Source organism: Paramisgurnus dabryanus, chromosome 17 (genome assembly GCF_030506205.2).
Source record: "Paramisgurnus dabryanus chromosome 17, PD_genome_1.1, whole genome shotgun sequence".
Lineage (NCBI taxonomy): Eukaryota > Metazoa > Chordata > Actinopteri > Cypriniformes > Cobitidae > Paramisgurnus > Paramisgurnus dabryanus.
This window is the reverse complement of record NC_133353.1, coordinates 10,671,449-10,743,537: the sequence shown is the minus strand read 5'-3', so window position 1 is coordinate 10,743,537 and position 72,089 is coordinate 10,671,449. Positions and strand designations below refer to the sequence as shown.

General features: G+C 37.4%; 4 protein-coding genes across 5 annotated transcripts in view; 3 read left to right on the top strand and 1 right to left on the bottom strand.

Annotated features, from left to right (window-relative positions):
• The window catches only part of neurl1ab (neuralized E3 ubiquitin protein ligase 1Ab), an 11,135-nt gene extending 261 nt beyond the window's left edge, over positions 1-10,874 (top strand). The window contains exons 2-6 of the mRNA XM_065297373.2: positions 2,695-2,897; positions 3,894-4,215; positions 8,331-8,951; positions 9,038-9,193; positions 9,685-10,874. Of these exons, the coding sequence (XP_065153445.1) occupies positions 2,695-2,897; positions 3,894-4,215; positions 8,331-8,951; positions 9,038-9,193; positions 9,685-9,920 (1,538 nt within the window). The 3' untranslated portion in view covers positions 9,921-10,874. The remainder of the gene's footprint in view (positions 1-2,694; positions 2,898-3,893; positions 4,216-8,330; positions 8,952-9,037; positions 9,194-9,684) is intronic.
• A 2,347-nt stretch (positions 10,875-13,221) lies between these two features.
• Positions 13,222-24,778, bottom strand: sh3pxd2ab (SH3 and PX domains 2Ab). 2 transcript variants are annotated; one of them, XM_065244886.2, is made up of 8 exons: positions 24,218-24,354; positions 21,908-21,968; positions 21,271-21,375; positions 18,621-18,738; positions 17,866-18,461; positions 17,564-17,613; positions 17,299-17,418; positions 13,222-15,654 (listed from the first exon to the last, which is right to left on the bottom strand). In XM_065244886.2, the coding sequence occupies exons 2-8, from the start codon at positions 21,927-21,929 to the stop codon at positions 14,050-14,052; spliced, it is 2,616 nt and encodes an 871-aa protein (XP_065100958.2). In that variant the 5' UTR covers positions 21,930-21,968; positions 24,218-24,354; the 3' UTR covers positions 13,222-14,049. The 2 variants fall into 2 exon arrangements, with proteins under 2 accessions (XP_065100958.2, XP_065100957.2); XM_065244885.2 differs by lacking the exon at positions 21,908-21,968 and having other exon boundaries at positions 13,225-15,654; positions 24,218-24,778.
• Positions 24,779-36,953: 12,175 nt separating this feature from the next.
• Positions 36,954-46,603, top strand: samd8 (sterile alpha motif domain containing 8). Its single transcript, XM_065297375.2, has 6 exons — positions 36,954-37,381; positions 40,686-41,262; positions 41,370-41,465; positions 41,576-41,693; positions 42,388-42,538; positions 45,499-46,603. Exons 2-6 carry the CDS (start codon positions 40,688-40,690, stop codon positions 45,801-45,803), a joined length of 1,245 nt encoding a protein of 414 aa, XP_065153447.1. The 5' UTR covers positions 36,954-37,381; positions 40,686-40,687; the 3' UTR covers positions 45,804-46,603.
• A 15,329-nt stretch (positions 46,604-61,932) lies between these two features.
• Positions 61,933-65,111, top strand: npy4r (neuropeptide Y receptor Y4). Its single transcript, XM_065295977.2, has 2 exons — positions 61,933-62,062; positions 63,927-65,111. Exon 2 carries the CDS (start codon positions 63,969-63,971, stop codon positions 65,109-65,111), a length of 1,143 nt encoding a protein of 380 aa, XP_065152049.1. The 5' UTR covers positions 61,933-62,062; positions 63,927-63,968.
• Positions 65,112-72,089: the final 6,978 nt, after the last annotated feature.

The following is a 72,089-nucleotide window of genomic DNA, read 5'->3' as shown; positions in this document are numbered from 1 at the left end:
TGCTTTTTTTACTAAATTATCTGGATTAATTTTTTGCTTGTGCTACTAGACATTTTTTTAACACATGTGCTATATTGTTAATGTGCCATGTTTTCCTTTTGTATCTGTAAATTAAATAAATGTTTTTGTATTTAAAAAAAATGCAATACCCTAGATGTTGTTGCTTTATTTAAGTTGGCCCAAATATACATTTTAGATTTGTAAGTTATTTTTAGGTTTCTCTTTCTCTCTCTGTGAACACTGAGTGTAATAAACATCTCTGTTTTATACCCACATAGCAAACACTTTTATCTCACACTGAATCAAACTGACACTTGTGCCAACTACCGCCTAGAGCAGTGCAAGAGAAAAAAATCCACATATATAACAGAATATGACATTGTTATGAAGAGATTGTCAACATCTCTAACACCCTTTTAAACTAGGATAAAAAAGAGTGTACAGCATCCTAAGTACAGTATCATTGATTTTTCGGTGTTGTGTACTACAGTGTTTTTGTAAACACATAAATAGACTCAGAAACTTACACTGTACCTGCCCTTATTCAGAGCTCGTGCAGGTAAACTAGATGAAAGTCTGAAATCAGTCTCATGTCTGTGTGACCCTAAAGCTCAAGATTCAGTCATTGACCCACACCCAGTGAAATGTCAACAGCTGTTAATTAAAGAGAAAAAAGGGCTCCAAATAAGAGTGTCCTTGACTTAAAGCATTGCAGATGGCTGGGAAAATATGAAAGGGAGTTGGGGAGAAAATGTTAGATCACATGCCAGTCTTACAAATCTGTGAGAACAAGCAGTGCTCTTTAATGATTTTGGTATTTTTAATTATTTATCATTTACTATTTCTAAAATATCAATGTTTTTGGAACCACAGTACCTGTCACCACAAGTACAAAACAAACCATGACAGTGATTTGCAATATCCTTTCAAGGGGACATATCATGAAAATCAGACTTTTTCCATGTTTAAGTGCTATACTTGGGTACAGTGCTTCTATCAACCAAGAACATGTGAAAAAGATCAACCCAGTAACTTAGTTTTGGTAAACCATTCTCTGCAAGCATGCCACTGCAAAATCACAAGTGTTAAATCTACACTGCTGAAAAAATAGGTTATTAAAATGTTGCTCCCTTTGTGATGTCAGAAGGGGATAATACCGCCCCTTAATCTGCACTAGCCAACCACTGCACAGCTAGTTAGCTCCTTTGCATTTAAAAGGACACACCCAAAACGGAACATTTTTGCTCACACTTACAAAGTGACAATTTCTATAATGAAATGAAATGATTATATCATTATATACAAAATTTAATGCAAATATCTGTCAATGAAACAATCACACAACATTACTGATTCAAACTGATTCAAATATTTAATAAAAATATGTGATGTATGTGTTCTTAAAGGCACTTTGAAACATATGGGTGATTCTCGTGAAATCCAGATTTAGAAGGTGTCCAGCATCAAAAATTTTAGAAAGCATTTTTTTTCACATATAAGATTCAGGTCTGAATTTATAAAAAATATTTCCTATAGAATTATTTAAATTTTTTAGATTATCATTATCAAAAATTATCATTACCGCAACATGATATTACATTAAATATATGCATTTACAAACTCATTTTTGGTAATGAGAACTAAAAAGTTGTCTAGGTACTATGACAAACAAAATTTCAACTTTTATCTGGAGAGAAAAATAAGAACTGCTTACCTGGTAGCCATCTTGAGTGTCACAGTCAATTATGTCCCTTCCAACTATTTTTTTTTAAAATATTTGTTCCTTGAGGGCTTAAACAATGATTGAAAATTGTTGCGGAGGATGAGAAAATTGGTCTTGGACACATTTAAATTCCTTATTTTTGTCTCTACATTTACCAATGATCACCAAAGACCACATGTTTCTTTACTGTAAATGTTTATATTATAACATGCACTGAAGCTTTTAATTTTTTAGATTTTTTAATTATAAATATTTCCATGTCAAAGAACCAAAATCCAGTCATGGACAAGTTGCAGTACTAAAAATTTTCCCCTTAAATGAGGAAAAAACATCAAAATTGGTTTGTATGATGTCATTTGAAATCATGTGCAAAATAGTATGAAGAGATGTTTGTAACTGTATGCTTCTTATTTTGATACTCTTACTTTGCATTTACTTTTTTATCAAAATGTTTCATGACACCTCATAAGTCTAATTTCATACGAATCACCCATAATTGAATATTTAATAATAATTATATAGTAATAACAATTCATTAATAATTAACATGTCTGAATTAGATTAGGAAATGCAAATTCCACAAGTGCTTATTTATAGACAGTCAGATTCATGGCAGAGTTGAAGCATCATGGACTTTTATTGCTTTTGGGACGAGATGCTCTTTTAACCATCATACACAAAGCTGTTGATTCACTACTGTGTGAGTGTTTGTGTTTGCATTAAGACATAACCTCACTTTTGGCACCCTTAAAGACTCACATGTGTGGCTTTTTTGTCTATGTCACACTTTTACTGTCTCCTTGTCCTTGATAAAGATTTTCATTCATTGGTAGCCAATGTTCTGTCTGTTCTTTACACACACCATAGAGCTCTTATCAAGAATAACAATACTTTGTCAAACTAACACACTATTGTTCAGTGCCTGTTGAATCTGCCCCAGTTTAACTATTATTTTGTCAATCTCTTAAAAGGAACCCTTCGCTGCCACCCTCTGAAGGAGAACATGTATCTAGATCCACAAGCCCCCTCGCCGCTCTGTTTCCATGCCAACACGAAAGGTTCTCAGATTGTGATGGACAAGACACAACGCAACGTGCGCCGGATCGGCAGCTTCTGTAATGCCATCACGTTCACCAACCGGACAGTCAGAATCTACGAACAGGTTCGACTAAAGGTACGGTACACTGTAAAAAAAATCCGTAGAAATTTCAATGTTATTGCAGCTGGGTTGCCGGTAATTTACCGTAGATTTACATTTATGTTATTTACTGGCAAGAGTTTGTTCAAAGTTAAATAAATTTCAAATATTAACAAGTCTTTATCTTTACAGAATAAAACTATACAATAACAGCCTCATGCAAAGCATTCTGGGAACCAGAAATCATCATCAACCTTTTTCTGTTTTTTGGCCCAGATTTTGTTTCCCAGAATGTTTTGCTTGATGCTGTTTTTTAGTTTTACTCTGTAAAGATAAAGACTTGTAAATGTTAAATTTTCATTTAACTTTGAACAAAATGTTGCCAGTAAAAAACATAAATGTAAATCTACGGTAAATTACCGGCAACCCAGCTGCAATTTCTACGGAATTTTTTTACAGTGTAGCCTAAGGCTCACCTCCTCCCACATAACGCCCTTTTGTGTGGTCCCAAAATAGCCCTCAAATATCCCTTTCTCATATCACTCCATCTCCACAGGGTGAAGGAGGAAAAAGAGAGAGAATTCTTGAAATGCTAACATGTGAGGTCGTACTGTTATCTCGGTCTGATGAATGAAGTTGTTACGGATTGCTGAGAAAACAGGACTCAGTATCTGATAAACACCTATGCTGGTCTCTATTTATAGCATCACACAACAGCTTGTTTGTCGTTTTCTGTTTGTAAACAATCTTGTAAATATTCTTGTAAAGTGAAACTTTGCGGTCATTTGTGCACCATCATGTCACTCCAAAACCTTATGAGTTTATTTAGTTTGTCAAACACAAGAATACATTTAGAAAAAGACTGACTCATATTTCATAAAAGTGAATGGTGAGGCTGGCATTTACAACAATTCTGCATGAAATCTACTTTTTGTGTTACATATCACACTGTAATACATAAGTATGCCAAAATATATTTGTTTTTGGGTGAACTAACAGCGTTTGTTGCTTTCCTTAATTTGTTTCTTTTAGATCACAAAAAAACAGGGTTGTTGGACTGGCGCCCTACGACTGGGTTTTACTACGGTGGACCCATCTGATCTAATTTCAGCGTGGCTTCCACGTTTTACCTGCCCTGATCTTGTTAGCGAGAGAGGGTTTTGGGCCCGAGCTTTGCCCGAGGAGCAGTGCGAAGAGGGAACAATTCTGTCTTTCTGGCTGGACGGTGTGGGACGAGCGTTTTACCGGGTTAATGACAATGCTCCGATCTTCTTCTTTAGCGGAGTACCGTCAGGGGTGCCAGTATGGGCAATCATTGATGTTTATGGGTTGACAAGTGGAGTGCAGCTACTTGGTGAGTTCACATTTCTTTCAGCTCTAATATCAAATTATCACGTTTCAGAAGTTTAAAATGTCTCATCTTAAGGCCTCTAACTACCTGGAGCGGGTTGTTCGGAAGTTACCCTTATATCGGATGACATGCCAGTCAGAGTTTGGATTTGCCGAGGTTCAGCTCAGTGTTTAATGTGACTGTGCTTTAGTGAACACGTGCTGATTCCTTGATAAGGCACATTTAAACGATTTAAATCCAAAACATTTAAAAATAGTATCCGACATTCATGCCCTCTTATCCTAATTACAAAAAAGCCCAATGGAAAAAGATGGGAGAGATTGGAATTGCTGCCCACACTTTCACTTCTACAATGAAACGCGTACAGTAATCCGGGGAATTTTAGAATGCTGGCAAAGTGAGAACAAGTTTTTTTTTAATTATTTAATGTGGTTAGGTTATAACATATTCAACATTTTGTTTTTGTGAGGTGCAGTTCCCTTTAGAAATAAGTTCCCATAAACAAACTAAGCACTGTCTACTACCATACTATAGGGGAGAGTGGGGCACAACCTAACGCTTTTTGGTTTTGGCTCAATCATTTAAAAAATATTTGAGTTTGATTATTTATATTTTTACACAGCAACACAAACATCTCTGCTACAAATTTGAAGTTTGTTTTTATTACTTGCCATTCTTGGACAATTACACCAAACGTGAAAGAAGTGCAAACATTACAACTTACCCCATAGGTGGGGTTAATTGTAACAGGCAGGGGGTTAGTTGTAACACTTGCTAAAAATTAAGTTTGCAAGCAAATATTTCAATACTATTTTGTCCAAATACTTGAAGTGGATATTGTTTATATATCTGTCTATAATAGACAGGTTTCCACACTGTATTCATTCACCCAGCCCTTTTCTAACAATAGTTCAATTATAAATGGATACAAATGTCTAAATATGTGAGAAAAAGCAGCACAATTATGAGAATTTATTTTATATGTGACCCTCTGTTATAACCATACTACAGTATGTGATAATGAGCATTAAAGTCTGATTTTAGCCATTCATTTCATTATGATCTCAATCTTTGATGTGACCTTATTCAATCAATATTAAAGATATGAACAAAAATAAATTTGGCACATGATTTTTGATAAGACAGGCACATTTATTTTGTTGGCAGCCAGCAGTCATTCATGTGTAGCCTATTTAAAACAACGGCAAGAATTACGCTAACGTTAGTGGTTTACATATTGTAAGTGCTGAAGGGTTAGTTGTAACACAGCGTTACAAGTAACCCCACTGAGTCAAAATATTTTCAAGCCCACCAAAAAAGTTGCTTCAAAATAATGCTATGTTTTAGTCAACAAGACACTGATTAATATGACATAGCATTGGATTTGGTATCTTACACACCCAACTTAGAAACCGAAAAAAACATATGATGAAAAAATGTAATTACATGCCACCAAAACACTCGTTCATCGATTACTCTTTGGAAAAAAACCGGAAAACCAAAACGCTCAACCTTGTGCAACAATGGAAACAGTCCGTGTTACAACTAACCCCACATTAGTTTTTGCCCCGCGCACCCCTATATTTCAGCTTTTAGGCCTTCAAAATTGAATGTCTGCCAGGTGCATGTGTTTGCTCTTTGTTTACAGGTTTGGTAGCAGATAATTTTTTTATCAAATTCAACATTGCGGTAGGTATGATCTCATGCACTGATGAACTCTTCTGCAGTCTAAACTAATCTTATTTTTAAAATCAATCATCACTTATGTTTAAGTAAAAATAGGCAATGTTTCCATACATTCAAATAGCACTATGTTTCGGAGGTGGTAAGTGTGTGTGTACAATGTGTTTAATAGCAGACTGTGTATATATAGGTCAGTGCTGGTGAAACATCAGTTAACCTTTAGAGACAGCTGGATTAACTTAGCTGCCATTATATAAAAAATACCGCTTTTTTCAAAGATACAAGACACACATAAAGATTTAGCGAGGATCCACTAAGCAGACAATTGATATATTACCTGTATTGTCCAACATGCTGCATGCGCCATTTGTGTTCAAGCCTATTTCCAGTTTTATTTTTGCCACGCATCTTCACGTACCCAAATTGTGTACGTGTCTCTCAGAGCAAAGAAAAGATGAACGCTAGCCATCTGCACATGCTGTTCTCTCCTGTTACCCCAAATAGTGTTTATAGTCAGAAGGCTAAATGCCAAGACTAAAATCAGGTCATGTTCTTACTAATTTAAATCACACATCAGGAATTGTGTAGCTTTTCTGTTGCTCATCTTGTAAAGCATCTCACTAACAGTCTCAGGGTCATGGGCTCGATATTCAGGGGAATGCACGTAATGATGAAAAGAGACATTTATGAAACTTCTATGGAGTTTGTACTGTATGGACAGTTTGTATGGTGGATTGTTTTGCACTTTTAATATTATAATTTTGTTCATTTTTTTAAAGCATTTGTAAAAAATCACTTGTTGCTGTTTCAACAACTCATGCACTACTTTTTGATCTTCCCTTTCACTATGACCCCAATGTCACTGAAGCTTCCCTGTTTAAATAATTCCTGTTCAAAATAGCTGGCGTCAGCTGAAGGCTGTTTAGTTAATAGGAATGACATAAGGCATGGATCCTTTTTAGTTTATGAGCACACTCTTTAAAATAAATGTTCTTTAATGGGCTCTTCGCAGTGATGTCATACACTCAAAAAAGGCTGCTAAATAGTACTACAAGCGTGTAATCAACCAGGGGAACCATTTTTAGCGCTACAGAGCACCTATATTAGCCTGGCTCCGCCCTCCTACGTGCTTCCGCTTAATTTTCATTTCGCTTCAGCAGTACGTCTGGGATGGCTCTATAGAGTTTCGTTTTCTCCTGCAAAAATCTGCAGGACCAATCAGCGAACAGATGGGGGTGGCTAAGAACGATGACGTTGAGGTTGTGCGTCAGTTTGAGTTGTAGTTCAGTAATGGCAGCGGAGAAAGACGTGAGAAAAGCTATTCTGTCCGTTGTTGCAAAACTGCCGAATATACAGAAGTTAAAGCCGGAGCAAGAACCAGGTTTGCTAAGTTTTGTTTGTCTGATTATTTTGACTTGTTGTTTCCGTCGGGTTTCGGTGCATGATATACGTCACGACCACACGTTAGCGATTGGCTTTGGCAGATCCTGTGTGACTCTGGGCAGATCCAATAGTTTTAAACTTCAACAATGGACCCTCCTTAACGGAAGTAACGCTTTGCAATGGAGCGTGGCCAGACTCTCTGTACAAATGAAATGAATGTACTAGAGTCTGGTTGGACCATAATTAGTGCTAAAGCATGACTATAGCACCAGCTATGGTTCAACATAGCACAAATGGTTCTACACAGGTGATGTTTAGCACTAAAAATGGTTCCCCTATGATTACAAGCCAGTGAACCACTTTTAGTGCCATGTAGCACTATTTTTATTAGAGTATAGAAGAACCATTTTTGCTCCTCGAAGTACCTTTCAATCAAGTTTCCATTTCTTTCTTAGCTTTTTATAGTTTATAAAACACTTATAAAAGTATTGCCCTATTGAGATGTGGTAGATAGCGTACAACTCGTTAAGGGCGGAAACTATGGTAATGTTGGACTGTCAGTCAGTGGCTATGGGCGGGGCTTTATCAGGTTGACATTACATTGGAAAGAGAACTGCTTTGGTTTAATGGAAATTGTTTTTTATTTGATGGTGGTTGTGTTCACACACTGCCCACACACATTTTTGTCCACAACTTGTAAAAGTGGATTTTGTATAATAGGTGCCCTTTAAATTTTCTTTATGGAACCATACAGCCCTTAAAAGAACATTTTTGAAAGTGCAGCTAATGTGGCTAGAAAGCTTTTGCTGATGTTGCTTTACAGTTATAGCAGACCAGTAATTGAGGTTCTGGTGTTCTCATCATCGACTGTCCACTGTGGAGAGCCAATGGGAAAACTTTTACTGACTGAGGTCAAAATAAAACCACAATGCAATGTTATACTGATGATAATGATGATGATGATTGCAGATTACATTATAAACTGGTACGATTGTAATGGCGATAATGTAACCTGTGCTTGCCATGTTCAAGCATGTGTGTTTATTTTACAGACAGTAAGATGGTCCCGGCTGAATATCTCAATCTGAATGGGATTGACGAATGGCATTTGTCGAGCAGCTGTGAGCTTGACCATCAGGAAGATCTGCCATCAACGTCTCCAAATACCCTCAACACGGTGCTGTCACATCAGTTCCAAGATGACTTCCGTTTTCACTGTGTCCACGGCAATGGTTTGCTTCTGCTAACCGAACACATTGCAGTGCGTTGTTACAACAGACGTGAGGACTGCGCTCTTGCGTTCTCCCATCGGCCACTGCGCTGCGGTGAATGTGTGTTCATTAAGATCTCACTGAGGTCTCCAAAAGTGACACCTACTCTAAAGAGGTTTTTGTCTTACGGATTCACTTCTTGTAACCCAGCTCACATTAATCCGAAGATCTTGCCGGTCAATCCTGATGACCTGCTGGACCGCAAGGAATTCTGGGCTTTCAGCAGTTGCACTTCACCACTCATGGATGAGGATATAATTGGTTTCCGAGCGACAGCAGAAGGGGAGGTGCTTGTTAGTCACAATGGAGGAAGAGCTTGCCGAGAGATGTGCGTCGATAATTCCACTCCTCTGTGGATGATCTTCGATTTACAAGCACATATTAAACAAATCAGTATATTGGGTACGTTTAGTTAAAATTTATTTCATACAAAGTTGTGAATGTATTAGGGTTTAGGTAAAAAAATCACAATTTCTGTCTTTCTTAAGGTGCTTCTTGCAGTTACTCTCCATCCTGTTCACAAATTCAGAGGTCTCGCTTTAGTACTGCCAGTCATCCCACAACCAATCAGATTCACAGTACAGCGGTCAGTGGACAGATTGATCACTCTCAGCCCCGCCCACACAACCTCAGCAGTTCTGCAGGTGTGTTTCTTTTCGTTATTTCTGTTAAAGCATCTTTCAACAGTAAGAAAAACAATAAAGCGATTCATCTTAGGGAGGAAATAAAATGAGAAGTGCAGTGCAAAGATACAAAAGATTCAACAATTTTTCAAGAGTTAACTTTCATGTTCCTGTCAAACCTTCTTTCTTTTGTTGTTTTGTAACTCAAATCCCATGCCACATTGCATCAGTTTGTTGATGTGTCAAAACTGCAAGTCTTTTAAAAACTTTCACTGTGAGCTTGAGCCTACTTTAGCAACAGTAAAATGAAAATACAATTTTATTTAGGAAATTATGTAATTAGGTCAGAGTCGATCAGTTAGGTCAGAAACATGATGAGATGGCTTTGACATAATGGTTTAAATGATTACAATACATTATCCACCACAAAATATTCCTGATTTCAGTTTTTAAGGAAGACCTCTATCAGGCATGATTATGTATTGTTATTTTTTCTGTGCTTTATTTACCAGGGACAACATCAAGCTTACCTTCCTCTAAATCCCTCAATATCCTGTCATGCTCTGCAGTTACTTGCGATGAATGTCTGATTTGCTGTGAGAGGACTGTGGACTCAGTGCTGTACGCGTGCGGACACATGTGCATGTGTTTTAAGTGTGGCGAGAGGTTAAGAGAGATGTCAAATCCGTCCTGCCCCATGTGTCGCAGCCCAATCAGAGACATCATTAAAATATACCGCAGCATGTAACCTGTCAACTGCCATATACTGTATGCAAATTGGAGTTTTTGGATTGTCTTGGAGCAGTCTCTTCACACATCATGATTTCCCACAGTTCCCTGTTTAAGATGTTAATGTGGGTGCCGTGGTGTATTGATTGAGTAAAAGGCGAAGAAATAAACCATGCCCACCATTGTGTCCTTAATCAAAAATCTACCCTGAGATCCAGTGGATTAATCTCAATGTTTGTCACTTTGGATATAAGTGTCTGCTAAATGAATTTATTTGTGAAACGTCTGACCAAAAAAGAAAAACTGATATATTGATTGTGCCCTTCAGGGGTCATGCACAATGTTAGTTTTTTTTATTTGCTTTGGCTCAGTTCTCAATGAGGATTTTTTTTTTTTCGCAAAACAATAATTTTAGATCTCTGGACAGTTTCTTGTTTATTTCAGATAAGTCTTTCATATTGAGTTAAGGCAATTGTGGAGAAGTGTGTTGGCACATGTGTGCAAAGAGTATACAGTTTGCACAATAACTAAATGCATATGGCTTGTTTATCAAAACTGATGAGTTGATTCTCAGTGAACCTGTCAACTTCTCAATAATGTTTAATTGTGTAGGCCATCAATATCTGTCAACAGCATGTATATTACATAAATATCTGACATTGAATGTTTGTAATGTCTGCTAAATTGTGAATTGACCTGCCATAGCAATAATTGTACTCTCAACCAATTAAGATTGGGAGCATACAGCATAAAGAACTGTTGCAACCCTGAAGGGGAGGGGTATGGCATTCAAGGAGATTTTTTCACTGGTGCATTGCAATAGAAAACATCAGATGTGATGTTGATGAAAATCTTTTTTTTTGTTTGTAGCATTTGTAGTAACATGTAAGAAGTGTGAAATTTACAGTAATTTAGTTTACATGCAATGTATTTGTACAAAATGAGATGTACTGTGTAGTAAATATAAATGTTTATATTATTTTTCTATGTACATTATTGACTCAACAAATATCAGATTTTTATGTAAGCAATAGGGTACGAGAGGCAGTGCTATATCGTGAATAAGTAACACTCCTTCAGCCGTTACTTATTCACGATGCAGCACTTGCCTCAAGTACCTTATTGCTTTTATATAACGGTAACCTACCACACAATATTAAAGTAAAAAAAAAATATTAGTGCAACTTTCATGAAGTTAAATCAATAAAAATCATTCCTTCAGCTAGAAAAAAATAGTCCCTGACCATGAAAAAAAATGTGTTCCAATGTGTAATATGCATGAAAGCTTAAAGGAACAGTATGTAAAAATGTATATCAATTTATCATAAAATGGCCCTGATAAGTCCCTAGACATTAAGTAATCATTTTCATAATCATATTTTCATTTAAAAAGTAGAGTTGCATCCCTCAACTGATGTTTATGTTTTAATTTTGTGTATTGGCCACCAATTGTGTGATTGCAGTACCAGTTTTAGCCACAAGTTTTGTGATTGCAATATCAGTTTTGGCCACAATCCTACATACTGTTCCTTTAAATAAAAACAACAAACCGATACGTGTGGTTGCTAGGGTGTTGCTAAGGGCGCAGTGATAAACAGAACCGTTGGGTGAAGCAGTCATAGCAGTGTTTTATCGTTAATAAAGCACACCTATTGACCAATCAGAATCAAGGATTGATTTTAAGGTTTTATAAAAACCTTAATTCCCCGGGTTGACTGTCATGATGAAAAAACAACTAAACATTGTGACCATGCAGTGTGACTCACACAATGACAAAAATACATCAAAATACATTTCGATGTCCCTGGCAAATTTGGGGTCAGATTTACTAACAGCTTCAGCACAAACATCATTTTAGTTAAATAATGACTGTTAGGATTCACTAAAGACGCGCAGTGTATAAATAGCGCTGAAAAGGTGTGGTCTAGTTATTTTTGCAACTCACCTTATTGCATATGAATTTCTAGGAGTTTCCCTTTGACACAAAATTTGTGGGAGGAGCTTATTTAAAGGGGACATATCATAAAAAATCAGACATTTCTCATGAAAATTGCACACACATTAAATGTGACAAAAAATGAACATGTGGGCTTCCGAATTGGGTGTGTAGAAATGGCTCAATAGCGCCACCTACAAAATTTCAAGAGAGCAGAATGCCCCATTTAGTTAAGGGCTGGACACACCAAAGCTTTTACGCCTGCGGCCGGCGCATGTTTTCAGTTGTTTCCAATGGAAGCTCTGCGTTTTTCAAATAAGCCAGCAGCTAGCGGTTTTGTTCCGCGCTGAAAACCGGCGCCAGGTGGTTTTTCCGCGCTCAGCGCTGAGCACCGAGAGTTGAAAAATTTTCAACTTTGGATGAAAACCTCCGCTTGTCAATGTCAGTTCTCACGCGGCCGTCCAATCACAGTGGAGAAGGGGCGGGACAAGTAGCACAGCAACCAACCGTCTCACAGCTGACGTATCAGAGCTACCAAAGCGCTTAGCTGAAGAAAGCTGGCACTCAGCTAAAAACAGCTGGCATTCGGCGTTGTCCAGGCGTTTTCAGCCGCGTTTAAAAGTTTTGGTGTACACAACCCCTAAATCTGGCCCTAAGTCAGTAAAAAGGCAGGTTTTGAAGCATGGGTGAAATGTTTTGGGTGAGTAACTGCATTTCAGATATGCAATAAAGTTCTGAAGTTCTAGCAAACAGTTGTGACATTTGCACTCACAGTTAAGGGAAAATGTTTCAAAAAATGTGCCAAAGCAAATGAGGAAAAACTGTAATACATGTCAATAATATTGTAGCAGATATGGGTATTTTTACATAAAGGGAATTTAACAAAATTTCTAAATAAAATCTGGTTTTAGTTTGATTATATCCTATCCTAACTATATACAAAATATATTTTCATTTATTCATATTGAAATGTTTTTCTCTAGAAATTATGAAAATTTATACTTTGACTGGACACCTTTATATTGTACCTTAAATTATGTTTATACCTTAAATACTTTTATACAATTCAGAATATGAGAGCTTGATAGTAGATGATGTGTTATTTTTCATATTCACAATATTTTCTGTGTGAATTGTGTAACACAGTGATGGACACCCAGCAATAGAAACCATTCATTTTATATATATGTAAACATATACTGTAGATATTATAAATTCTTAGTTTTAAGGTTTATTTAAATACATGTGATTTTTCTCTTTATGTTAAGCATTATGTACTGTACAAAATGCTAAAAACTTTAAATAATAAGATTCAGCTCATTTTCTATCCATGTTGTTTATTTGTTTATAGGTTTCTACTCATGAGACCAGGCAGTTAACCAACTGCTTACTAAGTTCTGTATCAACACAGAATATAAATAAATATGGTGTATATAAACAGTATTTATGCACACATACCATATAGTTATTGAGATATAACTCCAAGGTGGAGACCATTTAACATGACTTTATTTAAAAATGAAATGATTTATTAAAATGAATAGCACCATGTTTAATTGTACAAACCAAGAGACATTCACTGTATGAAAATACAATTTGATAGATAGATAGATAGATAGATAGATAGATAGATAGATAGATAGATAGATAGATAGATAGATAGATAGATATTGATTGAAAGTGCATCTGATCTGTTTACAGACCTTGATTATTTAGTAAAAAAAGACACATAAAAATAACACTAACATAAAAGCTTGTTCAGTGAAAATATCACATCATCCAGCACAAGCATATAAACAAGTCTATCAGCAACCAACTTCACTTATTTATAGGTCCAGGTTCCATTTTTGTACCCCCCTGTGGGCACAACTGCCATCTGATTTCAGCACCTGCCAACTTTGTGTTTGGATATTGTCCAAAAATAACTCAATTTTGCACATTTTATTTTGTGAACATAATGAATAGAGCCTTTTATTACCAGTGGGTTGTGGTCAAGGTTTAGTGTTAGTTTAGTCATGGTTAAATGCGTAACTGTCCTTCTCACTATAGTGACACTATTTTAGTGATGATTCCTAAAAGGGTAAACTACATTATTAATAATGTTAGTTTACCATCTTTACCAATTTTCAATTAGTAAGCAAGCATACCATCCACAATGCCTACACTGTAAAAACGGTAACTGCTAAATTTAACACTAACCCTTTGAGTTCCACTAGCTCCGCCTCTCAAGAAAGTTGGAGGGAACCCAGCCCTTGCGTGTCTTGGTTGAGTCGAGCACGCGGCAGTACCACCAGCCGTTGGGGTTTCTCTCTAACACCTCCAGCCTGGTACCGGCGGGGAAGCTCATTGTCTCTGCATCACCGCGGTAATCGGCAATAGACACGTACTCCTCTCGCAGGTTGTTGTGAATGAGATGAGGTTTAGGCTTCACCATGGAAACCGGGACCTTACGCCTCATGCTACCCGTATTACCGGCACAGGAAGAGGTGGATTGATCATTGTAGGCGTGGTTGGGAAGAGCATCATTCCTGCGTCCCGCTTGCACTGTATGCGTGTTAGCAGAAGAGCTGTTTGTGTTGTCTTTGTTGTGGAGGACGTTCTGAGGTCTAACTGCGGCCTGCTTAACACCAACGCGGCAGTTCTGCTGGTTAGATCTGTGGCCGCTTTTCAGGCTTTGGTTAACACGTTGTTCGTTCTTTTCCAGATTTATGCATCTACCCCCCTTTCCAACATCTACCTGCACTGGAATCTCTGGAAGCTCAGAGGCAGGAGTCCCACACCAAGACGTCTCCAAATGCACCTTCTCTGTGTTTTTGGCTTCTGTCCCGCTTGTTTCTGAGCTTTTGATTGGCTGTAGGTAGTAGGTGGGCGCCCAGCCTTCTTCATTCCCCCAGCGAATAAACCACCAACCGCTCCCTTGCTTTTCCACAACCTCCACCTGAACTCCTGCTGGGAAGCTGATCTCGCAGGGCTCCTCCTGCTGGTACGCAGCAGTAGTGCGGTACAGATTGGTAGAGCTGTCATGGGATGGATATGGGAAACATGTCTGGAAGCCAGAAGAGTCATTTAACGTAACGGTGGAGCCAGTTTCGGATCCCTCTGATGTGCGGGAGACTCTGCATTGTATTTGGCCTGGTTGTTCCTGGTTTGCAGACTTTCCAGGCCTCCTGAGGGAACTACAGTCTGGGTTCGCTGGTTTTGGTCGGACATATGGTTTGGATTTGGACTCGTCAACTTGCTGTTTAAGCTTAGGTTGCTGTTGGTTGGGTTTGGATTGTGTATAAAGCGGAGAGTTAACTTCAATGCTGGGCTCGATAGTAGGGGCGTCATATTCAGGTGGATCCCACATAGATGCCCGGTGGGATCCAGAGAGCAAGTATATGTCTGAGTGGTTGTTCTCCTGACTGGGTGGTACAGGTCTGAACTCACCATTCGCATAAACACCCTCATCTTCCTCTTCGTCCCCCACCCCCAACGTAAAGGAAACATTACGCTGAACTAAAGGAGGTGGAGGTTTAGTTGGTGCTTCCCCTGGGAAAAACTCCTGCTCTGGGTCAAATTCCAAGCCTACTGTGGGAACGTCATATTCTGGTTCCTCATACAACCTTGTTGGAGGTATGACCTGTGATTCTACGCATGGAAGAGAGTTCTGCTTTTTAATTGGTGGTGCAGGAGGTGGGACCTTGGGGCGGGTCAGTGTGCTGGTTTGACGGTTCACAGTAGGCTTCTTACGTTTGTCGATGTAAGAGCACGGGGCCCAGCCCTCTTTTTCTCCGATTTGAACGTACCACCAGCCTCCAGAGTTCTTCTCAATGACCTGTAAACACAGCATATACTGTCGATCATCTACAGAGATACAACCCAGAAAGACTCATAATGCAGACTTTTTATATTGTGATCACAGATCAGTTCTATACTGAATTGAATAATACTAGATTGCAATATCTTTTAATTTTCAATGTGCTTAGTCGTGTTTCTGTATGGGCCTGGATATAGACAGTTTCAGCCTGACTGATCTCACGGAAAGTCGTGTTTTAGTCGTGTCACATATAAAGTCATGTCATGTAAAATTTTAACCATTTATTTATGTCCATGGCACGAAATTCAGCTTTTTTAGTGTCTTGAGCACAAATGTCTTTTTTGTGACACTCGCACAAATTTCTATAAATAGTTTTTACGTGCATTCCATGACTTTCTTTTTCGTTTCATTTTATGTATTGTTTTCCCATTGTTTTTTCATATTTTCTTACCATTGTCGCTTGGGGTTGGGGTTAGAATCACTTTCTGTTACATTTTTAGACATTCTAACCCAAACCCCAAATCTAACCCCAACCTCAAGCTACAATGATTTAAAAATAGGAAAAAGATTTATTACAGGGTTGCTATTTTTCATGTTTTCTGGGTTGGTAGAAGCACTGGGGACCCGATTATAGCACTTAAACCTGGAAAAAGTCAGATTTTCATGGAATGTCCCCTTTAAACACTCTCAAGATGATTCTCACAAATCTCAGTAAATTCCTATGGAGCTAGAAGAGTCTCAATAAAGATTAATGCACACACTACATTCACATATGCACACACAGGATTCATAAATACACACGCAGGATACACAAATGCACACAAAATTCACAAATGCACACACAAAATTCAAGAAGCACAGAAGATTCACAAATGCACACAAAATTCAGAAATGCACACAAAATTTATAAATACACAACCAATTCAGAAATGCAAACAACATTTACAAATGCACTCAAGATTCACAAATGCACAGGACAAGATTCAGAAATGTATTTCTGATGCACACACAAATATATCTTGATTTACAAACTGTTTTTGGTCTGTGAACTTTATTGCATTTGTGTGTGAATTTTGAGACTCCCCTGACTTCAAAACCATTGGCAAACCAGCTTAAAGGTCATGTGATTGGCTTATAAGTAAACAATCCCCCACGTGGGGTGCGTTCTTGTGATTGGCTAAAACAAGGGAGATATCTAATTGGTTTCATATCATTCCCTGTTTAAAAAAAGGCATTTGTGTGTCGAGCCAAGTCAGGGGAGTCTCAAAATTCACACACAAATGCAGTAAAGTTCACAGACCAAAAACAGTTTGTAAATCAAGATATATTTGTGTGTGCATCAGAAATACATTTCTGAATCTTGTCCTGTGCATTTGTGAATCTTGAGTGCATTTGTAAATGTTGTTTGCATTTCTGAATTGGTTGTGTATTTATGAATTTTGTGTGCATTTCTGAATTTTGTGTGCATTTGTGAATCTTCTGTGCTTCTTAAATTTTGTGTGTGCATTTGTGAATTTTGTGTGCATTTGTGTATCCTGCGTGTGTATTTATGAATCCTGTGTGTGCATATGTGAATGTAGTGTGTGCATTTATCTTTATTGAGACTCTTCTAGCTCCATAAATTCCAAATGATTGCAAGATGTGCGTGGAAGAGTGACGTACATCAGCTTTCTGTCCTCCACTGAAACTGATCCCATCTGTCAGGCAGGAGTGGAACTCAGCAATAGTGTAATACTCGGCTTCAACACTAGGGGGATCTGGGGGCTGCGGTAACTGGAAGCCCTAAATCAGGTCAGGAGAAAGGAATATGCTGTTAAGCATATTATAAACCACAGACTGACCTATTTGTGTGAAACACTTTGTGTGTTATATAAGATAGAAAGAAAGTAAGATAGGGGGAGAAAGAGATAGAGAGAAACATACTGACCAAGCTGTTTTCTCGGCGGGGAGGTGGTTTTTGACTGCTTGATGCTGATTCTACATTACATGAAAACAAATGATGTTAAAATATTGTTAAGCATTAAAGTTAAGGAAAGAAAAAATCCCAGACAGCAGACAACTCTGTGCCGGATCCGCGCTGAAGTCAGATGTAGGCTACAGATCTGGTGCGAATCAGGCCCGGAGTTGTCTGCTGTCTGAGAAAAGAAAGAAAGAAAAAAAGAAACTTAAACAATATGCAGATGGATGGAATGAAAAAGTAATAATACATTTTTGCAAAGCAAATCTTACTGGTCTCTACGCTGTGGACTCTGTGAGGTGCGACGCGAGCAATGGCAGGAGATGGAGGGACAGTTTTGTTCTTAGGCGCAAATGGTATTGAAGAACATGTGCTTGCTTCCGGAAGAGCCACAGACACACTGGCTTCTGACACGGATACAGATACACCCATATCTGAGACAGTGAGACACGCTCCTGTTTCTGTGTGTGATGGACAGCTAGAGCTCACCTGGTCACCAGATTCCCTTACTGAGCCGCTGCATCCCATCTTAGCCGCTGTGCTAAAACTGGCAGTGTCTCTGTCACCATATGTGTTTTTAATAAAACCATCTGTCTGTTCTGCATCACCATTATATTGTGTATAGATGTCCGTTTTTGAATGTACAGATGTATTGCTGTGACGGTGCGTGTTGGTGTCATTTTGCGCATGCCGTTCGCTGCCTGGTTTCTTGTTCAGGAGGTTGCTGATCTCCATGAGGTTTCCGATGATTTCCACTTGACCCTGCATGGCTGGTTTATTTGTCTCTGTTGTCTGGTTGCCAGGCATAACACCATCCTGCATCTTCCGTAGGTAGGCAGCTGGTGCCCATCCTTCTCTTCCTCCATAACTGAGAAAGCAAAATGAACCCAGAATGAGTAAACTACAATCCGGACATTAAGTAATAATAATACCGCACACCACTAATACAGATGGCAAATGGCCAAAGAATAATGAAAAACATGTTTAGATGAACAGAGTAGCTTAAAGGGAAGAATGAAAACGGTACCGTATAAACCACCAGCCTTCCAGATTCCTCTGGATGACCTCAACTATGACGCCAGTCTCAAAGCCAAGCTCATCCTGACTGGAGCTGCTGTATGGCTGAATTGTGACATAGTGCTCTGCTACAGAAAACAAAAAGACAGAGAGGATTACAAACTGTCCTTAAATGCTTAAATGTACAGCAAAAAAGTGTAGCGCAAATGTTAATGTCAAGCAGTGTCTCCAAACAACTGACATCGGAAAACAATAACTCAGACCTAACTTTACTTTTCTGAGCCATTTATACAATTATTTTTAATTAATAATACTACTACTAATTCATTACATTTATATAGCGCTTTTCTGCAGCACTCAAAGCGCTTTACATAAGGGAGATTCTCCTTAACCACACCATTGTGCAGCATCTACCTGGAAGATGCGGCGGCAGCCATATTGCGCCAGAACGAGGAGACATAGTGATATAGCCAGTGCCTGTTTCTCAATGTCAAGGATACTTCCTTGGCAGGACTAGTCCTTACAAATCCCTTCCTTCACAGGCTAGGCGAGGCTCCTCTTAAACATTCAGAGAACACGTTAAATGGAACAGGCTAGCAAGTGCACGTCATTGCGTCAATGAAAGGTGTGCTTTTCGGTGCTGCGCGCATAGGATTGTGGGTGGTTTCAGCACGCGAAGAGCGCGAAGGATAACCATATGCATCCTTTCCTGTATATGGGATTTCTCGAACGAAAGACTCAGTCCTTGGCTGAAATTCTGAGGATCCTCGACATTGGAACAGTCCTTCGATGGAAGTCGATGACGTAGCATCCTCGAAATTCTGGCTTCCGAGGATCCTTCCTTGACATTGAGAAACGGCTAAAATATTGTATCTTTCAATGGCAGGGGATTTTTTTCGGGCACTACGTAATATCATTGTGCCTCCTGCAGCCATGTTACGGCAGCAAAGTCCTTGAATATTACACCAGAATGAGAGTATAGTTCCAAGCCATATCTGCCTAGAACATTGCAACTTTACATTTTCCAACGGTCTTAGGACACAATGTAACTACAGAAGAGTCAAGTTTTAAATAGGAAAAATATCAAGACTCTTTGGTTATTTTTGAGTGCGATGCTAATGGTCTAATCAGATTCAATGGATTATGCTAAGCTATGCTAAAAGTGCTACCGCCAGACCCGAAGATCGGCTGAATGGATTCCAAAACGTTAAGAATCAAATGTTTAACTCAAGGGGAGCTGGAAAATGAGCAAACCCAGCTGTTGGGTTGAAGTATTCCAGACAATGTTTATATTTGACCCAACAATGAGTTAAAACAACCCAGCATAGGTTACATTTTAACCTAATGGGGTGGCTTGGTCCCTTTATGACCCAGTTCTGGCTTGAAAATAACAAATTTTATCTAATGCAGTGTTTCCCAATCCTGGTCCTCAAGTACCCCCTTCCAGAAAGTGTTTGATGTCTCCTTATTTAAAACACCTGATTCAACTCATCAGCAGCTCCTTCCAGAATGGTTAACATGTCTCCCCAACAAGCTCATGAGTTATATCAGGTGTGTTAAATAAGGAGACATGTAAAACTTTCTGGGAGGGGGGTACTTGCCCTGCTGAAAAAAACAGCATCAAACCAGCATAGACCAGCATGGGAATTATGCTGGTTTAGCTGGTGTTCACAGCATACCAGCACCAAAACACAACATATGCTGGTATGACCAGCATGGGATGCTGGTGCTAATGCTGGTTTAGCTGGTGCTAATGCTGGTTTGGTGCTGGTTTAGCTGGTGCTAATGCTGGTGCTGATGCTGGTTTGATGCTGGTTTAGCTGGTGTTCACTAGAAAACCAGCACCAAAACACAACATATGCTGGTCTTGCTGGTATGCTGTTTTTTTCAGCAGGGTGAGGACCAGGATTGGGAAACACTGATCTAATGCAATAACATTAATACATTTCAGTACAACAAAAGAATCCAAATATTTTAAGAACTGCATGTGTTCTTTGCCATTTTGGTTAAGCAGTGGAAAAACCAAATGAAACATGCAGACATTGCAGAATCTACCACAAGCGATATTCCTTCTGTGTGTGTGTGTGTGTGTGTGTGTGTGTGTGTGTGTGTGTGTGTGTGTGTGTGTGTGTGTGTGTGTGTGTGTGTGTGTGTGTGTGTGTGTGTGTGTGTGTGTGTGTGTGTAATATGGGTCAGTGTGTATTGGACCCGGTTGCACAGTAAAAGTCTTTTGGACTAAGGGGTGGAAAATCTGACATCTCTGTTGGAAATGTAAAACACAAACATCCACTCCCAAACCGTTAAATGCTCCAAAAATTACGTGTGTGTGTGTGTGTGTGTGTATGTGGGTCCTTTGGCTGTGTGTGCTAACTGTATGGTCTTCATCCAAGCAAGACTTCATGTGCTGACATGGCATAAACCTCCATAACAGAGTTCGCCCACAAATCTCTTCAAATCAACTGAATGGAAACTGTGAAAAGTTAAGAGTTGCGTAAGGCAAAGCAAAACAGGACATTTGGCTGTGTTTGTGTTTAACACTAGCCAACAGCTCTGGTATCTGTTGGGAAAGACGTTCCCTGTTCGTTCAACCACTCTCGATTCTGTCTAGCGGCAAAAAGGGTGATTTAAATAGGTAGTTTAGCAGTGTATCTTTGTCTTACGCTCTGCAGTCGCTGCTTTGTTGCTGTCTCGATGTCTTGTGAGAGAGACTAGGTATGTAGCAGGAACCCAGCCCTGTTCTTCAGCTGTTCTTACAAACCACCACCCTATAGAGACACAGAGAGAAACACATACCACTGATGTAACTGATTCCAGCTGTTATTTTCAATTGGGTCACATCCCCTCTTTCCTAATAATTTTACTGGTACTGTGTACATCAACATAAAGATATCATTGTAGATGATGACTTGTTTTGAAGTTTATTTGGATCTTTATATATGTTTGCACTAGATCACAATGGGGGGGGGGGTATATTTGGCAATACTTGCGAGGACCAAATTCTCACAAATATAATGTTGAGTGGTTGTCACTATTTGGATGGCCAAATCATGCTTTAATGTCAACGGGTTTCTTTAAGGGTTATCTTAATAAAAAGACCTTGACTGCACACATGCATGAACCCTTACTGAAATGTTACAGACCACAAAAATGTTTATGCTCAACACAAGCGCGCCATCACTGGTTGCAGACACCTGCCATGAGTTAGTGGTCTCAGTGTGAGACACTCATTAACACAAACAGACACAAACACTCTGATAGGTTGCCAGATCTCCTGTTTATTAGAGCGCTCAAAAATACCTTCAGGTTCTTTACCCAGCATGCATCACTCTGCCAAAGCATCTTATAGTGTTTTGAGAACCTGGGAGACACACATAAACATATAAACAGGCAGACTGACTCACTCAAAATATTTTAGATACTGCATCTGCAGTCACTCTACTGGAATATATACATGCTGTTAGTTGTGTATATCTGGAAAGATGTTTTCACTAACTAATGTATTAGAAGCTAAATAGAACGAGAGCGGCGTATTCAGTTCGTAATGACTTTAACATAAAGATTTTAATACCACACACCCAACCAAAGATTTCCGTAAACAACACACATCACTGTTCAGGAAAGATTCTGGAGGATCCATTAGGATGTCATGAAGACCTTCACTCAAGTATGCCTTTTGGATGTGGTGGGCTTTTTCCACAAACACAGACACACACGCATTCATACACTTTATCTGCTTCAAAATGATTTCATCTCTATTTGCCAATAGGCTATTAAGCTCTGCATTCAGTCAGGAAACATTATTTGGAAAGGTTTAAAATGCAATCTTAATGTTTAAATTTACGTCAACTCAACCAAATTTATCCAAACAGTTGTAAAACTGTCACAATAACTGAAACTGAATAGCGTATTAAAATCATGATGATGTAGGTGCATGAGATATTTAAATTGCATCATTATCACCGTTTGAATGTTTGAAGAAAATTGTTAAATGCATTTTAAGAAACATAATGTCAAATTCTTGTTTTATTGATGTACCTGTGTGTGAATTAGTTTAAGGAAATTGTCTGGATTTCAAAAGCAGAATGGTTGCAATGGGGTTTAAGTTCTGCTGTTCTTCCAGATCTCTGAATAAATGTGCATGTAAACTGGGAAACCTCCACCTAAAGTTTAAAGCTGGGAGATGATCTATTACAGTGTGATTTATTTCTGTGAATGGATCTGTTAAGGTTGACAATCATGGGGTTCAGTGTATGTTTGGGCTATGGCATGATAAAGCTTTGAGAAAATTGTTTGTAAATATTGGACAGAACATACCGCTGGGTTAAAATTTACCCAATGCTGGGTTGTTTTAACTTAACTGCTGGTTCTTATTATGACTCATGGTTGCAAAACAACAACCCAACATTGGAAAATTTTGAACCCAGCATGGGTTCTGTCTAATATTTACACAGCGTGGGTTAAAAATAACCCAGACATTTTAAAGGAAAACACCACCTTTTTTCAATATTTTACTATGTTCTTACCTCAGCTTGGATGAATTACTACATACGTATCTTTCTTCAATGCGTGCACTTAATCTTTGTACAGCGCGTTGTGAATGTGTTAGCATTTAGCCTAGCCCCATTCATTCCTTAGGATCCAAACAGAGATGAATTTAGAAGCCACCAAACACTTCCATGTTTTCCCTATTTAAAGACTGTTACACGAGTATTTACACAAGTAAGTATGGTGGCACAACAGAAAACGTGGTGATTTTTTAAGCGGATAAAAAATAAGAACTATAATGTATGGCGGAAGAGCACTTAGTTTGCAGCACTTCGAGCTCTGTCTTTAAATAGGAAAAACGTGGAAGTGTTTGGTGGCTAGTAAATTCATCCCTGTTTGGATCCTAAGGAATGAATGGGGCTAGGCTAAATGCTAACACATTCTCAAAGTGCTGTACAAAGATTAAGTGCACGCATTGAAAAAAGATAAGTATGTATTAATTTGACTAATTGAGGTAAGAACATAGTAAAATATTGAAAAACAGTGGTGTTTTTGCCTTTAAGAGTGGGATTCAAAATCAAATGTAAAGATTTAGGATTATCTTAAATTTTAAACAAAGAGGCACACGCTAAATTCTGCTGTGTTATTTTTAACCCAATGCTGGGTAAATATTGGACAGAACACATGTTGTGTTATAAATAAACCTATGGTGGCTTGTTGTCAACCCAACTCTTTACCCAGCATAAGTTAAAACAACCCAGCATAGGTATATTAATTAACCCAACATGTGTTCAATATTTACTTATCAAATCATATTTAAATTATTGACCATGATAAATCCTCTGTACACAAGGTAAGATTTTCTTGCTTCCACTGAAGCACACAGATTCTAGGATCATTCTGGAAAAACATAGAGCATGTGAGCTCACGAATATGATCTGAAAAGATTAATAATGTTTTGACTTTATTTTTAACATAATTTGTTACATAATTGATTTATACAAATGCAATAAAGATGCCACCATTTTCACCAGTGGTCCCAGAATTTCGGACCCCAGTGTACATGCTGATGTTTGTGCCTGTATGTAAATGAGGATAGGTGTGTGGGTGTGTGTCACTCACCACTCTCACTTTTCTCGATCACTTCCACTTTCTCTCCTGCCCTCAAATTGATCTCTGTCTTCTCCTGCCGTTGGTAATCTGCCGTCACCACATACACACATCTACACTCCTCTGTACCCAGAGCATCTCCACACTCTCTCCCTGAGGATGATGGGAAAAAACAGGCCGTGAGCCAGCTGCCCCCATGCCCGCGTCTACCTGAACTGCGCCGAGCCATTCACCGACACTATCACAGCACTAAATCAGCACGCGGTAACCGATCAACAGGTCATCCAAGTGACGTTTGTCTGTACAAACAAAAGTTCATGAACAACAGATCCTAATCATCCATGTCCATACAGCCTTAAAGCTCCAAGACAGAAGGTTTAAAGCGATCACAGTTTGACTTTAAGCGCATCCTACCGGCCCTGAGGCCAGGGGTCCATTCGGCAACAGGATTCATATGGGCTCTAGTGTACTGCAAGCTCATAGGATCCTCTATGAGCAGGACAGAGGCCCGACTGAATACAGGACTGGAAAAGGGGGGAAAAGAAAGAAAGAGAGAGAGAACGAATAAGGGGAGCTGAGGAAGGACTGAAAGATGAGATGAGGAAAATAAACCAAGCGCTAAAGCCGTGGGGGCGGAGCAATGGAGAATGGGGAAACAGATGCCAATCAAATGATTCTCCGCCCCCTTAAAACAGTTTAAACAGAAACATATGGCCTTTGAAAACAGAGCACACACACATGCACAAAACACGCTTGGGATATATTCACATTCTCTAAAACACATCCCATCTCTTGGCACACACCACAAAAACAACGCACATTTTACTTTACTTCAGATCTAACAGCAGCATCTGTTTAAAAAAACATTTTTGTTGTAAACTAAAAGATGATAAATGACTTTGTGTGGATGATAAATTACTTTATGCCACAGATGGTGTTAATAATAGGAATATTATTTTAAAGAAAATGCAGAGTGGTAACAAAACACAGAGAGTTGCATGATCTAATTTCAAAAGTTATATTATTTAATAGTGCTGGGAAAAGATTAATCGCAATTAATCGCATACAAAATAAAAGTGATTTTTTTTTTGCATAATATATGAGTGTGTGCTGTGTGTAATTATTATTTATATATATAAATACACACACATTCATGTATGTATTTAAGAAACATTTACATGTGTATTTATATTTATTTATATATTTATAAATTCTACACTGAAAAAATTATTCATTGAATTTAATAAATTTTTTAAGGTAAGTGGTTGCAATTCATTTATTTAAGCTACATTTAAACAAAAAGTTTTATATTTTATTTTACTTAACTAATCTTTTTTGTTTAAATGTAGCTTAAATAAATTTATTGCAACCACTTACCTTAAAAAAATTGATTAAATTCAATGAATAATTTTTTTCAGTGTATATTATATATAAATAAATAAAAATTATATAAAATAAAAAATTTGAAATGACTATGTATGTGTGCACACATACACACACTTATTATGCAAAAAAATGTGATTAATGGCGATTAATCTTTTCCCATCACTATTATTTTAGAGATTGTCTTACTGTGCGCAAGAATCGACACAGCGGTTAATAAAGATGAATAACTGGCCAATGCATCTGTGTTTATGACAAGTGTCTGCAATGTCCAGCTGCACAAGTGGGATGTTTGCATTAGTGGAAAATGCAGTCTTTAGGGCATTGCATGGACATACAAACCTAAAACTAGCTTTTGGAGCTATTTTCACTGGTGGGCCAAAAATTTCAATATCTGGTGATCATATTGTGTCTAAAATTTAAGGTACTCTATATTAACTATACTAAACTTGTAAAAACAATGCACTCATGGTAAAATCACATTGTTGTATTGAGTATGGTTGAATCACAGCTGATACTGATAGCACTCTTGCTAATATTGTGTTGTTTAAAAAAAAGAATTCAGAAACTCTGAATTCTTGTCCATCTGAATACATTTACATACAGTATATGCCGTTTAGCAGATGCTCTGGATAATTCCTGTATATTTCAACTGTATTTTTCAGTCCTCATTCACAGCAATCCTCAAAGTTCCTCAAAGACACTTTTTATATAACCTGTACTGTTTATTTCCTCTCTTACATTCGCTCTTTTTTCTTTGTCGTACTCTCAGTTTCTCTCTTTGCTTTTCTTTGACTGCCCCCCACTCCTTTTCCTCCATCACACTGAACCCATTTCCTTTCTGCCACGTCAACGGCCTCCCTCTGAACTGCTTTTTCTGCAAAATCGCAGAATATCTCTCTCTGTCTATGTCTCTGTCTCTCTTTCTTTTTGTCTCTCTCTCTCTGTCTCTCTCTCTAACCTTTTAAATTAACTACATGTCCTTTCTGCATAATGTTTTTTCATAATGAACTGAGTTGCCATAATAAAAATCCAAAAGCACAATGTTCCCACATAATCCATAAATCAATCTGCACATATTGTGTACTCCCTCAAAAACATCCAATTATTTAAAACAATTGTTTTCTTGCTATTGTCTTTCTTTTTTATCTTCTTTCATATCACTATATAACGTACAATGACATAAGAAAACATAATACTGATTAGTTAATTGAAGTATTGTGCACTTTTTCTCTTTTGGAAATTAAAGCAGGGCATTGTTTCTGTCCTACATATCACATAGCCACACAGTCACACACGTTTTAGTGTTTCCATTTGACTATGGTGGAGGAATGCAGAGTTGCATAAGAGAGACAGCAGAACTCGAGCTCTCATTTCATACTGAATGAACAATATGAAACAAAGCACAATGCACATCAACAGATGTTCAGTATCTCTTCTTCGTTTGCAGACATATGCATGCAAATAATTAATTATATTAGACTTAATTCTGTATGAAAACGCTGGTGTTTGATCCATTTTAAGGCTGGTAGCACATTATGACATAGAGGTGAGCGGGGCCAAACTAACGCAGGGTTAATTGTAACACGGCTACTTTATATATTTATACAGGGTCGAGCAATCTGTGCTTTTTGTCTTTTTCTCTTACTGTTAGAAGATGATCTCCTGTGAATTAGGTCACCAAATTCAACCTTATATTATTTATTATTTAAGTCTTGTAACCTAAAACATAACATCTTTTTGAAACATGTCAGCAACTGCTGACTGCGCTGCACTTTCTAAACAATCTATTTATATGCATTGATGCATTATACAAAGATGAAGGATCATGGATGGATGAAGATGGATGGGTGTATATCTTTCTATTAAAGGCAGATATATAAACAATATCCACCTTTAGTATATAGACTGAATTTAACAAAAAAATTTGTGTTTAAACAAAAAATTTCTAGCAGGTGTTACAACAAACCCTCAATTTGTTACAATTACCCAACCTATGGGGTAAGTTGTAACATTTGCACTCTTCTCACTTTCGGTGTAACTGTACAATAACGTACAAACAAACTTTAAAGGTGAAGGATTTTCTCGAATTTTTGAAAAGAACCACCTTCTCCACTTGAAAAAAAAATGCAATTTGGCAACACTCCTGATTGACAACTAGGACGACCAATAGTCTTGATGATCCACCCGGAAAAAGAAAATCCTCCGCAATACCTTTAAGTGTTCATTTGTAGCAGAGATGTGTGTGATGATTGTGTAAAAAAATAATTAATCTAACTTAAATATTTTTTTAATGACAGAGCCAAAGTCAGAAAGCGTTAGATTGTGCCCCTTTCTCCTTAATCTTGGATGGTTTAAGAGAGCCTGCTATTGCTCAAGAGTAAAGCCAGATTAATACTTGACACTTAAGGTTATCATTTTATTCAGTTTTTTTAATGCTGCCTATACATTTACTATATTTTTTGTTTGTATACTAATAAAGAAACTTAAAAATAATTATATATGCTTACTATATCATTGCAAAAATGGTGGTATGGTGGCCTACGACTTTTGCACAGTACTGTATACTTTTTCACATTATCTGAGCTGGAACTGTCTACTCAATATGGCCTTAATAACCACAACTGTTACTTTTAGTTACTCAACTGCAACATTAAAGCACAACAGCGCACCCTAGTGTACAACGAGACTAAGTGTAATACTCTATATGAGTAGTAACCTCTGTCATGAGCAAATAAAGGTGGGCTGTGACATAAAACAAAATTCTGTACTGTATAATAATAAAAATAGTTTATTATCCTATCATCTTGCTGTGCTGGTGGGCATGTGCTTTCAATGTTAGATGTGTGCATGTGTTAGGTTCAGTAGTGTTAGGTAGTTTGACAGGGGCGATGTGTTCTTTTTTTGTGTGTCACTATCTGTACCTGCTCATCATCTGCAGTGTTCAGGCAAGGTAAGGACCACATGTATACTGTAGGAGATGCATATTTTGGCTTTTAATATAAAAAGAAAACATTTGGGAGCTGCAACATCATATTATTAAAATGTATTGACTTTTTTAAAGGGACAATCCACTTTTTTTAAAATATGCTAATTTTCCAGCTCCCCTAGAGTTAGGGTGGCCATTCGTGCCAGTTCCGCCGGACACGTCCCGAACATGTTTTCGGATGCGTTCTCCGGAAGTCACGTTGGTCGACTGCATACGTCATCAAGGTTTAATATTTCGGGTTCAATTTCAGAAAAGCAACTGTTACATTTCAAGGTAAGAATGAAACTACAATGATTGTATGTCTTTAAAAAAAAAAATCTTAATTTTCTAATGTATTTTAACTGAAATGTGAGAACCTTGATTATGTATGCGGTCGAGCAACGCGACTTCGGGAGAACGCACCCGAAAACATGTTCGGGAGGTGTCTGCCAGAACTGGCATGAATGGCCACCCTACCTAGAGTTAAACATTTGATTTTTACCGTTTGCAATCCATTCAGCTGTTCTCTGGGTCTGGCGGTACCACTTTTGGCATAGCTTAGCATAATCCATTGAATCTGATTGGACTATTAGCATCGCGCTCAAAAACGACCAAACAGTGTCAATATTTTGAACGGCAGCAAAGTCCTTGATTATTACGCCAGAATGAGAGTATAGTTCCTAGCCATATTGCAACTTTTAATTTTCTGTCAGTCTTAGTACACGATGTAACTACAAAAGAGTCAAGTTTTAAATAGGAAAAATATCTAAACTGTTTGGTCATTTTTGAGTGCAATGCTAATGGTCTAATCAGATTCAATTGATTATGCTAAGCTATGCTTAAAGTGGTAACGCCAGACCCGGAGATCAGCTGAATGGATTCCAAAATGGTAAAAATCAAATGTTTAACTCTAGGGGAGCTGGACAATTAGCATATTTTCAAAAAAAAGTGGAGTGTCCCTTTAAACTTTGCTGTAGCCATGCCTCTGTATTCCCTACGGAGTATCCTTTCTTAGCAAAAGACATGTAAAATTCCACGTCTTCAGTGGCACCGGTAATTGAGTGTATGGAACTGGCTTTTGATGCAATGCCGTTTAAATTCGCCTCTTTCCGACCTTGCTCTTCTCCCTTTTCCTATCACATATCACATCGAAAATGCATTTATTTTTAATAAAAATTGAGAAACTGTTTGAAAAGTGTCAATAAAAAGTGCCTAAGAAAAAAGTATTTATTGGGTAGGGTTAGAGGTCATGTAGGGAAGGTAACTGATATTTAACTGATATTGTCTCTTTGTGTAAATAGAAAATATCTATCTATCCATCCATCCATCCATCCATCCATCCATATCTTTCTTTCTCACGCTCTCTCTCAACATTTTGTCATCTTAACGTTTCTGTTAGCAGTTCAAAAGAAATGCCACGTAGAGAATTTCAAATACTAAATTTATTTACATTCAAACCTTCTAAAGAATTTTCACAAATTAGACAATATTTTGCCTTTGATTTGACTCACACAAAAAAGACTTGGTTGCTTTATGTCACCAATTATTATAATTATATTCATATATATAAAGAATTTTTGTTTTAAATTTTCCTTTTAGCAATTTTGTAATGTTTACATAACATAAGCTACATAAGCTAATTTGTACACTCTTTGCTTTCTTATCCTTAAACAAATACCAGGATTCCAGGAATCCAACAAATGTCTTTATCGCATTGCACATCACCAGACTTGTTCCTGTACTGCAAAACACTGGCAAACATCCAGACTTTTTTATTCTTTAGTTAGGTTTCTATTACCTATAAATATTTAAGTTTCGTAGTATCGTAGGATCTGAGTTTCTTAAAAGCAACCTGTGAGTGTATTTTAGAGATGACTCGAGAGCATAAACATACACCTGCATTGTATTTCACTTAATTTCTTATCCTTTCAGGTTTTTATATATTTAGTTATATAGTTTATATATTAATTTCATCCTATCTAGTTATTTTATTCTGCATTACTTTTCTTAATATTGTTTAAAGGTCTCATTCTTTCTGTGTTTGATTGTGTTTACAGTGCGCAATATAACATGTGTTCATGTTTTACGTGTAAAAAAAACGTGGTATTTTTTGCACAATTTACTTATCTGTATACCACTGTCTTCACCGTCCTAAAACGGGCTGTTGTCTTCTTTGTTTTATGAAGTCCCTTCTTCAGAAATATGAACGAGTTCTGATTGTGAAGTTGTTTAGTGTGTTGTGATTCAATAGCAGCTTAGCTTAGCAGTCCTGTTTGAGCCAGTTTAGTCAAAAACTGTTTTATTGATGTCATTCAATCGGGAAGTAGAGGGCTGTAGTCTAAACCGGCTGTTCGCTGTAGTGTAGGCCTTGAAAGGGGAATTCTGTTAAAGAAAATAAATCGCCTGGCAGTGAACTTTAAGCTTCATCATTTTGCAGGCATTACTTACGCTCTAACAGCAACATTACACACTAACTAAAGTTTGAAAAATGGGACCAGGAAGAACGTGACCTTTAAATCTTATGTTGGCACTATATTGTCTTCTTCAAAAGTAGATATGGGTTTCTAATGGTCTTCATCTCAAGATTTTTTTTCGTCACGAGAGTGTTAGTGTCAGTGTTGGTGTCAGACAAAAGTAGTCTGGACATCGACAAAGCTAAACTGAGCAATGCATTAAACACAACTAAGATTATTCAATAAACCATCTTTATTATTATGACATCACTTTGTCTCCTGCATGCCTGCTGTTTTCTTATTCATCTTGGTATCTGCTTTGTGGTTTTACTCACAACAGAGTTGATATTTTAGTATGGACTCTAATTAGACCTGTAATATCTGCAAGTCATATCCATAGTGGGATCTATCCATTTGGTTGGATCTGTCACTGCCAAATGCCAGTTGTTGTTGCCAAAACTATCTGCTTATACACAACTGCACTCGCTTCAGACTCCACTAAACCATATCTACTCAATTCACACAATTATCCACAATTAGACACATACAAAAAAGCCTATTCACTGCAACTTGCTTTGGATAAAAGCATCTGCCACATGCGTAAATGTAAACATTATTATTTGTGAAATATATAGAATTGATATAAAATGTAAACATGCATTCGTCGCTAGTCTATCTAGAACTCAGTAGCAGGGCTCAGTTATAGAAATGTTCCTAAGAAAGAGTCTTAAATTAAAGGTTATTCTTTCAATTGATCTTTAATAAAAGGAACATCCGTTCCATATTTATTGTTCCTCTAAATGTATAGTTTGCTTAGACTTTTCATCGCGAATACGCATCTGAATCGAAGTGAACTTCCTGTCTGTATTTATTTATCGTTCTGGCCTGGCTAGTTGCTAAACTGATCTCTGAAACAATATCCATGTCAAAAATAAAATGTTTCGGTTTGTTAATTCAAAATATGTGTTCGGAGTGTCACGTGTGTTGCTTGTGCTTTCAAAATATGTGTTTGTTGCGTCATGTGAACCATGTGCATCACGCGTTTTGTCAAAATAAGTGCCTGCTGCACACACATCAAAACCATTTATGATAAAAGAAACAATCACAAAAATACACGCAAGACACTCCCTTAAAGGATAATTCCGATATTTAACACTTTGAGTCTCATTTCTGGTTTGTTTTGGATGAACTACACAGAAATTTTGACAATGGGTCGTGTCTTGAGTTTTTGACTGGTTTAGAAGCATCTCTTGACTGCTTCAGAAAGTCAATGACCATGCACAAACATGTCATTAAAACAACACTTAACGTTCATTTTCAAAACTGTACTACTCACCGAGTGGTTCGTGGTGTTCGTTGATGATTAAAAACAAATATATTGGCGCAATGTATGATTTCAATCCGTGTTATTTGCTATAGTGGAACGATTTTTTCAGATACCTCACAATCGTGTATATACTTCCACTTTATATTTGAGTCTGAAGCGTAAACACACTCCTGACCACTTGATAGCGACAAACACTTTGCCATAGAAGTACGCTCGGTGTCTAGCGTATAACTGGATTTCGGTACACAACTTGTTTTAAATCATCAACAAACACCACGAACCACTCGGTGAGTAGCACAGTTTTGAAAATGAATGTTAAGTGTTGTTTTAATGATATGTTTGTGCATGGTCATTGACTTCCATTCTGAAGCAGTCAAGAGACGCTTCTAAACGAGTCAAAAAGTCAAGAGACGACCCATTGTCAAAATTTCAGTGTCCATCACTGTAGTTCATCCAAAACAAACCAGAAATGAGACTTAAAGTGTTAAATACCAGAATCATGCTTTAACAGTAAACTCTGATTACACATGAGATTATGAGGATCTGGCAAACGCAAACATCTCTTTTATCATAAACCCTTTAGACGCGTCTGCAGCAGGCGCTTATTTTGACAAACCCGTGATGCACATAGGACCACTCGACGCGCAGAACACATATTTTTAAATTACGAACCACACACATGACGGGCTACATACATGTTGTGACGAACATCAAATCGAGCGCCCTCGAATAAAGAAGTCACCGGCCGCCACTGGTTAGCAGCAGATCCATTAAGCCCGGTAAGTTGCGAGGTGGGGCCTCCATGGATCAGAGTTGTTTGTCCAGCACATCATACAGATGCTAGACTGAGATCTGGGAAATTAAGAGGCCAAGTAGACACCTTGAACTCGTTGTTGTGTTTCTCAAACCATTCATGAACCATTTTTTCCCATTATGCTGAAGAGGCCAATGCCATCAGGAAATATACATGATCTGCAACAATGCTAAGGTAGGTGGTACACATCAAAGTAACATCCACATGAATGGCAGCAGGACCCAAGGTTTCCCAGCAGAACATTTCCTAAAGCTATCACACTGCCTCTGTCGGCTTCCCTTTTTCCCGTAGTTCACCTGGTGCCAAAAGAAAGTTCTGATGCCCATTGTAGGTGCTTCCTGCAGTGGAACCGTCTATACTTTAAAAACAAAAATGACCTGCACCACATTTTCTTGATAACCACATTAATGTTTCATTGGTGAAGTTAAACTATTTAACTTGCACCTTACTAATTCATTGGAAGCCCTGAATTTGGTTCCATAGCCAGGCAATTATCATATCATATCTTCTAACAAAGAAACATTAACAAGAACTAACAAGGCAGTTCAGGATGTTTATATAGGCTTTATTTAAAGACTACTTTATATCAATCAACGAAAAATCAACACTTCTAACAAACAGCACATGACGCACTACGCAGTCAGATTGTAACTCATAACAGACAGTTAGAGGGGTGGTGATGGTGGTGGTTAAACACACGCACACACACACACACACACACACACACACACACACACACACACACACACACACACACACACACACACACACACACACACACACACACACACACACACACACACACACACACACACACATAGGCTACATATAGAGGTGTGTGCAGAGTTCCTAAATCAGTCAGTCATTTTGTTTTACTGTACTTCATCTCAACTTGAATATTACTGTCATATTGCTATTCATATTTCAGCATGGTAGTGTACATTTAACTTCTTATCTTAAAAAAGCTTTTAATAGGATTTTTTGGAAAAATACCAGAAATGTATTTTTGTTTTTTGCAATATGGTAAAATAAATTTTTTTGTAAAATGTAACAACATATTTTACATATGCTGGAGTAAAAATTTGCAGCACAATTATTTTTAAAACATTTTTATAGTAAAATATAACATGATTATTTTCTGTTTTTAATCAGGTAAGGTTCTTTATAAGCAATGGGTTTTTGCATGCAATGCTTATCATCATGTAATGATTTTCATGTTTAATCAGTTTGTTAATGTGTGACTTATTTTCTTCTCATTTTCAGCTCAGATTGCTTGTGTTGTGTACAGTAGTGGTCTACTGTAACAGCTGCTCCCTTTATGGGTGGGAAACTGAAGAAAACTTAAGTAATCCAGAAGGTAATAAAATGTGTGTTTGACATGTTTACTTACTGGGTTCCACTTAATATTGAGTGTCAACATTTTATACCTTTTACTTGTTGTGTTGTTCTGGTTAGGTTTAGGGGGGTTTCAGGGTTGGGTTGTAATTATTTTACATGCATATACTTTAAATGTATAAGTTTAATTTAACACTTTACTGAAATTTTCTCATGATCTTTGAAATTGTTTATCTTTAGGTTTATGCTTTTAACTTTTTACAAATTACTTGTGAATAGAAAAAAATGTTTGTGGCAATTTAATTACATTAGAAAGCTACATTTTTTATTTCTTTTATAAATGAATGTCTTGGACTGAAAAATAAAAATACAGTCATTAAGGGCCATATTTACTAAACGGCAAATTAGCGCAAGAACGCAAATCCAAAATGCGTCGATATGAGTGGTAATAGGTTCCTTTGAGATGAGCAAATTATGTGCAGAATCGATGTGCTGTCGGTTCTTGCGGTGCCGCATGAAGTCGAACAAGCCTTTTATGACTGCCGTGGTTAAATTGGGCGGGTGAGTGTTCGAGCGGAAGTTAGCCTCTGGCTCAACGGATGATTCCTTCTGCGCATGCCCTGGCTCTAAATTGACGTTTTTACGTCACATGGCAGCACCCATGGTCGAACATTTTTGGCTTCAATTCATTACAATAAAATTCATTACAAGCGCAAATTAGTTCAGGGTCACAATCAAGCAGAGCTGATGAGGTGCAGGTGATCTACTAACGCCTGATGTGCTTGAGTTCAGCACCACGGACTTCGCAGCGGAAAATCCGGGGAGGGAAATCCAAGCTAACAAAGCAATTACACTGAAAAGAACTGGAGGACTTAAAAATGAAGGTTTACAAGAAGTTTTGAAATGCCTGGTATTGTGTGACTTCTAGTGACTCCTCTTTAATTTCCTCCATTTAATATCCACTGCGTGTCTTAAATAAATCCCAGCAGTCGTTATTTAACCCCAAAATGATGGTTTGTGCTGGCGGTAACTGTAGTTAGTAAATCTGGCCCTAAGAGTTCAGATAGATGAGAATTTCTTTCTGTAGCCTGCAAAAATAGAAAAATGTAATACTTTTGAATAGTATGTGTGTACCCAGTCTTGTATACATTTTTCTTATTTCAATTAAAATATTTCTAAAACGCTTTGCTATTGATTATTCAGATTGTTCTGACAAGGACGGAAACATCCACAAGTTTTTCACTGAGTGGGAGGATGAAACTCAAACCTGTGTGTGTAGCACTTATGGGACAATCTGTTGCCCAAGGTACAATAGCATTATATACTTGTGTCCAGTTTTCATTTCCCTGTATTTATTCTCAATTTAAAGAACTAGATTATATTGAGGCTGTTGATATTTTACACATTATTAACTATGGTCCACTTTAGATTACAAAGTACAGCTCTGGAAAAAATACGAGAACCCCTCTGAGTTTGTCTTTTATCAGCATCGGCATACATGGTGGTCATTCAATTCCAGTGTCTGTTGAATTCCAACCAAAGCAAACCTTAGGAGTAATGTAAACGTACCCAGTAGCAATGTGAAAAACTGATAGATAGCATGCCGAGACACATAAAAGCTGTTGTCAGTATAAATCTGCCAAAACAATTGTGTCTACAGATTTGGCTTTGGAGTGACTGAGTTCTTTCCTGATGACTCCGGAGCATTTTCTGTAAATGATGCGGAGTAAGTGGATTATCAATCATATATAGCATCACTGGGTTTCATTGGGTCTAAATATGCCATTGTATTTGTTTTGAAACAGATATGGACCCGATCCTGGATTGGACCCTGAAGAGGGTTCAGCGTTTAACTAAGGGCTCTCAACTGTCCAAGTATAACATCTTGAGGAACAAAAATGGCTTTTACATTATTATCATACTAAATACGCAACAAGTTTAAACTCTATAAATGAGCTGGCTTATGCCACATTTTAAATAAACATATATGAGCATGCATTTGTGTTGGTTTTGTAAATTTACTAAAAAAAGAAAAATGTGTGTACTTTTTAAAAACAAAAAAAGTACTTTTTTAGTTTTACTTAAGCTAGAAACCTAGCTTCTTATGTAATTAGGTATTAAATTAAATTTTTATGTAGTGGAATAAAAAGTTTGATGCTATATGCTTCATAATGTAGTGAAGTAAAAGTTTTCCCAAGAAAAACATTTTGATTATGTATAAAGATATAATTATAGCTATAAATACTTGTATAATGTACTTGAGTAGAGTAAAAAATACCCAAATCTACCTTTGGTGACCACTTTATATATTTAAAATAAGTGAGTAGTCGCATAAAGAAAACACCAAACGAATCTTTAGTGTCTAATAAATCACGCATTTTATTTTAATATTCTGTGTATTTTATACACATTCTCGTATTGTGTATATATAGCGAGTAAATTAATATCACTAAAAGGATTGAGGCGTATTTGGTTTCGACGAGTATTACGTCATTAATTCCTCAACGAAGTCTCGAGTGCATTTGAGACACCCCAGTAAACCGGAGGAGTCAATAAAGTAACGCGAGAACAAATCAAAAGCTGAGATTACAAATCACTATCGCGATACTCAGATGTCATACGATGATTGTCTCTGCGCAACACCGCATGAAATCGATCACACCCCAAGTCTCTTGACCAAGAACGTACGCAAAAATCCATATATAGACATCCGTAGCCACACCCGCGGGGCGTTTCGCGTTTGACGCGACTCGTGTTTACATGCTGTTTTGGGCGTCACTGGCAGCATGGCACTGAGTCACAAGCAGAAGGGTGATGTGGCGCGAGGGCACAAGGGTTCTTGGCGAGGATATTTGAACAAGAGACGATCATTTAAATACCTTCACGGACAAACAGGGTAAGACTCAAAGCTTATTTGACAAACACACGTCACAACCTTAGCCATGCATTTATACTGACAAAACAAACATTTGTCAACGTGTTGCTTCACTCGAAGACGTTCGATCGCTTTATTGTTCACCGGCCTTATTTGTTAAGCTTATTTTATGCTTGTACATTCAAATTACTTTGTCCGGCTAAAACATTGTGAAATATTTTGAATTCGTACATGTATTTGAATCGCTGATATTCTTACCGTCTTCAGAAGTATCGACCGTGCTTAGACTCACGACCACCCGGACCCTGAAACGGGAATTAGTGGCCAAACGACACTTTAATCTAAAATTATTTCCTAATATCCTGTGCGGACATTAACCATGGTTTTACCGATGGTAATCAATACGCAAACAAAAAATAGTACACTTACTCAAATAACCATGGTTCGTTTTTGTAAAAGATTATCAAGCACGTAATGTCTGGTTTATATAATGTTAACGTTGTCCTGGTGTATTGAAACATATGAAGTAGCCTATCTATCTGTCAGATTCAAATCTGTACTTGTCTCTGTAAAGGTCTCTGGGTTTGTTAACAACAGGCTGTTTGTTCACGCATTGTTGCGGAATAGGACACACGCTGGATTTTAACAGCATCGTGTCTCTGAATCACTATCCATTGGTACCAAGTGTCAGTTCGTAACCAGTTGTTTTTAATCACTTAAAATATAAAAAAATGGGACTGTTTTACATAAAGCTCATTGATCTAACAATCCCGTCATTCTGGTCATTCTGGTTTTGACAGTCATTAACCCATAGCAGATGATGTCATACAAACTTCTGTGAAACACAAATGCAGATCTTTTAGGGCGCACTCACATTATCCCAACCAAACCAAACCATGCCTGGGCGCGATTGCCACCCCTCCCTACTCCCCCAGGTGCACGCACTCACACTGTACTTCTTATTGATCCGAGTCCGGGCGCGCTTTCGTCATTAAGATGCGATTGTTTTGAAAAAGCAGGAAGTAAAGCGCTCTCTTAACACTGGAACCCACCGTAATGATAAGTCTGTGTTTTTTTATTCGGAGTCGTTTGGTACGCGATTACAGACAGCCCTCTCACATGTCATCATATTGGTTAGTTCATCTGTCACGTGCGCAGCTCGGACATTCACGTAACCCCGCTGCGCGCATCAAAAGGTTTTTACGGAGGCAGATGAAGGTGAGTGGTCGCGCAACTGACGTCTTCACCTTTTGAATCGCGCTCAGGCGCGATTGCGCTCACACCACAGCCTTCCGCGCCTGAGCCCAAGTGAACCGCGCTCCGGCCCACCTCTGCAACCCGGCCGCGGCGCGATTAAACAATCCGCGCCCGGGCGCGGAACGGAGCGATCACACTAGTCAAACAAACCAGGCTTTGGGGGTCAAACGCGCCCGAGCGCGGTTTGGTTTGGATAATGTGAGTGCGCCCTTAGAGAAAGTCCTCTTTTGTACATTTGTATACTGAGAGCAGACCACAAATTCAATTCAGTTTTATTTATACAACTCTTTTCATTATTTTGCATTGTTGCAAAATACAATATTGTGAGTCAATACAGACAAAAACTAAATAAAGAAATTACAGAAAAAAAATATAGTATTAGTTTATTGTAAATCTTATGAAGTTTTCTTTGAGGAACTTTCAGTCGTTATAAAATTCTTTCCTCTCTTGAGTGACCGGTTTGATATTTTGCACTAAACACAAGTGAGAGAATATCAACATAAACATGCAAAGCTGTAGTTTAGCTTCAGAGTACCTTGGCATATTCATATCTTTTACATTTAGAGATGTACAGTATGCTGTTTTTAAAACATGACTTTGATTTTGGGCTAACATGACAAAGTTGCTTTTTAGTGAACTAACCATGACGGCCAAGAATCTATTTCGGAGTGGCTCAGTGTGGGTAGCACTGTTGCCTCACAGCAAGAAGGTCACCGGTTCAAGCCCCGGCTAGGTCAGGTGGCCTTTTTGTGTGGAATTTGCATGGTTCTCCCTGTGTCAGCGTGGGTTTGTGCTGGGTTTCAAAAACATGCAAGTTAAGTGAATTGGAGATGCCAAACTGTCCTTCCCTCAACCTGTGTATGGAATAAACCAGTTGTTCTCAAACTGGGGACCCTGAGATGGTGCCAGGGTCCCCAGTTTAATGACAATTTATGATATGCATTATTTTATCTTAAAGTCTGCAGAAAAATAAGGCTACTAACCAACAGCACTATACTGTATAATTTAATATGTTTAATTCAAATTTTAAGTTTGGGAATGTTTTATGTCATAGCTACATTTTATTTGGGGGGCATGAAGGGATGCACTGTACACAAGTTTGAGAACCAATGGGTCTCATTCACTAAGCATGCGTAAGCACAAATTTGTTCGTAAAATGTGCGTAGGGACATTTTAAGATTCAACAAAAACTTTCATACTAAAATTTATTTTAAATATATGCAAAACGTAAGAACAACTTGGACCACACATACCCAATAATGAGCAAGGAAAAAAGATATAAAATATATAACACAGATATATATTATAGGGTTCTTTTTCCTTGTTCATGATTATTGCGCACTTGTGGTCTAAGTTTTTCTTATGTTTTTGCATACATTTAAAATACATTTAAGTATAAAGGTTTTTGTTTTACGAACAAATTTGTGCGTACGCATGCTTAGTGAATGAGACCCAGTGGATTAACCGGTTCTTGTCATGAATATTGTCATAGATGCTGGAATGGTGTGAATAATAAATAAAGATAGAATCTATTTCTTGGAAAATCGGAAGTCAAATTTAGTTTTCATTTTTATTTGTTCATCCACCTGAATGAGAATGTCAGTAGTGTTATCTCTTGTAGTGTCTATATTGAAAGGTCAGCTTGTGTATGTATAAGATCTTTGCCCTGACGACAGGTACAAATATTTAGCAGATTGCCACTAAAACTTGATTTATGTTTTGTGATTGAATCTCCCTTAACCACTCTGATGCCGATTCAGTCATTTTTGAACTGGATACAGAGGTTAAACACACTCCCTGATAACAGTCTGAGTGTGTGTGTGTGTGTGTGTGTGTGTGTGTGTTTGTTAGACTTTCTGTACTTTAGCACTGATAGCTCCAGAATCAGCTGAATTCATTCAGCTCAGCGTTGTAGACTTTAGAAACATACTCAGGTATAACGATTATGCTGAGACCTTTGGTGTGGAAAAAACCAAAAAGTTCAAGTTTGTAGAGGACTGTACAAATTTAATGTCGAAGCCTTCATAATGTGACTATATATATATAAAAACTTTATAATTCTCTGCAGCTATGCCGGGGTCTAGATACGTCAATGTGGAGGGCTGGAGCAGCAAGCAGGTAGCTAGCTGGCTGAGAGAACAAGGATTTCGTGAATATGTGGATCTCCTGTGCTCCAAGCATCGTTTGGATGGAGCAAGCCTCCTGTGTCTCAGTGAGGCTGACTTGCGGTCTCCCCCGCTGGAAATTAAGGTGCTGGGTGACATTAAAAGATTGATGCTGGCCCTGCGAAGACTACAGAGGCAACATGCAGCCCTCACGCACTCGGGGTCAGAGGTCAGCACATTGTCGCCTATGCACACTGGTGCCGTATGTAATGGCTTTGCTGAAGGAGGTAGAAGAGACTATCAACACTCTAACGGGGTCAGGTCGATAACCACGGTTGGTGATGAACATAGCACCGGTTACTCGAATGGGAAGCGTAAGCAGAATGGCGTTCGGCTGGACCCGGAGTATTGGAAGACTGCACTCAGTACTCTCTACGCTATGCTGGTGTGCGGTGTGACATCATTTGTTATGGTGCTCGTGCACGAGAGAGTTCCAGACATGCGGACGTACCCGCCACTTCCAGACATTTTTCTGGACAGGTGAGTCGTGTTTGGAATGTGATGGTGGAGGAATGGCGTTCAGTCGTCTTGTTGTTTATGACTGTCAAGAAGAATGGCAGGTAACTCTTGATGTTTATGTGTGTTAGTGTACCCAGAATTCCCTGGGCCTTTGCCATGGCTGAAGCATGTGGCGTGGTGTTGGGTTTCTTATTGCTGTTGGTGTTGTTGATGCACAAACACAGGTAACCCAAAAACATACATGCACTTTTTTGAAAGTTCCATATGGTCTCAGTGTTAATTTCATGTTTATGGGTGTGCTTTCTGTTTTGTGTGACGTGTGTGTGTGTGTTAGGTCTATTCTGTTTCGCAGGTTGTGTAGTTTGATGGGGACGGTTTTTTTGCTTCGCTGTGTCACGATGTTTGTCACATCACTGTCTGTACCTGGTCATCATCTGCAGTGTTCAGGCAAGGTAAGGAATGCATATCTTTCGCCCTCTCTCTCTCTCTCTCTCTCTCTCTCTCTCTCTCTCTCACTCTCGCTCTCTCTTGCATGCTCTCTCTCTTTCTATTTTGCATAGTTTGTCTTTTGCAACCCGTGAGTTGTTTTTGTAGTTATCGGCTTCAGGCCTTACAGCATGTTGATCTTAACATTTCTGTTTGCAGTTCTGAAGAAATGTCACACTGGGAATATCACATACTAATCTTATTTGTATCTGTACCTTTGTAGACTTGATTGTTTTTTGTCATCATTTATGTATGCATGCATACCCTTCCCTTTCAGAAAAGTTTTATTTATTCAAAATATATTTATTGTATTCAGTTGTAAATTGCAATGTAAATGGCATTTTGTTGTTTGTAAGATTTGTAAGCAAAGCATTTTAAATATGCACACGTTCACGTTTAAAGTTATCTACGCCTAATCTCAAAATTTGTCTCCACATTTACTTTTACAGTACGTTCCAGATAAAGTACTTTGATAAAGCACTGTGCTATCAGTGTGTACATACTCAAGGACAAACATTAGCAGATAAACTACTAATCATATAATTATCCTGCCCTGAACAACATAATAAACCACCACAAACTAACACAGTAAAGCCTGCCGATCATCTATCTGTTCTGTGTACACATGTGGACTTGAATATGCATATCTGTGTGTTACAGGTGTATGGTGATACCTGGGCAAAAGTGCAGCGTGCGCTGGACATCTGGACTGGGTTTGGCATGTCTTTAACTGGTGTACATACATGTGGAGATTACATGTTCAGTGGACACACTGTTGTTCTCACCATGCTCAACTTTTTTGTCACCGAATGTGAGTACAAAGAACAGCACTAAGAGTTTTACTCATTGTATGTGGAGTGCAGTTTTTTGTTGTATTATACAATTGTATCAGCCATTTACTGGTGGGTCACAACTGAAAATGGAAATACCAATGTAGTCAACGTCTGCAGCTTCATATTTGAACTTTAAAAAGGGAAAAAACAGGATTTCATGTGTAGGCCTTTAACCCTGAGAGCTGAAACACGTATGAGTAAATGTTTCCCATCAACTAGGGTTGCTGGATTCATCTTTATTTTTTGTCATGCCACTGCTTTGTTTGTTTAGTTACACTGAAAGAATATCTGGCCCGTACTGCTGAATATTAAATATTGGTTCACTTGCAACATAGAAATACACTGTTTGTGCTGATCACTGTATATTTTGTGCCTTGAGCATACAACACAATTCTAAATACACAAGCCAAACACTGTGGGGTGTTTTCCCGGACGGGTATAAGCTTAAGCCAGGACTAGACCTTAGTTTAATTAGGAAATATAACTAGTTTTAACAAACATGTCTTACTAAAAACATTACTTGTGTGCATTTTGAGGCAAAACAAAGGGCACTGATGGGTGATTCTCACGAAATCCAGATTTCAGAAGGTATCCAGCATAAGATTTTTTTTTAAAAACCATTGAAGCCAATTTTTTTTGCACATATAAGATAAAGGTCTGAACTTACTATAACCATTATTTTTAGAGGATTTAAAAATATTTTCTACAGAATTATTTACATTTTTTTTTTAGATTATCATTATCAAAAATTATCATTACTGCAACATGATATTACATTAAATATATGCATTTACAAACTCATGTTTCGGTAATGAGAACTAAAAAGTTGTCTAGGTACTATGACAAACAAAATTTCAGCTTTTATCTGGAGAGAAAAAATAAGAACTGCTTACCTGGTAGCCATCTTGAGTGTCACAGTCAATGATGTCCCTTCCAACATTTTTTTTTAAATGTTATTTCCTTGAGGGCTTAAAAAATAATTGAAAATTGTTGTGGAGGATGAGAAAATTTTTCTTGGACACATTTATATTCCTTGTTATTGTCTCTACATTTACCAATGATCACCAAATACCACACGTTTCTTTACTGTAAATGTGTACAGTATAACATGCACTGAAGCTTTTTAGATTTTTTAATTATAAATATTTCCATGTCAAAGAACCCAAATCCAGTCATGGACATGTTGCGGTAATGAAAATGTTCCCCTTAAATGTGGAAAAAGCAAGAAAATTGGTTTGTATGATGTCATTTGAGATCATGTTCAAATAGTACATGAAGAGATGTTTGTAACTGTATGCTTCTCAGTTTGAAACTCTTACTTTGCATTTACTTTTTTATCAAAATGTTTCATGACACCTCATAAGTCTAATTTCGCGAGAATCACCCATGGCCTAAGGTATTTTAAAATACGTCAGTGCAAGTTGTTTGCAGTTTGGACAGCTCTTACATTTATTTTAGTCTAAGACTAGTCTAATCCCTGTCCGGGAAACCGTCCCTATAACTATACAAAACAAAAACACGTCTGTACAACAAATTACCTAATATTTTTCTTTTTTCTTCTCATGTAAATAATGTTTCTTCTTGTTCCGTTTGCCCTTTGTAGTTTATCTACTACTAAGACAAACAGTGTCAATGTTTCCTTTTTAAGGACATTTTTATTTACTTAAAGAGACACTCCACTTTTTTGAAAATATGCTCATTTTCCAGCTTCCCTAGAGTTAAACGTTTGATTTTTACCATTTTGGAATCCATTCAGCCGATCTCCGGGTCTGGCGGTACCACTTTTAGCATAGCTTAGCATAATCCATTGAATCTGATTAGACCATTAGCATCACGCTTAAAAATAATCAAAGAGTTTTGATATTTTTCCTATTTAAAACTTGACTCTTCTGTAGTTACATTGTATACTAAGACCGACGGAAATTAAAAGTTGCAATTTTCTTGGCCAATATGGTACAGTAACATGGCTGCAGGAGGCGCAATGATATTACGCAGCGCCTGAAAATAGTCTCCTTGCTATTGAAAGTAACCAAGGGGACTATTTTCGGGAAGTGCGTAATATCACCACGCCTGCTGCAGCCATGTTACATCAACAAAGTAGAAAATCGCAACTTTTAATTTTCTGTCGGTCTTAGCACACGATGTAACTACAGAAGAGTTTTAAATAGTAAAAATATCAAAACTCTTTGGTTATTTTTGAGCGCGATGCTAATAGTCTACTCAGATTCAATGGATTATGCTAAGCTATGCTAAAAGTGGTACTGCCAGACCCAGAGGTCAGCTGAATGGATTCCAAAACGGTAAAAATCTATTATATAACTCTAGGGGAGATGGAAAAAGAGCATATTTAAAAAAAAGTTTCCCTTTCATTTTTTGTTACTTTTATAAGATGATCACTCTGCACCCATATACTGTACCTACACTCGCTAATTCGGTCATACATGCCCTCCTGTGCTCTGCAAGCAAATGATGGCTTGTGGTGCCATCACAAAAAAGCACAAAATCCAACTCACGCACCCTCTTCTGGACCTTTCCCCGCTGTTGAAATGATCTGCCTATTACCACAAGATCAGCCAATCAGATCTCTTTCGTTAACACCTGACCCTGCAATACATGCACTTACTTTTATTTCTCCTATTTTTCTCTTTCCTACTCTTTCCATGTATATATTATACAAATAAAGTGCTAATGTACGACTCAAATAAAGTGCTAATGTACGTTCAGCTCTTTTCTTGATTTGACTTGCTTCCATTGTTTAATTTGTAAGTCTCTTTGGATAAAAGTGTCTGCTAAAAGACTAAATGTAAATGTAATCTTTTGGGGTCAGAGCTGGTGTCCTAAAGCAGAAAAATGTTCTCAAAAATTATTGCTTTTAATACATCAATATGCATTAAATCCCCATTTAGTGCTTTGACTGATATCTTTTTTGGGGTTTTAGATACACCACATAACTGGAACTTCATCCACACCATGTCTTGGGTCTTGAATCTCTTTGGAATCTTCTTCATCTTGGCGGCACACGAACATTACTCCATCGACGTCTTCATTGCGTTTTACATCACCACCAGACTGTTCCTGTACTACCACACGCTGGCCAACACACAGGCCTATCATCACAGTCGCAGAGCGCGTATCTGGTTCCCTCTCTTCTCTTTCTTCGAGTGCAATGTGACCGGAACGGTTCCAAACGAGTACTGCTGGCCTTTCTCCAAACCTGCTTTTATGAAGATCTTTATAGGATAGATCATCTTTATGGGTTCTGTTTTTGATCTTTGGATTTTGGGGGAAAATATTTATTTATTTATTGCACTTGTTCACTTGTTTGAAACCCCTATCGGCAATTACACCGTAAATCGGAAATTTTGGTTTTTTGGTGGCTTGAACTTGTTTTTGACCATGTCTGCCTGTTTACTAGTCTATAAAGCATTTGGACTACTTAATTTAGCAATATTAAAGTTTTCTTTGACTTCTTTAAAGCAGATTCCAGAAGTCAGTCATTAAAGTGCACAACATCAGAATTATGTCAAACGGTTAAATACAGTATCTCATATATAAACCTTTGCAGTATAAGATACAAATGTTGGGGAGGAAAAGATACAAATGTTGGTTTAATCATCGTTTAATTATTTTATACTAATACCTCAGTATTAATTGCTCTATGGTGCCATTTATTAGGTCTGGATACTTAATAGTTCAAACTAAATGTCTTTTTATAAGATAGTATTTGATATAATATTTGTTTTACTAATTTTGACATGTTGCTACTAACAGTTTGCATTTTTATATGCTGTAAAACTTTTTTTCCTGTGATTCCAGAAAGAGATTTAAATTTGTAAATGTTTTGCCAAAATCTGCACTAGTATTACTGTTAATAGCCAATATTTAATGCCTTTATTAAAAGGAAGTTGCAGCATTTTTTTACCATAAGATTAATGTTTTTCAAAACACTGCTGTATGTGTACATGAAATGTAATTAAAGTTTTAAATAGTTTAGAAAATCGTAAGATTATTTGACTGGAATAATAAAAGTTTATAAGCAAGCACTTTCGTTTGTGCGTGATGTACTGTAAAAGTATATACATTTCATGAGTACTTGATAGTGTGCTTGACTTGTTTAATCATAAATAAACTGTTAGCTCAATTTTGATTAACATAAGATAACATGAGTATAACATAAAAAACAAACATTATTTTAATATTTAAACATCCCAATAAATTCCTACTGATTACTTTATTGTATGCACTATACATTTGACTTATGAGAGTTATTATAAATGACAACATTTATATTTAATCTAGACTTTAATGTTTGTAATTCAGGTTGTGTTTATTCTGAATGACTTTCGCTCCGCGTGAGTGTTTACGGTGCTGCTGTAGCAAGTGTATTTAACATCCAACGCATGTTTAAAACAAATGTAACATTTATATTTTATTTTAAAAATAGCTGAACATCAATTAGGCTTCTATAAAAATGATATAAAAAGTGTCCATTCTGTGATCCCAACAGTAACTTAAACTACCTGCTTACTGTATATCGTTGTGCTCTTTTCAGACTCCATTAAACCATGCTTACCATGTTTCGACCAAGTTTAAGTCGAGATACATTTTGTACTTTCTTCAGAATGACCCCTTAATGTGTTTAACTCACAAGTTGCTAATTAAGCAAAACTTTTGTGTTTCTGGTTTCCTAAAATCTAGGCACTCAACATCTCTAAACCTAAGAGAAACATTACAATGTTGTTCATTACAGTGTTTACATAGATCTTTAATTAAGCCTGTCACAGTCAATAAATCATTATTTACTTAAAAAACATCACATGAGTGCACAAACACAAGAAGAACATTGCATCTCATTAGACAACTTAGACAATTAAAGGGGTGGTGGTGGTTATATACATAAACACACACACACACACCCACACAAAATATATATATATATAGAGAGAGAGAGAGAGAACGAGAAAAGGGTTCTGTGAAAAGTTCTTAAATTGCTGTGTTTAATCGAACTTCATCTTGTCTTGCATATCATATTGCTCGGTACATCTCTGCACAACATGGTAACTGCATTTTATGGTTCATATTGGATTTCTTAAGGATAAAATATTAAAGGATAAAGAAAACTGTATGAATAGATACAGTTAGGAACGGTTCTGTGTATGCATTATTCAATAATTATTTACATGCTATTTTATATTTGTAACAACAATCTCTTTGTTAATATCTGATTCTGTTTGTTCTCACTTTCAGTTCAAACTGTTTGTGTTGGCCACAGTAGTGCTCTACTGTAACGGCTGCTTCTCTCCCAATTTAGACCTCACGGATGACGGTAACAAAAAGATTGTGTTTAATGTTTGTTAATAATGTTTATATTTTGGGTCCCACTTTATGTCTTTCAATGCATGTAGTACTTACTCTATATAAGAAAAGACATTTAATACATTGTAAATGTGAGTACATTTTAGGGGGTTGGATAAGGGTCAAAATATAAAAAATGCAGATACTCTATAACAGTGGTCTTTAATATGGTGCCCAGGTTGCCCGCACAGATTCTGTGAGTTGCCCGCCAAAGCACATTCTATTAATAGCCTTAATTGTAATATTATCACATTTTTTTTATATTAGCTTGGCTTCTTTTATGTATGCTAAAATTTTAAACAATGATCAACAAGTACAATAAAATAAAATCAACAAGTAAAACAAAAAGGTTTTGAGTTGACTATATAAAAAAAGATTGTTTTATCCATTGTGGTAGCCCTTGTTCACAAAAAGGTTAGAGACTGTTTACATTTGTCTTATGCAAGTACATAGTTAAAGACACCTGATAAAAAAGTGGGACAGTATTGTTTATGAGATTTAAGTTAAAAACATTCCTATTGATTCTTCAGGATGTATTGACATGGATGGAACTTTCCACGAGTATAACTCTATCTGGGAGGATGGAACTTACACCTGTGTATGTATCCAACCAGAGCCCAGGTGTTGCCCAAGGTACATTAGCGTCATATACCTTGTGTGCACATCGTTCTGTTGACACTTTTAAATTATGACTATTAAATATTGCCCACTTCTGAGTGCAGTATAGTATTTATAGCTTCTGTTTTGCTGAGAATTTGCTGAGAAATTTATTTTTTTATCTTAAATTGTAATGGGGCTGGTTTTAGTGGTTTGTGAGTGTTTATTGATCATATGTAATTTTACTAAAGTAAACTGTAGTTTTAATTTTACAGTGTGACTTATTCAATCCCATTGGTTGAGTCTCTACATTACATAATTTCAATAGATTTTGTTTTTAAATTATAGCCAACTTTAAAAAAAAATGTATTTACCTTATTTATTTATATGTAAAAAAACAATCTAAGTTGTCATTAACAAACTTCTCAAAAATACTAAAAAGACTTGGAGAACATTTTTTTATATTATTTAAAAAATCTACATTTCTTTACAATGTAATTAACACAGAAAAATCATATAAATCTGCCAAAACATATTGTTTGTAGCGATGAGGTGAACGCTGGGAAGGAGGACGAGAGTTTTGATGACTCTGACCTAGTCGATGAAGATGGTGACGAGTAAGTTGATTATGAATTATAGCATCTTGTAATCTGTTTCTCAGTTTTCCCAAAGTATGGAGAATCTTAGTTTTTAAAGTTTTAGTGCATATAAATCTGCTTAAACATTTGTGTTTATAGGAGAAGTTTTGAAGCTATTGCAAAATTTGACACATACATTATAGCTTACATTTATGTTGTACAAAATATAAATGCACATTTTCTTAAAGAGAAACTTCACCCATTTGCATTAAGCTGTGTATACGGTAGTTATAAACCCAGTAATGTTTTTAAATGGTCGTGCATCATTTCCCCTGTTTCCCCTGAGACGGGAGAAATAATGGATTTCAGTGTTGCACTTCCTTCTTTCAGTGATGTAAAAATCATCATTTTGCATCATTGAAAGAAGGAAGTCCTATATCTTTGTAGAGGAGGGTGAGACTACAAACACTACTTTTCTCGGTCAAATAGGCACCTAATTCGAAATTTATGTTAAATTTCAACTACAAATATGATCCACTTTTAATAAAGATTAATGTTTCCACGGGTGAAATGCTCCTTTAATAGCACTACTAATGGAATGTCCCAATTATTGCCCTACAGACAATTTTTTACAGTAAGCCTCACTTTGAAATGAATATTTGCTTAATAGCACTATACAATCTCTCACCATGAGAGAAAATTAAATGTCAGAAATGTACATTTGGGTTTGCACGTTTATGTGTTAGACCTTTATTTTTTTGTATTGTAACAGCTGGATTACTACAACCCACATATGCAAGAAGTATTAGACAGACAGTGCATTACATCTTACCTGCCACATGTGGGCAGTAAAAATAGTAAAATACACATAGTGAATTACATTTAGGTTTAGCAGAGACTTTTATTCCAAGTGACTTACAAAGCAACTTATCTTAGAAACGCAATAATATGAGAAGTTTCAACATTTCTTAGGGACACTAATGTGGAGTTGGCCCACCCTTTGCAGCTTTAACAGCTTCAACTCTTCTTGGAAGACTTTCTACAAGGTTTAGGAATGTGTTTATGGGAATTTTTGACCATTCTTCAAAAAGGACATTCGTTAGGTCAGACACTGTTCCCAGGAAACAGACAAGCTTCAGTGTGAACGTAAAATGATCTGGGATCGCTCCCGGAAAGTGGACCTAGTAACATTGCCTTATAGATACCCGGAAAGCCCTCAGTGTGAATCAGATGCAAAAACAATGCCGTAAGGGGCGTGCCATAGTGAGGACGCGCGTGTCATGGCAACATGAAGTTATGGTTCAGCTCTTTAAACGAGGGGTTTACATGCAGTTTAACATTAATGATGAGAAATGTCTGCACATCTGGACTGAAGAAGATATCAGGTAGCTCGTCACTATCCGCGCTGAAGCGGAGGTCATTCAAAGTTGCTTTATCTTGCTGGAAGTAGCCATCAGAAGATGGGTACACTGTGATCATAAAGGGATGGTCATGGTCAGAAACAATGCTCAGGTAGGCTGTGGCATTTAAACGATGCCCAATTGGTACGAATGGGCCCAAAGTGTGCCAAGAAAATATCCCTCAGTCCCTTACACCACCAGCCTGAACCGTTGATACAAGGCAGGATGGATCCATGCTTTCATGTTGTTGACACCAAATTCTGACCCTACCATCCGAATGTCGCAGCAGAAATTGAGACTCATCAGACCAGACAACATTTTTCCAATCTTCTATTGTCCAATTTTGGTGACCCTGTGCGAATTGTAGCTTCAGTTTCCTGTTCTCAGCTGTCAGGAGTGGCACCCGGTGTGGTCTCCTGCTGCTATAGCCCATCCGCCTCAAAGCTCGAGGTGTTGTGTGTTCAGAGATGCTCTTCTGCATACCTCGGTTGTAACAAGTGGTTATTTGAGTTACTGTTGCCTTTCTATCAGATCGAAACCAGTCTGCCCATTCTCCTCTGACCTCTGGCATCAACAAGCTATTTGTACCCACAGAACTGCAACTCACTGGATGTGTTATTTTTTGGACCATTCCATGTAAACCCTAGAGATGGTTGTGTGTGAAAATCCCAGTAGATCAGCAGTTTCTGAAAGACTCAGACCAGCCTGTCTGGCACCAACAACCATGCCACGTTCAAACCCTGCTGAAAAAACAGCATACCAGCAAGACCAGCATATGTTGTGTTTTGGTGCTGGTTTGCTAGTGAACACCAGCTAAACCAGCATCAAACCAGCATCAGCATTAGCACCAGCTAAACCAGCACCAAACCAGCATTAGCACCAGCTAAACCATGCTGGTCCATGCTGGTTTGATGCTGTTTTTTTCAGCAGGGAAGTCACTTAAATCACCTTTCTTCCCAATTCTGACGCTCGGTTTGAACTGCAGCAGATCGTCTTGACCATGTCTACATGCCTAAATTGCTGCCATGTTATTGGATGATATTTGCGTTAACGAGCAGTTGGACAGGTGTACCTAATAAAGTGGCCGGGGAGTGTATACTGTATATATACATATCCCAGGTGATACAGAAGACTAAAGCCAAGCAGAACATTTACTACAAAGACAACACACAGCATGGATGAGGATTCAGACGAACACAACAGTAGAACAGAAAAATAAAAAATATAGACTTGCACTTTGATGCTGAACACCTGAATTTTACTGAATTTGTTATAATACAATTTCAAGAAAATACAATTTCATTTCCAACTGTTGGTGCAGAGCCGGCCCTAGACCTTTGGGGGCCCTAAGCAAAATTTCGTCGGAGGCCCCTTTGACCGTTTTAAGTAAGGCCTAAAGAAAAGCAATGACTACCTTATGACTATACTGCACATATTATCTCTACTATGTTATTTTTTTTAAATGTGTCTATTAAATTATGTTTTAATTATTCTATGTATACTGTATGTTAATGATCTTTTTTACATTGCTGGTCCTGAGTACGTATTTCGTTCTTATGTGGCAACATGTAGCCTACAGAATGACAATAAAAGACCTTGGGCTGGTCCCGGACAGGGAATATCTTAAGACAGGACTCGGCCTTAGTTTAATTAGAAAACATAACTAATTTGAACAAAAATGCCTTACTAAAAACATTATTTGTGTGGATTTTGAGGCAAAACAAAGAGCACTGGTGTATTTTAAGATATGTCAGTGCAAGCTTTTTTCAGTTTGGACAGCTCTTAGCCTACTTTTATTTTAGTCTAGGACTACTTTAATTCCTGTCAGGGAAACTGCCCCCTTGAGTTCTTGATTTGAGTTCCATGTTTGATGTCTAACAGGAAAAAATATGATACCACTGACTGAACTGAATGGCAGTGCAGTGCAACAAACACACACTGATGAACTTGCTAAATAAAAAGACTTTTCACTGACCATCAAAGAAACATTTTTAATTGACACCAGAGTTTAAGAGGCACAAACAACAGCCTATATATAATTTGAATGAAATTGAGTAAATAGAATAACATTTAAATAAAATATAATATAAAATAATAAATATAACACTTAAATGTTTAAATTTTTCAAATAAACAAAATTAACAATAATATCTAAAACATCACAAACAAGGTTAATAGTACCTAACATTCGCCTCACTATATATTATCCCTTACGTAAATAGCATAACAAAAGTTAATAGGCTTGTTTGAGATGAGCAAAATCTGACACAAACATAGGTTTGTGGATAATAACAATTAACTTGCAAATAATATTAATAATTGAAGATTAACAATTAACATTGCATTCATAACATTAATCTAACAAAGCTGACTACTGTATGTCATATGCATTGCTATAGTTTAAATATTAAAGACTGAACAGTGACATTATAAACTTTTGCAAAGGCCAGCAGGTGGTTTTAAAAACAGTTCGCTGTCTGGGCATGTACCACCACGCATATGCGCATGAGTTTGTTTACTCTTACACATAAAACACTTTAAATTCAGACGTTTAACAATATAATTACACTAATGACATACATATGTAGAAATGACAATGGCATACGTGAAATATAAGCGTAACAGAATTAATTTACCACGTTAAACCGTTTAAATATTAATTATTAAGCTTAATATACCAATTCACGTTATGATGGCAAATATAAGAAAGAGAAGTCAAACAGAACACAGGTTTGGTCATTACCGAAGTCAAATAAGATCCACTTACTTCGCATTTACGCACAAACACACATAGCATTAAAGAAATTGTCCTTAAAGCAACAGCAAAAGTTCGCGTCTGTATCAGTGATCTGGCTCAACTCAACTTTGCGTTCTGTGGGCGGGATGCTCGCCTGCACATAGATCGCGGGCACTGATTGGCTGCTGCGCTGGATGTTGTGTGTCAATCAATCTCGGCAAGAAAGAGATCTTATTTATTAGCGAACTTTCATAATAACTATAATAACAAGTAACAGCCTTTTTAACATTGCCATAATAATAAATAATGAATATTTATTTTATGTTACTTTTGATGAATGATTTTTTTCAACCACTAGCTAAGTGATGGCCCTAGCTAGGGGGCCCTCTGCTGGCCACGAGGCCCTTTGCAATTGCAAGTGTCGTTTAGTGGCTGGGCCGGCTCTGTGTTGGTGATATCACATTTATTAATCTCACAACATTTATGTTTTAGTAACAGTAATGAAGATGTGGAAAACTCAGACGAGTATCTTGACGCTGTCCAAAACGCTATCGCTGCCCTTCGTGATGGTGCTGGAGAAAAGTAGTTGGTAAGTTGGTTTTCAGTTTTCCTAAAATCTGATGGGTCTCACCATTCTAAAGCAATTACCCTACTGTATACAGTAACACAAATGGTTGATCAGAGAGTAAACCTTTATTATAGTTATTATAAAGTTGATTAACTGAATCTCAAAAAAGATTTTTATACTTCTTAGTACAGTCCATACATATTTATATAATTTCAAGAAGATATTATTTAAAATTGTATTTTATGTGTTGGAACAGGTGAGGGATCCTGAGGATGAAAAAACTATTCCGGAGGGACTGATTTCATTTCTTTTACATGATTACATAAGTTTCCCATTAAATACAAGTTAAATAAAAATAATAAACCATACATTGTGTTTTTGTGAAAATACCATAATACAAACAATACATATATTAAACATAAATGTAAATATTTTGATATTACAGATTATTAGATTGATTATCTGTTCTTGCACCAATCAGAGAAAAAAAAGTCAGCAATGCACATTTGTGTTTGTTTGTGCCTTTATGGAAAATTATTCTGTAAGACCTAATTGTTGCAATGTACCTACAGTACATATGAAAAAGCATCTAAAAATTAAATTGATTATAATTTACCAACTCTCTTAGCATCCTGGGTGTAAATTACTTCCTTTCTCCATGCAAACACAATCTGAGTCTCATTAAATAATACCATCCTGGCTATTCCCAGCACGGTTGTGTTTCGTCAAAGCGCCAGTGTGGCCCACAAGTGGGGGGCAGGGGGCTGCGTCCCCCCCACAAGTCACTGGTCCCCCAAACAGAATGAGATTTTAAATTTTTATGAGATGAGATTTTTATATTTAAACAATAATAGTAATATTTATTCATTAAAAGCATAAGTAAAAAAATAAAATACATTTGTATAATGTGTTAAATAGAATTCGATCTTAACCCCTCCCCTCACCTTTACCCACGGTTACGCGCAGCCGCACTACCATCCATCTGACGTGCACATGACGTCTTGTTCGCTCCTGTTCAGCAATGCATGCATGAAGAAGAAGAAAGTTGGAGACGAAACTCACAAACTAGATGGTAAAACTCAGTTAATTATAGGTTTTATAAAGGGTATTGTGTCAAGCTAAGATAATCACTATAAGGGTTTGAATTGGGCCGGGGCCGTCAGGGGCTAAGGCTAAGCCCCGGCACTTGGCTGAAGGTCTCGCTCTGCTCTTGCCAGTGTACCCGCTGCGCTTGTGCGTGTGCACTCGCTGCAGTGGTGCGTGCACTCGCTGCAGTGGTGCGTGCACTGACGCGAAGGGAATAAAGTGTTTCCATTCATTATGGGGCATACTCACCAAACGCAAGTTCAACGATTTGCGCGAGTAGATTACATACAAAGTCAATGCAAAGACGCAATCAGACGCTTCCTCGCAAATGGTGCGAATTGGGCGGTGCAATTGCCACGAAAATATGCGCTTTTCCCATTAAACGAGTCTTCATGCAAGTTGAAAATATGCAGCTCAAGCAAAAACTCAGAACTTCAAGAATGCGCACACAGGATCATTTGACATTGTAGAGATTTGTGTGTGTGTGAGAGCGAGAGAGAGAGAGAGAGAGAGAGAGAGAGAGAGAGAGAGAGAGAGGTAAGAATGGTGCCCACGTCGAGAAAACTTAATAGAAGACTAGAAACGTGTTAAGGACTAAAGTATGTATGTCACTCATCTAATTACAGTATGTTAACTGGATAACACTGGATATAACTAAAATTATGTATTTCAATTACACAAATCAAACGTTGATCGATCGATACTCATCTTTGATAGATTAATACTATTCCACCATCTGATCTTTAAATTATTTGCAGTTTTTAAATCATAAATAAATAGTAATAAATAAGAATAACTACTCCAAGTAGTATTAAAAGAAAAGGGGAAACTGTTGACCATTAGATTCAGGCATAATAATTTTTTTAATTGTGCCACCCTAAGATTTGTACTGGCCCCTTTGTGCCCCCCCATGAAAACAATCCTGGGGCACCACTGCACCGACTACTCCCGCGAAACAATGGCTGAATCCCAAATCGCATACTTGCTGAGTAGGTACTGAATATCACTGAGTACCTACTTAACGAGCACTAAGACCGTACGTACGTTTGCGTTAGTATGGACAGCATCCGCCATGTTGACGTTATCATGTGACCTATAATGTAGTAGACTTGTTCGAGTTCATGCGGAACCACAAGAACCGACAGGAGGACGACATCACAATGCAAGAGCAACTCAAAATCCAACTTCTCCATATGATTTCTGGAATCGCTCTCACGGTACTTTGATGTCATCCACCTGTTGGTTCTTGCAGCGGTGCATGAACTCAAACAAACCTAATAACAGGCATGAAAACGTATGTATGAGGGACAGGTGCAAGATCATTGAAAAAGTTTTTTCAATCAGCTGAACAAATTCTTAATTTCTAATGGTTACTTTGACATTTTTCAATCTGGTTTCCGACCACACCACAGTAAAGAGACAGCGCTCATTAATACAGCCTCAATACAGACACAGGCAAACTATCAGTGCTGGTGCTACTCGACCTCAGTGCTGCTTTTGACACTGTCGATCACAACATACTTCTTGACAGGCTGGAAAACTGGGTCGGGCTTTCTGGGATGGTCCTAAAATGGTTCAGGCCATACTTAGAAGGGAGAGGTTATTATGCAAGTATAGGTGGACATAAATCTGAGTGGAAATTGACTCCCTGTGCAAATGCATTGATGAAGTTAACAGTTGGATGTGCCAAAACTTTCTTCAGTTAAACAAAGAGAAAGCTGAAGTCATTGCGTTTGGAAACAAGGATGGAGTGCTCAAGGTGAATGCATACCTTGACGCTAGGGGTCAAACAACTAAAAATCAAGTCAGGAATCTTGGTGTGATTCTGGAATCTGACCTTAGTTTCAGTAGTCATGTCAAAGCAATAACTAATCAGCATATTATCATCTGAAAAATATTGCAAGAATTAGATGCTTTGTTTCCAGACAAGACTTAGAGAAACTTGTGCATGCTTTCATCACCAGTAGGGTGGATTATTGTAATGGCCTCCTCACTGGCCTTTTCAAAAAGACCATAAGACAGCTCCAGCTCATTCAGAACGCTGCTGCCAGGATTCTGAGCAGAATCAGAAAATATGAACATATCACACCAGTCCTCAGGTCTCTACACTGGCTCCCAGTTTAATTTAGGATGGATTTTAAAGTATTATTAATGGTATATAAATCACTCAATAAATTAGGACCTCAATACATTGCAGATATGCTCATTGAATATAAACCCAACAGATCACTCAGATCATTAGGATCACATCAGTTAGAAATACCAAGGATTCACTCAAAGCAAGGAGAGTCAGCTTTTAGCTATTATGCCAGTCGCAGCTGGAACCAGCTTCCAGAGGAGATCAGATCATGTGCTCCAACAGTAGTCACATTCAAATCCAGACTCAAAACACATTGGTTTAGCTATGCATTTTCCGAATGAGCACTATGCTGCATCCAAACTGATTACACTATATTGTATACTATAGGTTGCATTATAGTGGGCTCTAGCTTTATTGTGTTTGGTATGTCTACCATCATTTACCAGACTTTTACAAGATCATTTGTCCATGTTTTTGACTCTGACAGTCATTGTTACTGTTTTTTGCCATAAGTCTTCACTGTCTATTCAAAGCTCGGGGGCCAACACATAACTTCTAGATTTATAAGCATCAATAAACTGCATTTTAACATTTTATAATGCCTAGTCATACTTCTGTTTTTTTGATGAAAGTAACTCAAAAGTAACGCAAAAGTAGTGTAACTTATTACAGTTCAGAGTCAGGAATATTGTAATGTAACTAATTACTTTTTGAAATGACAGTAATTTGTAATATATAATGTATTACACTTTAGAAGTAACTTGCCCAACACTGGTGGTTAACAGTAGTATCAGATGTACTTAAAAACATACTAAAAGTTTACCAAAGTTTGACTCCAAAAAAGGCCCCATTTTCAAAATGGCGGCCGTCAGGTCCTTAAAATGACCATTACTACCTTGTATTCCCCCTAAACCAGGAATACTGGTGCCGGATATATGTGCGAAAACAAGTAAAAGTAATTGCATATTTCTCCTTTCCCAATTTTTTTTACCTATGGTTTCTGTAGTTTATAACCATTCTTTTAATTCCAATAAAAATAAATTAATTAGAACTGTGTGGTAGCCTATACTGTAAAATAAGTCATATATATATGTGTATATATATATATACACACTCACCGGCCACTTTATTAGGTACACCTTATTTGTACCGGGTGGACCCCTTTTGCCTTCAAAACTGCCTTAATCCTTCGTGGCACAGATTTAACAAGGTACTGTAACATTTCTCAGAGATTTTGGTCCATATTGACATGATAACATCACGCAGTTGCTGCAGATTTGTCGGCTGCACATCCAGGGCACGAAGGTCCTGTTCCACCACATCCCAAAGATGCTGTATTGCAGTGGTTCTCAAATGGGGGTACGCGTACCCCTAGGGGTACTTTGGGGTATTGCAGGGGGTACGTGAGAGAAAGTGGAAACTGACATTTAGGAATAAATCAATAAAATCAGTAAATCGTGATGATAGTATTTTTACATGACATTAGGACTACACAAAGATGCATTTAAAAATCATAAATTTAACTGTCACCCTTACCTAAGTGTTTATACTAAGTATTTTACGGTAGTCTCTGCCAAAACACGGCAGCAGAGAAGCGGTTGCTATAATTACAAAATCTCACAGCATAAACAAATCAACGCACACAGCTCAACAGACGGCGGATTTGTGTACAATGAAACATCGCAAATAACAGACTGTAAAGTTCCGCATGCATAAAGACTCAAAGTAATTCAAACTGGAAACACTTTAGATTGACAGACGATCAAACCGCCATTCTCCTAATAAAGGCGCATCACTTTTCTCTAAGGGGTTATTTTGAACGTTAGAAATGCGCGTTAGTACTTCATTTTCTTAAATAACCATAAAATCAGCCATCGCGTGTGACGTTAAGGGACCTGTTATAGTCCCTTAAGTTTAATAGTCAGGGACGTGCACAGGAATTTTTAGGGGCAGTTGCTTTGACCTAAATAAAGGGCACCCCCCCCCCCCATTTTCTTTTTTAAACTCACGGCCTATATGAAGGACTGAGAATAACAGGGTCTTTATTAAAATCAGCAAACATGTTTGCCTGATGCCTACCAAAAAAAATTGTAGCCTAGGCTGCTTGTCTGCAAGCTATGATAGCTATCTGCTATCTGTCTGATTATTTAGGCTTAATTGTGGCAAACTCAGCCTAGATTCATGAAGATTTTAACAGAGGTAGAAAGAGTAGCCAAAAACTTTACTCAAGTAAAAGTAAAAGTACAAGTAACTAAATAAATAATTACTCAAGTAGAAGTAAAAAGTATGCAATGAAAATAATACTCAAGTAGCGAGTTACTATATTTACCCATGAAAAAAAATAAATCTAGATATAGACCAGTTCAAAAGATGTAAACACTACTGGTCCAGAAACACTTCCTGTTACAGTTTGTGACAGTAATTTTTTTATTTCACATATATTATTTTCTTTAAGATGTTTGTTTAACTTCAATTAAGTCAGGTGTATGTGTTAGACTTGACTTTTGTATTGTAACAGCTGGATTAAACAACTTACATATGCAAGAAGTATTAGACAGACAGTGCATTACATCTTACCTGCCACATGTGGGCAGTAAAAATATTAAAATGCACATAGTGAACTACATTTATGTTTAGCAGACACTTTTATTCCAAGCGACGTCTTAGAGAAGCAATAATATGAGAAGTTTCAACATTTCTTAGAGACACTGCCTGTTTAAGGCAAGAGAAACAATTGTTTAATTTTTAATATAAACAGCCGGCTTTTTTCTTCACCCGAGTGCCTCTCACGAACATTATTAGATTTTATTACACGGCTCTCTGGAATGCTTGATTCTGATTGGTCAGTTGAGACATTTGCAGACTCGTTCTTTTCAAATAATAACCGCTCCAAAATAATAACGCATAGCCGGACTACTTGCACAAGTAAAATCGCTCCGCGCCAATAAAGATCAATAAAGATTACTGTCTGTTTGGCGCCATCTTGTGACGAACACTCGAAAACCACGACAAGACACAGAGAGCTTACTGAGACTGAACTTGACAAAATAGAGCATGACAGCTACAAAGCCAACACACACAAAAATACAGAATGGGCATTAAAACTTCTCAAAGACCGGTTAAAGAGAAAAAAATGGAGACAGACAAGTATGAAGCAGAGGATCTTAATAAGGTATTACGATCATTTTATGCATCTGTGCAAAGTTTCGCGGAAGGATAAAAGTGTTAATTTAAAACAAATATGCCAATAAAATGTTTCAAATTCCTATTCATGTCCAGTTTTTTTCTTATGTGGTAAGTAGCCGTGTAATAAGCGGGATAAGGCAGCCGGTAGTTATTGGGAAATAAACCCCTTCAGTGTGATACAAGACCCAGACAGAGAAGCGCGATTCATCTCCAGAGAACACATCTCCAAATTTTGGAGAAATTTTTCGAATGGCTTAGTGCACAGATGGCAACCTATCGCTTTACCACGCTTGAATTCATTGAGCTCCTGAGAACGACCCAGGGGGAGTAACTTTGTGCCCTTGAAGGTACCAAAAGGCTTATTTGCTGTCTGCAGAGTTCTGGGTGGGTGTAGATTTGTAAGAGAGTTTGTAGGAATGCCGGCGCAGAGCCAGTGGCCGATTTGTATGCATGCAGTGATGACTTGAACTTAATGCGGGGTTCAGCTGGCTCCCAGGTGATACAGAAGACTAAAGCAGAGCAGAACATTTACTACAAAGACAACACACGGCATGGATGAGGATTCAGAAGAACACAACAGTAGAACAGAAAGAATAGAAATATAGATTTGCACTTTGATGCTGAACACCTGAATTTGTTATAATACAATTTCAAGAAAATACACTTTCATTTTCAACTGTCGATATCACAGAAAATCTTTATAAATCTCACAAAACATTTATGTTTTTAGGAATAATAATGAAGCTGGGGAAAACTCCAACTAGTATGCTGCTGCTGCCGCCTCTGCCGTTGCTGCTGCCCTTGGTGGTGCCGCTGGAGAGCGGGGTCGTAGGTTGGATTTCAGTTTTCCTAAAATATGATGGGTCTCACCATTCTAAAGCAACTACTGTATTTTACACTATGTAAAGTATATAGAGTAATACAAATGGTTGATGAAAGGGTCTAGTTTAAATGAACATCCTGATTGAACCTTTATTATAACTGTAACCACAAATCGATTAACTGAAGGTCAAAAAATATTTTTATACTCTGTAGTACAGCCCATACATATTTTTTCCAATATAATTTCAAGAAGATATCATTTCAAATTGTATTTTATGTGTTGAAACAGATAAGAGGATGAAAATAACAATTCTGGCGGGACTTATTTTATTTCTTTTGATTAGATAAGTTTCCCAATAAATACAATTTAAATAAAAATAATATACATGTATGATGTGAAAATACCATATTATACATCAAACAATACTTATATTAAACATAAATGTAAATATTTTAATATTATAGATTATTAGATTGATTATCTGTTCTTGCAACAATCAGAGAAAATAAAATGTCAGCACTGCACATTTGTGTTTGTTTGTGCCTTTATGAAAAATTATTCTTTTAGACCTAATTTTTGCAATGCACCTAAAGAATCTAAAAATTAAAATAATAATTTATTAATTTACCAACTTTCTCAGCATCCTGGGTGTAAATGACTTCCTTTCTACATGCCAACACAATCCGGGTCATATTAATACCATACCATCCTTTTGTGTTACGTCACAGTGCATATGACAACTAGTCACACAAAACAATGATTTTCTTAGTCATTGATATGGAGCAGGTGTTTAGGGTCATTTTCATTTTTGGGTGAACTATTCCTTTAAGAGGACAATGCAATACATCTTTTCTGCCACACATGGGCAGTAAAAACAGTGATTCACACACAACACCGTTATACAGCAGACTAAAGCCCAGCAGAACATTTACTACAGAGACAGCACATTGCAAGGATGTGGATTTAGAAGAACAAAATAAAATAGAAAAAAAAATAGAAAACAGACAGAGAGATGTATGCACGTTGTTCCTGAACACTTGAAGTTGCCTGAACCTTTCCCTGCCTGGCTAAACAATTTGCTGTAAGACACAGGTGAGTTCTTGAAATGGTACAAAGACACATAAATGCATGTTTACTCACCTTATCCTATCTGTTTGCTAAAATCTGATATTGTAAAATATTGAACTGAATGTGTAATTATTTGCAAACTTTATTGCAAAGGTTATGAATTGCAGAGATGGACTCACTTCAGGAAGTATCAGATATACCATCTACTAGTGAAGATTCATTGAGAGATGTTCATAATTTATTTTTTTACAGTAAAATATGTTCGGTTTTAATGATATGATTTGAAATGATCATGTTGATATTGCAACCTTCCAACATTACGCATTATATGCACCGCTGAGTAACTCCAAATAGATTGAAAAAGCTTGTAGTGACCCAACAGTTCGCTGTTGGACTTGTTGACATTGACCGCAGCCCTTTGGTGTTGCCATGAAGTGCAGACGCACAGGCAATTTTCTCCCCTGCACACAGACACACAAACCTTCTGTGACCACCAGTATTAGTGCATTATTAGTGCAGTATCAGATCAGGGTCGTCAAAAAATAAATAAATAAATCTTTTGGGATGTTTTTTTTTTTGATATATCTTGTCAAAAACTGTCCACTAGACTATTAACATCTGTGACTGTTTTGAAAATGAACTACAGAACTGTAAATAAATACGTACAACCACACAGAATCCCAGACTGTGGTGAGCTGCTGAAACCTGGAGTTTGGGATTTTTATTACTATAGTCGAGTGTTTTTGTTTTGTTTTGTTTGATCAGGTTGACATGTCTCCTACAGTGAGCTGCATCCACACCTTTTAGAAAAGAAAGAGAATATGAGATTTGAAGGATGATTTACAAAAAAAGTGAAACAGATAGAAAGAGACAGATATGATCATCTCTCTGTTAAAGTATAAGACAGGTGAAGAAAGAGATTTGATGATTCTGTATTTAAAGAGTTGGGGTTCAGATTGCTCTTCCTCTTTTCTCACACAGACATAAATTTGACCTTGACAAAAAGTTAAACACGTTTGGATGCGGACAATGCAGAGTAATTGTCTGAGTGAATGAGTGTGTAATGAAAGAAAGAGAGATAATACAGAGCCACGGCTAGAGCAATCACGAAAACAAAGTGTTGCAGACAAAAGCTTGTAATGCCATTGTTGCAGCTTTCATTCTTTCATTTACGCTTTTGACCAATGCCATTTAAAATCACTTCATAAAGACTGCACCCACAAGACATTAACTGGTTCTGGTTGGAATGTGATTGGCTTTATAGACCATGACAAAGTAATTGGCTGAGACTGACAATGAAATACACCTCTGAATTGTGTGCATGGATTATCCATAAGGAAAGCTTCAGATCAATACGAGGCTGCCACAAAGACACGCATGAAACACTTCAGGATACTCCACAATGGATACCGGGTTGAAATGGACCTGTTGTGTTTTCGTTATGAGCCATTAAAAGCCCCGATCAATGTCTTCCACTATAAGAAAATCTATAAATGGATGCACTGCAAATCTTTTGACAGGGTCACGGTATTATTCCTCCTACATATTTCCTTTATCCCTTTCCCATTTTTCCAAGCTAGGCCTACTGAAAATAATAAAGAAATTTTTTTCTTGTATTACAATTCCTGATGGGGCCCTTCCTTAAATGCATCTTTATAGATGTTAGTAGAGTCTGTGCTTTGAATTTAAATGCAATTCTTTTCTGTCTCTTATTAGGAGACCATTAAAAGCACTGTTTTTCCTAAAGAACAAATTACCTCCAACTGCAAGGCTACCTGTTGCTATCATAAGTCCCAAAATCTCTGAAGTATCTTTGGTGAGATGCATGTTGAGTGTGTAGGGGTGTGCAATGATGTCTAATTCGGATCTACCTCCTTGTTATTTTCAGTCTCAAGATGCTTCGCTGTCCGTGGCTACCCTGAGGAGGTCGATGCCGTCGGCTCTGTTTGACATGTCGTGGTGGCAGGCGCTTTTAAACTCAACCCTCAGCCTCAATCAAAGCAACAGCAGCCTGTTTCTGTATGACGCCCCCTGCTGGCAATCGGGAGCCATGACGCTTACAATAGTGCTGTGCTACTGTCTGGTGCTAATTTTGGGGTTGCTTGGTAACATCCTCCTCATTTGTATCATTACACACCAGCGGGAGCCTCCTAACGTCACCAGCATCCTCATTGCCAACCTTTCTGCTTCTGACATATTGGTGTGCGTGTTCTGCCTTCCGTTTACTGTGGTTTACACGCTAATGGATCATTGGATATTTGGTGCGCTGCTATGTCGCCTAATGCCGTTTGTGCAGTGCGTATCGGTGACCGTTTCCGTTCTGTCTCTGGTTCTGATCGCGCTCGAAAGGCACCAACTCATCCTGCACCCATCTGGCTGGAAGCCGAGCGTTCCACAAGCGTACATGGCTGTCGTGTCCGTGTGGCTGTTGGCCTTTGTGACGGCGTTGCCTTTGGTGGCGTTCTACTTGCTTAGCAGCGAGCCGTACAGTCTGCTTCCCGTGCCGCTCCGCCACCTACAGGCCTGCCTGGAAGTCTGGCCGTCTCAGCAGCACAAACTTCTCTACACCACCAGCATGCTTCTGTTTCAGTACTGCTGCCCACTGCTTCTCATTCTACTCTGCTACCTCCGCGTCTTCCTGCGCCTGCGACGCAGACAGCGCATGCTGCAGCGCCAGTGCAGCCGCAACCGCGGGGACGAACACAGGCGCATCATGCACAGCAAACGCATAAACGTCATGCTCGTCTCTCTGGTGGCAGCTTTTGCCGTGTGTTGGTTGCCGTTAAACGCCTTCAATGCAGTGGCGGACTGGCACCACGAAGTACTTCCCGTGTGCCATTATGACCTTTTGTTTTCGTTCTGCCACCTGCTGGCCATGAGCTCCACCTGCATCAACCCTATCATCTATGGCTTTCTCAACAGCAACTTTCGAAAGGATGTGGCCTCCGTGTTGCTGCACTGCCACTGTCAGACTCTGGAGGACAGCTACGAACACTTTCCGATGTCAACAATAAACACAGATGTCTCAAGAACATCTATTAGACTCAGCAGCTATAGGAACAATTCTGCGTGACAGGGCTGAGGTAAAGGGATAGTTCGGCCGAAAATGATATTAAACCCATGATTTACTCACCCCCAAGCTGTCCGAGTTGCATTCGTTTTTCAGACAAACACATTTTCGGATATTTTAGAAAATGTTTTAGATCTTTCAGTTGATTAAATGTAATGTTACGGGGTCCACGACCTTCAAGTCCAAAAAAAGTGCATCCATCCTTCACAAATTAAATCCATCGGCTCCAGGATGATAAACAAAGGTCTTATGAGGGTAATCCGCGCGGTGTTGTTGTAGAAATATCCATATTTAAAACTTTATTAACGAAAATAACTACCTCCCGGTAGTGCCGCCATCTTAGTCGCGTCCACATTCAGGATGAGAGCTTACACAGCCTACGGAGGCTACTCTGCTGCTGCTCTGTGCCCCCGCCCTCCGAATTTGTGATACGTCACTAAGAAAAGTGCGTACACTACGCTAATACTCTCTCCTGAATACAGAGGAGTCTAAGATGGCGGCACTACCGGAAAGTATTTATTTTCGTTAATAAAGTTTAAAATACGGATATTTCTACAACAACACCACGCGGATTACCCTCAGAAGACCTTTATTTATCATCCTGGAGCCGTTTGGATTTAATTTGTGAAGGATGGATGCACTTTTTTTGGACTTGAAGGTCGTGGACCACGTAACATTACATTTAATCAACTGAAAGATCTAAAACATTTTCTAAAATATCTGAAAATGTGTTTGTCTGAAAAACGATGGACATATGCAACTCGGACAGCTTGGGGGTGAGTAAATCATGGGTTTAATATCATTTTTGGCCGAACTATCCCTTTAAGATTGGTAGTAGGCCACTGCTTGATCCAGAAGCAAAAACAATTGTCGGGTGCTTTATTAAGACATGCCAGTCCTTCATAAACTTGTACAACATAGAAACTTTGCATCTTGTAGAGGTGACTGCAAAAACATTTTATGGATATTGGATAAGATAGCAGAATATAACTTTGGGTGTTTTCTTTCTGTCCAGGTTGTGTTTCCTTTTTTAGTCATGTACGACAAGAGCTACAACCAATGAATTATTAGAAGGATACACACTTGAATTTGAATATCATCTCTCTTGCCTCGAGGCAGAAAGGTAATTCGAGTTTGGAGGTACTGACTGTGTACAACTGCCTGGAAATCACAGCTAGCCAAGTTTTATTGTTAACCATAATGCCTAGCGTAATGCTACCTAAAACCCTTCATAAATCTGAATCAGCCTATACCGTCAGTCTAAAAAAGAAAAATTGACAATATTGTCCTGTTGTGAGCTTTATTTTTATTCTGCTGTGACTTATTTAGTCTTGAACCCCTCACCTTTCACAGACTTCACAAAAAATCACCACAAAGCCAACAATGGCTGAAAAAAATCCTTCCAAATATTTAGCTTTTTAGAAAATGTTAAGGTATATTACAGTAAATTATGTATTAAAACACAAAATGATTGCAAGTTATTGAAACAAGATAGATAACCTTTAAAAGAAAACAAAATTTACACTAAACTAATATCTGATCAGATTTGTTCTTCAGATTTGGATTCTTTAAAAATTTATTTATTTTTGGTTTATTTTAAATTTTGGTATGTCGTGATTTTTTAAGGGTGGCTGGTTCCCTGAAAAAAAATGATTCATTCAATTTACTCAATTATTTTAAGGTAAGTGGTTGCAATCAATTTATTTGAGCTACATTTAAACAAAAAAGATTAGTAAAGTAAAGTGAAATAAAAAAAACTTTTGTTTAAAATAGGTTAAATAAATCGATTGCAACCACTTACCTTAAAAAATTGAGTAAATTGAATGAATCACTTTTTTCAGTGTTGGAGTCTATTAATAAATTGTTCATATTTTTGGATTGTTGCTGTGCCATATATCAGTGGTTCCCAAACTCTTTCAGCGTGTGCCCCCCCCCCCCTTGTGTACGGTGCATTCCTTTGCGGCCCCCCCAAAAAAACTGTTCTAAAACTCAACATTTTAATAGAAAAAAACATTAAATTATACAAAAAGTAGTGCCTTTGGTTAGTAGCCTTATTTTTTAGGTTTAATTACACAGAATTCATGATAAATTAATGTATTTCAAAAAATGTCATAAAACTGGGGCCCCCCTGGCACCATCTCGCGGCCCCCAGTTTGAAAACCACTGCCATATATAATATATATTGGCCATACACTGTGGAAAAAATTATTCATTCAATTTACTACATTTTTAAGGTAAGTGGTTGCAATCAATTTATTTAAGCTACATTTAACAAAAAATTAATAAAATAAAAAAACTTTTGTTTAAATGTAGCGTAAATAAATTGATTGCAACCACTTACTTTAAATCATCATCTTATATTTTTTTCAGTGTAAAATACATATAATATATTTTTCCTAACCTGATAGTTATCTTGGTCAACCACCCATTTTGAACTGATATGTGTGTGTTGTTGTTTCATCAGATTTGTTGTCATGCCATTTAAGTCAACCGTCTGTCCCATGAGCCCATGACTGATAAGAGTAATACTGTTGTATGATACAAAAATGGGTTATGGTACAATGCATCAATTTATTTTGGCATGTGATCCCAATGTTTGGACCAAGTGCATTTCAAAATTACATTCAATTCAATTTTAGTGGTGACTGGCAAAATAAAACTAATATGAGAGCTTAACCCAACCATGCAAGACAGATTACAATTTCTTTAAGACAACATTTTAAGACAGTGTTATTATATTTGAATGTGTTTGTTTGTTTCCTTGTTTCCTTTTCTTTTAGATTTATATTGTTATGATCTTATTACTATGAATGTGGAATATATCTGAATGCAGTTGACTGCTTTTATTGTTAAAACCTCTTCTAGTGGATTTAATGCGTGAATTAATGTTGTAATGTCTTTATAGATTTAATATTTAAATGAAAAAGTGTCTATGCGTCTTATATCAGTGTTAAATATAGGTTTTGTGAAGAAAATATACTATTATCTGAAAGGCTGTATTATCTGTGTTGTCATATCTATGGCATGTACATCAATAAATCTAATTTATAAAAAAATTGGAATCACAACTAATTGTGAAATGCAGGAATTGCAAAAAAGCTGGAAATGCAGAAATGCACAGAGGTAGTTGAAGAGGAAGAGAAGATAGTTGAGTTTAATATAAATCTTCTTTCTGAATTTCTAGATATGTCTTGTACAGGGGCGTAGCTGGCATCTTTAAAGTGAGGGGGACGGGGCTTCAATATAGTATATGTCCTCATATCACAAATTTGTTATGGTGTGACAGAAACTGTATTAGTAACTGACTGCATTTCTATATATAAAGTATAAATCTGTATATTTTGATATACAGTGGGTAAGTATTGAACATGTCATAATTTTTCTCAGTTAACATTTCTAACGGTGCTACTGACATGAAATTCCCCATATGTTGGTAAACAACCCATGCAATCCACACATTCAAAGAAATCAAGCTGCATAGATGCCCATGAATTAAGTTTTTATTTTTTTAAACAAAGTATATAATGAAGTGTCGGTTTTATAGACAGTTTAAGTGGCAACAACATAAATAAACGCACTTCTGGTAGACTTCTACATAGATTCAATAACAACTGTGTCTTTTTTCTGATAAGAAGCAAAAAATAACAAGTGAATTACCTTCGTTCAAATCATAGCTAAAGCGTATCAACCACTACACTGAGCTAACGTTACTGTGTAAATTAAAGTATACAACATTAGAGCCTAAAATTCTTGCCAGGCTGCCAAATCTACACAGGGGTGATCCATGCTCAATGTCTCCCCTCATCTTTTGGAAACCAAAACATTTTATTTTCAACAAGGAGCTCAGTTTAGGCATGAGCCAGGGGTGCATTTCCCAAAAGCAGCTAACTATGGTAGTTTTTACCATTGAACTCTGATGGTAACAACAGAACTTGAGACTATAGTTGCTTTCGGGAAAAACACACCCCTGACCGACAAACAAGCACAGAACAGAAGTTAACTTTGGGCCAGGAGCTTAACAGTGGCAACATGCGACATTCCGATGAAACCGCCTATAGTAACGCTTGATTTCAAAATGTTATAGCCCAGTTTTATGACATTTTTTTAATATTCAGATATAGAAAAGTCAGACTCATTTCAAAATCAACAACTGGTTTGATTCTCCAGCATGCACTATAACACCAGATTTCAACAATGCAAAGGACAGAAGACCCAAACAAGCAAGCATTTTGATATTCATGTACTCTACAGGGCAGTTTCCCGGACAGTTGTTTTCCTAGTCTCAGACTATGTACATTATGATGTACATTATATCAGTGCCAATGTTTTGTCTCAATATGCAAACAATATTGTTTTTGTAAGGTTTGTTTGTAAAAATTACATTAAGGTCCTTATATAATCTAAACCAGTAATTCTCAAAGTGTGGTCCCAACCCCCTCCAGTGGTCTGCCAAAAGATGACCTAAACTAGGCAAGTGTTTATACAATCGTCACTTATTTAAGTAGATTTTTAATGCACTTGTGAAACTGTGATATCAGTTCTTGCCATTCTGTTTTAATAACTTAAAAAGTGATCGATGGCTAAACCAAAGAGGAGTCAAAAGAAAAGATCAAGCGTCAACTGAAAGCAGCTAAAATCCACAGATCTATTAGTTTTGTAATGTACTAGTTTTTGTTTCATGTTTAAAATTCCTGTAATTGCAGTGATTTTGGACATTAAGGGAACATTTTTTTCAGCATTTTATTGTTACCATAGTTACAACCATAGACTTCATATACCCACCACCTCAGTTTTAAACTATTGGCTCTTTGGAATGAAATTAAGTGGAACCTAGGCTGTTACAGTATGTTTAATTGCAGATTTTTTTCACATGTGCAGTTTGTTGTTCATATAAAGCTGCAACTCATTTCACATTTACTTTTTTAAATGAAATAAAATTCATATAATAATTTCTGAACATATCATTGCATATTAAACTTAAATTTAGAAACTTCCTATTATGTTGTTTTTGGGGGGCGTGTTAGAGTGAGATTTTGTTAGGTGGTCCTCAGAAAAAAATTGGAAGATAAAGTGGTCCTTGGGTTGAAAAAGTTTGAGAAACACTGGTCTAAACCCTATCCTTACAAGTTTCTGGTCAGTCTGGCTTAGCTTTGCCTCCACCTACTGGTCACTCGTGGAACAGCACAACACTTAGCTCTCGTTTCACACATTAAACATATGCCACTGTTAACACATAAACTCAAAAGTAAACATCAACACATCAAGGTCAGTGGTGGAAAATATATTTTCATTTCCATTCACAAGCATCCCTGTTAAATAAAATAAAATTATCCCAAAGAGGGAGCCATTGCACAATCATCAACTCGTACTAGATCGATGTACTCCCAGTTCAGAGTCGTGAGGCGTGGTTTTGAACTCGTGAGTTACGGGTTACGGGTTGCCTGGAACGCAGCATTAGTTAACAAAGTTAACTTACAGGCTGTGAGTCCATAGCGTAGGAGTTATGATAATGTCGCTCTTGTCTACATCATAAGTCCCAGGAAGTAAACTGTTGCCTACAATCCGTTGTGGTATGGAACACCGTTAGAGCAAAAACGTGTTAATATCACGTGTGTTTGTTGTAGTCCAAGAAAAGAGATTTACGCTGGAGACGATCACTCACGTCACCGTTTACTTTGGGGTTTGTACCTTTTGCATATCGTTAACATGTAGGCTACTAACAGACACTTACACACTAAAGGAAATTTTAAACCGTGAATCGGACAATAGGTCTGCTTAAAAAAAAATCTGATTTGCAAGCAAAACATAAATCGTATTTAATATTGTTATCGCAGTTTTTTAGATGTTTTTGATTTGATGTCTGGCTGAATAGGTGCAAATTTAAGACGGAGATGAGACTTTCTCCTCAAGGCACGAGCATTGAAAATCTCAAATTGTGAATTTGTTTCACACTGATGTCATGAGGAACAACAACATTTAATTTAATATTTCAAAATGTTCGCCTTGTCCCAGTTTGTAAAGCATACAAACTGTTAATATGTTTTTTTTATAACATAGCCTATTCTTTCAACCTGTACATTTATAAACAAAACATGGAAACAGTGGCCAACACCCTGAAAGCAGTTTATTTTAACCAGTACTGTTTGTAAGCTATGTGTGATTGTGTAGGCTGTGTTATTGGAATGCAACATTGTTTTTGATTGTGTGGTGTGGCAGAGAGTTTGAAAGGAAAAGGACAGAGGCCAAAGTATTAATAGCATTACACTATTTATAGGTTTGTTTACCGAACGACCAGACAGTCGGTTAGGACTTTAAAAATACATAAGGGCTCTCTCTCTCTCTCTCTCTCTCTCTCTCTCTCTCTCTCTCTCTCTCTCTCTCTCTCTCAGCAATCAATGTTTTCACCTCATCTGCTACACCATTCGGTAAAAATTTACATTGTGACCATTGTATGATATTATTTGGAGTCACTAGGATATTTTTTATCTAAAAGTCCCAAAAAAAATTAAATTGGTTTATCGTATGAATGGCTTAGGGCAATAAACTGACCTTTAGACAGAACAGTTCCCAGAACACCTCAAACTTTCATGAAGTATAATATAACACAGTGTTTTCTTAGTAGACAGGATGGTCAATGAAAATTGGTCTTTGCCATTGTGGAAAAAAAAAATTTCACAACATAGTGCAAAATGTACATTGCTCCAGTTATTTTTGTATTTTTGATCTATTACAAGAAGTCACAAAAATACCATTACATTAAAAGGAATTGTCTTCTTGACTCCAGAAGTGTTGTAGTGCTTTTGAACATTGGACAGGGATTTTGTAACGAACCTTTTACATAACCCTGATGAAATGTGCTTATGCGTTATCTTAATAAACCACATTACACACTCATTACAGCAGGCTGTTTGTCTGTACCTGACTTATGATAAGACATATAATACATCCATGTAATCTGAATTTACTGACTAAACAAATATA

Coding starts and splice junctions, on each gene's coding strand:
- sh3pxd2ab (XM_065244885.2), bottom strand. CDS start 24,434: ATGGCTCGGCGCAGTTCAGGTAGACGCGGGCATGGGGGCAGCTGGCTC. Junction 18,462..18,620: donor GAAGGCTGGTGGTTTATACG/GTACCGTTTTCA, acceptor TTGCTTTCTCAG/TTATGGAGGAAGAGAAGGAT. Junction 17,419..17,563: donor CCCGCCGAGAAAACAGCTTG/GTCAGTATGTTT, acceptor GACCTGATTTAG/GGCTTCCAGTTACCGCAGCC.
- samd8 (XM_065297375.2), top strand. CDS start 40,688: ATGCCGGGGTCTAGATACGTCAATGTGGAGGGCTGGAGCAGCAAGCAG. Junction 41,694..42,387: donor ATCTGCAGTGTTCAGGCAAG/GTAAGGAATGCA, acceptor TGTGTGTTACAG/GTGTATGGTGATACCTGGGC. Junction 42,539..45,498: donor CAACTTTTTTGTCACCGAAT/GTGAGTACAAAG, acceptor TTGGGGTTTTAG/ATACACCACATAACTGGAAC.
- npy4r (XM_065295977.2), top strand. CDS start 63,969: ATGCCGTCGGCTCTGTTTGACATGTCGTGGTGGCAGGCGCTTTTAAAC.